At 37.5% G+C, this 72,089-nt stretch overlaps 1 non-coding gene across 1 annotated transcript; it reads left to right on the top strand.

The window, feature by feature from the left end:
- The first annotated feature begins 45,869 nt into the window (after positions 1 to 45,869).
- LOC131820725 (U6 spliceosomal RNA) lies at positions 45,870 to 45,973 on the top strand. Its single transcript, XR_009349751.1, has one exon. It is a non-coding gene; the product is annotated as a U6 spliceosomal RNA (small nuclear RNA).
- Positions 45,974 to 72,089: the final 26,116 nt, after the last annotated feature.

The raw sequence follows: 72,089 nt of genomic DNA, 5'->3' as shown, positions 1-72,089 counted from the left end.
GATGAAAAAAGAACTCTTTGAGATACTCAGTGATTTTTAGGAGTGCAGAGAGGTCTGAAAACCAGATGTTTGAGATCCACCTTGTTGGTTAGTACTGTAAGTATTATTTTATATAATTGTTTCCTAAAATTTAGCATCTAGGTTTCTATAGATTAGCAAGGAAAGGAAAATTTGAATCTAGACTTCAAGTTGTAAAGGACTAGGTCTCCTTATCTAATTTGTATGCTATTGACTCTTCCATTATTCATTCATACAGCATGTCTACCAGATGCACTGGAAAATAGACAATGCTTTATGTAACTGGCTGTTCAAAATAGTCTCATATGCAGCACAAATAAATTATTAAAGGAAGTTTTCATTCATTGTAGACTTGTGAATAGATATTGTTAGGTGAAAAGAAGGGCACTTGAAAATTGCAATGAAGGACTTACTCTCAGTAGTTTCTTGCAATGCATATTTGACATTGTTTCTCAAAACATTGTAAAGTCTAATTTTATAGAATCCATTTGTTAGAAAACACAGTGTGATTGTGATGGAAATTTTCCATGTCTCTATGTAAATGAGCTCTGGAACATTTTCATTTCATACTTACAGGATTTTTTTTTTTTAAGATTTTTATTTATTTGACAGAGAGAGACACACACAGTGAGAGAGGGAACACAAGCAGGGGGAGTGGGTGAGGGAGAAGCAGATTCCCCACTGAGCAGGGAGCCTGATATGGGGTTTGATCCCAGGACCCTGAGATCATGACCTGAGCCAAAGGTAGATGCTTAATGACTGAGCCAATTTGATTTCGTTTTTCTTTCTTCATTAAAAAAATACATTAAGCTGTATTTTCCTATGGACCACAATTCTATATAGTAATTTTTGAAGACTATTTTTTACTTATAAGAATGATAATAGTTTCATTATTTTGAGGGGATATATATCACAAAATACAGTATCAAAACAAATACATGCAAAATTTATTATTTCCATCATAGCACTTGTCTCTACTATTGTGTGTAGCCTTATAGTATGTCTTGAACCCAAGTCATGTCATAGATCTGACTTTGCTCTCTGGTCTTAAGTACTCCATTGGTGATTCTTATTCTTGGACTTTTCCATATAAGCTAGAAGCAGTTTGCTGAAATCCACAAAATAACTTTCTGAGATTTTGGTAGAGATTGTGTTGAAACTATATATCAAATTGAGAAAGTTAGGATCTTAACAATAGTGAGTCTCTTTAATTGATGAAACTTGAAGTATCTGTCTTCTTATTTGATCTTTTATTTCATCAGATATTTATGGTTTTCCTCATATAGATCTTGTACATATTCTGTTATATTTCTACCTAAGTATTTCAGTTTTTTGGTGCTACTTTGAGTGATACTGTTTTGAACTTTGAACCCTAGTTTTTCATTGCTATTATATGGGAAACCAGTTGACTTTTGGATATTAATCTTATATCCTACAACCTTAGTGTAATCACTTTTGTTCCAACAAACCATGGTTTGTTGGTTGTGGTGGTGATTCTTTGGGATTTTTCTGTTGAACCATGTTATGTACAAACAATGTTATATTTTTTCTTTTTTTTTTAAGATTTTATTTATTTATTTGACAGAGAGAGAGAAATCACAAGTTAGCAGAGCAGCAGGCAGAGAGAGAGGAGGAAACAGGCTCCCCACTGAGGAGAGAGCCAGATGCGGGACCAGAGCCAGTCCCAGGACCTTGAGATCATGACATGAACTGAAGGCAGAACCCACTGAGCCACCCAAGCACCCCTATTTTTTTCTTCCCAATCTGTATACATTTTATTTCCTTTTTTGTCTTACTGCATTAGCTAGCGCAGTGTTGAAAGGGATGATGAGAGGTGACATTCTTGCTTTGTTCCTAATCTTAGTGGAAAAGCATCTAGCTTCCCATCATTAAGTATGATGTTAGCTATAAATACTGAAGTTGCTCTTTATCAAGGTGAGGAAGTTCTCTCTATTAGACCATTTTAAAGGTCTAATTTTAGGTCTAATTAAAGGTCAAATTTTAAAGATCTAACTCTTTAATCTAGGTTACTCTGCCAATGAATACAGAACTTACATCTCATCACAATGGACATAGCATTCAAAGGAATAATTATTGCTTACTCTTATTTTTTATGTTGTTATTTGTTTTGTTTTGTTTTGTTTTGTTAATAGCACCTAGCATCAACTTATCCAAGATAATTCTGAAAAGTAATGCATAAAGGAGACCCTAGTTTCACCTACAACTCTGGTCATTTGCCCCTAAATCAAGATCTTTTTATCATGTTTGGTTATTTTCTCATCTTGCGAGCCTTGGTCAGTGAAAGAGACAGCTCTCACTGTAGAAGTTAAAAAAAAAAAAAAAATCCAGACTTTTACTTTGTTGGGCTGTCTTGGAACAACTCAAGATGTTGGGTGTTGGAACTGGATTTAGGCTTAGACAGATGATGCTCATACCTTATACTTCTAATTCAGATGAATTAGAGCAAAGTAGCATGCATAAAAAGCTTGCATAGAAAATTTACTTAGGTGTTGAAGACTAATTTTTCTTATCAATTTTCCCTTTAGGAAACTCTGCTCTTTGTCAATAAAACAAGGGTTCCTAAATAACTGGGATTTTCATGCTCATGTTCTTTGGGTACCTAGTGGACATTGGACATACTTAAGATTCATTTGAAAGTAAGCATGAAACCTGCCCCACAGTTATTACAAGTGTCTTTCTCATTAGAGCTATTAGTAGTAAAATAATTACAAATAGCAGAAAAATTTTGCTCAGTTATTAATTTTATTTAAAAATTGTTTTTCTAAAAAAAAACTCATCTGACAGAAATAAATAAAACAGTATTTCTGTAAAGAGTACATCTTTTATAAAAAAAAATTATCTCGGGGCGCCTGGGTGGTTCAGTGGGTTAAGCCTCTGCCTTCAGCTCAGGTCATGATCTCAGGGTCCTGGGATCGAGTCCCGCATCGGGCTCTCTGCTCAGCAGGGAGCCTGCTTCCTCCTCTCTCTCTCTGCCTGCCTCTCTGACTACTTGTAATCTCTCTCTGTCAAATAAATAAATAAAATCTTTAAAAAAAAATTATCTCCATTTGGATACCAAACATAACATGGCTAAAAGAAAACATGTTTCTTCCCCAGCAATTCTCATCTACATGGTTGCCCAAGCCAAAACTTAGAAGATATCTTAATTCCTATTTGTTTTTTTCTTACTCTCCAAATCCAATACATTGGAAAGTGCTGTCCCCTCTGCCTTCAAATTACGCTATCTCAGTCCAAAGTGCCACGAACTCTGCCTTGGCAATTTCAGCAGTTTCCTAACTATAGTCTTTGCTTCTATTCTTGACCAGTTTTGTAAAACGTAAATCTGACCATTCCTCTCCTCCCACTTAAAATCTTCCAGTTGTATCCGGTAAAAACCAATTCCACACCATAGTCTCTAATGCCTCTTAAAAGCCCTGGTCTCCTTCTCTAACTGCATTTTCCCCTACTTGCTCCTCCACCTATTTGACTACACTCCAGCCACGGGAGCCTGCTTTTTATTCCTTGTTCTTGACTCCAAGTCTTCATGCTCCATTGTTACTTTTATCTGAAATATTCTGTTCCTAGTTTTTCACTTGACATTCTTTTTTTTTTTTTTTTTTTTTTTTTTTTTTTTTTTTTTTTTTTGAGAGAGAGAGAGAAAGAGAAAAAAAAATAGCAGAAGGAGAGGAGAGAGAGAATGTTAAGCAGGTGCCATGCTCAGCTTGGATCCCAACGTGGGGCTCAATCTTACAACACTGAGTTCATGATCTGAGCCAAAATCAAGAGTCAGACGCTCAACAGACTGAGCCACCCAGGAACCCTGACATTCTACGTCTTATTTATGTCACGACTTAAATGCCACTACTTCAGAAAAGTTTACTCAGGGCTCTGCTGTGAAATAAACCCCAGTCTTTCCTCTGGTAAGAAAGACATTCTCTAATTTTAAACTTGTTTTATTTTGCTTGTAACCTTTAACATTACTTGAAATTATCTGGCCCATTTTGTTTTACTTTTTTATTATCTGAAATCAATGACTCCCAAAAACATTTATGTGAAATGAAAGAAGTCAAATACAAAATGATACATACTTTATGATCCCATTTAATCAAAACTTTAGAAAAGTAAGAAATATTGTGATAATAACTTTTTATGTCTGAGGATGGTGAGTTAGTAATTTATTGCAAAAGGGCCCAAGGAACTTTTAGAATGAAAAAGAAGTCTATAGGGGCGCCTGGGTGGCTCAGTGGTTAAAGCCTCTGCCTTCGGCTCAGGTCATGATCTCAGGGTCCTGGGATCAAGTCCCGCATCAGGCTCTCTGCTCAGCAGGGAGCCTGCCTCCTCCTCTCTCTCTCTCTGCCTACTTGTGATCTGTCTGTCAAATAAATAAAAATCTTTAAAAAAAAAAAAAAAGAAAAAGAAGTCTATAATTTTTTAATAATATTATTATATTTAGATTATAATAAGATTACAATCTATAATCTAAAATAATTTCTAGGAAATGAATGCCATAATATACACCAAAAGGGCATCATATACACTTGGAAAAAAATTCACCTAGAAAGGTTAATTCCAACCAAGGCTGATCTTAATAAAATGATTGGATTTTAAAATATGTAAAGAAAATGAGAATTCTTTAGGCTTCAAGGTATCATGAACTTATTTAGAAAGGTGGGGCACTGGGTGGCTCAGTTGATTAAGCATCTGCCTTTGACTTAGGTTATGATCCCAGGGTCCTAGGATCCAGTTCAGAGTCTGACTTCCTGCTCAGCAGGGAGGAAAGGACAGAAAGTAATTTTGGTATTACCTTGAGAATATCTTACAAAGAAAGAAAACAGAAGTAAAACATTTCAAGGAACTCAAGGAAAGAATGCATTGCTAAGATTTTATCCAGCCAAGTGGTCATACATCTTTCAACATACAGTAAATCACTTGTAAGCACTCAAATATTAAGGGACAGCATGCATCACAACGCATTTATGAGAAGTCTACAATGGGACAATGGTTACCACACAAGCGATGCCTGGAGATCAGTCCTGCAAAGGACTGATTATCTTTGTAGATCAACAAACATTTTATTCAATTTTTCATTTCTATAACTATAAAAAATCTGAATTTATATTGAGTCCAAAACATTTAGAGTAGGTAATTTATTAGTTCTTATTAAGGCCTTATTTAAAACTATGTGTCTGCATGTGTGTATAACCTTGTATATCTCAGTTAATCTTTTCTATATGTGTATATCACATATCAATCTTCACAATTAATCTAAGAGGTAGATACCATCATCCCTTTTATGGATTAGGAAACTGAGTCACAAAACATAAGCTACTTACTCAAAGTCACATAACTTACAACCAGTGCAATAGGACACCTGAGCCCACACACCCATGACCCTCAAGGCTCAGTGTATTTACTACAGCTATTGAGCACCTGCCCCCTTGCCATCTAGGCAACAGAAATGCCCGACAGCCTATCTTAGCATACTTGCAAAAATCCTTGTGTCATAGATCTTCAGGGCAGCTTACAAATAGAAAAATGTTAACACTGGGAAAGTGAGAGGAAAATCTTAACTAATTAAGGTGTATGCATTTGTTAAATACTCCTAGACCTGTCAAACACATTTCTTATATCTTTCTCACATTGTTTTGTTAAAGCCAGCAAGGATAGATGGGGTACAAAGGGCAAAGACTATTATGTCAAATACTTTCCTTTTATGGTCTTTACATTGACCGTGATAGAATTCTACAGCAATGCCAATCAGATTTCATAGTAATAACAGAATTATGGAATACCCCCACTCACCCCACAATCACATACATATTAGTACACAATTGATGGCAAAATAAAACCTTAAAATTTTTGGAAAAATATAAGAGTAAAATTTTTTCCAAAAATTTTAAGGAAAAATATAAGAGTAAATTACAGTCCAAGAGTTTCTGCAAGATAGTCTACTTATGTGTTAAATGATTAAAATAAGTTTTGGGGGAAAAGAAACCATAAGCTGGAGTGATAATAGAAGACAATGATAATTAAGTCTTCCAGATCTAGCCAGGAAGATATGAACGTAACTGTTTACCCCAAGATTAGATGGTAACCAATGGTGCCTCTGTAGAAAATAGGCCCTAAGCCTTCTTTATTTGAAACAATGGTAGTGTCTCCAAAATGAGCAGAATTATATTTGCCTTTCTCTATATCGATTTCTATTATTTTATTTCAATGATTTCATTTTATAAAATCAGAAAGGTTATGTTTGCTTTTAAATATTATATTGAACTTTTGGACTAAATTATCCCTTTTGTATTAAAATTTCCCTTCAAATCTTAGTTCATTAAGATTTACTCAGATGTTGGGCGCCTGGGTGGCTCAGTGGTTTAAGCCTCTGCCTTCAGCTTGGTTCAGGATCTCAGGGTCCTGGGATGGAGCCCCGCATGGGGCTCTCTGCTCGGCGGGGAGCCTGCTTCCCCCTCCCTCCACCTTGCTGCCTGCCGCTGCCTACTTGCGATCTCTCTCTCTGTCAAATAAATAAATACAATCTTTAAAAAGATTTACTCAGAAGTTTTGTGAGAGAAAAATGGTGAATTTTTCTAACGTCTTTGAAATGAGTTAATGCAGCTTTTCTCCTTTGACCTATTCTATGCAGTGTTTGATTAGGAAGTGCCATGAGATTATACTTTAAAGGGATCTTAAATAAATCATAGTGTATTTTTTAAATGGATCCAACAAGATCTTATTGGGGAATTTTGCATTTATCTTCATGTTATACAGGTCAGAGGTTTTCTTATTTATGTTGACCTCTCTCCAGTCTTACAATGATTCTGTAACAAATGAACTGAATGCCTAGTTAGTCTTCAGATCCATGTAATCAGTCTTTCTTCCTCCAGTCCATGAAACTGCTGCATCCCAGGTCACCCACCATCTTCCAGTTACTATACATACCCCTTCCATCATTCCTCCTACTTGAACTTTTGTCTACTAGGGGACATACTTTTAAAACCCTTTACTCCTTGAAACTTAATTTTAGACTTTCTTTTCTTCTTTGGTCTTTTTTTTTTTTTTTCATTATGCAGTCTGCTTTGTCTGCTAGTCCTTTAAATATCAATTTTCACCACAATATAGTACACCACTAATTCTATCTGCTCTCCATGAACAGTCTCTTCCAATATCAAAAATTCTTACTAGATATGTCTTCTGAGGCAAGGGAAACAAAAGCAGAACTAAACTATTGGGGCTTCATCAAAATAAAAGTCTTCTGCATAGCAAGGGGACCCATCAACAAAGCTAAAAGGCTAACCAATGAAATGGGAGAGAATACTTGTAAGTGACATATCCAATAAAGGGTTCGTATCCAAAATATATAAAGAACTTATACAGCTCAACACCCAAAACATAAATAAGTCAATTCAAAAATGGGCAGAAGACATGAATAGACATTTTACCTAGAAGACATACAGATGGCCAACAGACACATGAAAAGATGCTTAGCATCACTCATGACCAGGGAAATACAAGTCAAAACTACAGTAAGATAATACCTCACACCAGTCAAAATGGCTAAAGTTAACAGCACAGGAAACAGCAGGTTTTGTTGAGGATGTGGAGAAAGGGGAACCACTGTTGGTGGGAATTGAAACTGGTGCAGCCACTCTGGAGAACAGTATAGAGGTTCTACAAAAAGTTAAAAATGTAACTACCCTATGATCCAGCAATTGCAATACCAAGTATTTGCCCAAAGGATGCAAAATACTAATTTAAAGGGATACATGCACCCTGATGTTTATAAAGCATTATCTCTAGTAGCCAAATTATGGAAAACCCAAGGGTCCATTGACTGATGAATGGATAAAGAAGAGATTGTATGTATATCAATATGTAATGGAATATTACTCAGCCATCAAAAAGAATAAAAACTTGCCATTTGCAATGACGTGGATAGAACTAGAGAGTACTATGCTAAGCAAAAGAAGTTAGAGAAGGACAAATACCAGATGATATTTCACTCATCTATGGAATTTAAGAAATAAAACAAATGAACATAAGGGGGAAAAGAGGCAAACCAAGAAAGAGATTCTTAACTATAGAGAACACACTGATGGTTACCAGAGGGAAGGGGATGGGTAGATGGGTGAAATAGATGGTGGGGGAGGGGGGGTTCAGGAGTGCAGCTGTGATGAGCACCGAGTGTTGTATGGAAGTGTTGGATCACTATATTGTACACCTGAAACTCATACCACTCTGTATGTTAACTAACTGGAATTCAAACAAAAATTTTTAAAAATAATTTCAATTCTTAGTCATAGGGTTGAATGTCTGTATTTATATTTAATTATCTATCTTCTGGGGTGCCTGGGTGGCTCAGTGGGTTAAAGCCTCTGCCTTTGGCTCAGGTCATGATCTCAGGGTCCTGGGATCGAGCCCCACATCGGGCTCTCTGCTTGGCGGGGAGCCTGCTTCCCCTCTCTTTCTGCCTGCCTCTCTGCCTACTTGTTATCTCTCTCTCTCTCTTTCAAATAAATAAATAAAATCTTTTACATCTCATCGTCAGGATGCCTTTCTGCATACCTATTCTGTATCTCCAAATTTCCAATGAATATATTTACCAACATATTCCAGAGAATCCTAAACTCAAAATGTGCTTCTCACATCTGCTTCTCTTTCTGTGTCCCTGTACTACCATCCACCAGATTTTCCAGGACAGAAACCAAAGTTTACTTCCTCCATTTAATTTAACCCAAGTATATGCATCCAACTGGTGACAAAAACAGACCTCTGTCTCATGAATTTTTCTAATTTCTGTTTTCTCCTCTCCAAATTTCTTTTTAATTCACTAGATTTTGCTGTTGTTTTCTATTATGCCCTCTCATGCCTTTATCCCCCACCTGTTTCTCTTGTTATCATAATAAAAATTTTCTAAAATTCTGATGTGATTATATCACCCATTAACATGCAATACTTTGTACCTCAAAGAGCTCCCAGTAACTAGAAGAAAAATTAAAAGACCAAAGTGATTTACAAAAATAGATATTATAAGGGTAAACATGAGGTAATCATGGCACAGGTAAATTGGAAGAGAAAATTGCATAATATAAAAAGTAAAATTAATTTATATTTATGTAGAGACAGGACTCAAATTTGACTCTAAGCTTCCAGGTAGTGAAAAGAAGGAACAAGAATATCATATATAAGATTGAACCCTTTCTCATAAGGTATTTTTTTTCTCCTAAGAAGAAAGTAGGTGCTTGTAATATGGCATCTTATGAGAGATTTCTCCTGTGGATTCTCACAAAGCCGAAGTAATGTTACATAGTGGTCAGTGTCCTCAGAAATAGATCCACAATCAAATGCAATTTATTATGCCATAATGGCAATGTGAAATTCTCTCTAAAAACTGGGTACATGAGTTGTCAAAGAGCAGTGTACGTAACTTACTAGGTTCTCTGGTCTCTGGTAAACCAGTTTTATGCAATGATAAAAATCTAATGTTTTTTAATTTACCATTTTGATAATTTAACTTAATATTTTATATATCCTGCAAGCAATACTCCGTGTGTATTATCTAACTTTTGTTAACTTTAGGCAGCAGCACGTTTTGGGTTGTGTTTTCTTTTTTTTTTTTTTTTTTTTTTTTTTTTTTTTAAAGATTTTATTTATTTATTTGACAGAGATCACAAGTAGGCAGAGAGGCAGGCAGAGAGAGAGAGGAGGAAGCAGGCTCCCCGCTGAGCAGAGAGCCCGATGCGGGACTCGATCCCAGGACCCTGAGATCATGACCTGAGCCGAAGGCAGCGGCTTAACCCACTGAGCCACCCAGGCGCCCCTGGGTTGTGTTTTCTAACAAGCGCCTGTAATACCATTTTTTTATGGTTTTAATTAAGAACAGATCTATTGTCCTTGGTGTTGAACTTGAAGGGTGGTAAGATTTAAAAGGACATGAGTTCATTTTTTTTTTTAATTAAGAAGACAAATTGACTTGTATCTGAACAGATTACTTTTTAATTCCCTATAGAATTTATCAAAGTGAGTACCTGAAGATAAGGTCAATATTTTCCTCAGAAACTAGTTTGGGTTTATGCCAACATCCTAATGGGTAAATATGTAAATTATCTAGGCCATAATATACAAAATATGAATAATAGAAGAAAGATATAACTATAATGCCTTAAAGAATGTAATTAATAGTGACTTAGGCATGAAAGATCTAAAAGTTTATACATATTCTCCATCAGTATTTATTTTTATGCAGGTGTGTATTCTCCTTTGCCTTAAAACTTCTAAAAGTTGGCTCATCTAGTCTTGTCTATCCTTTCCTGTCTCCTATTTCCCCCAAAGAAGAGTATGTTGACTTTACAGCAATAGGTATTCAAATTTACTCACATTCATAACAGAAGTGACATCTTCACAAAGATTAAACCCAGTATTCTGTGGTCCACAAAAGGTATTTTTGTGTTCATGAAAGACAGTTAGTAGCAAAATAAATACACTGCTACCAAGCTAGCCTGAAAGCATGACCAATAAATTTATTTGAATGAACTTCAGAGTAAATACTGGTACAGATCTCCTTGACTTATCATGGAGTTGCAAGTATTCTAAGTTGGAAATTCTTATCAAGCACCTAACCTACCGAACATCCTAGCTTAGCGTAGCCCAACTTAACCATGCTCAGAACAGTCACATTATACTACAGCAGTGCAGAATCACCTAACACAAAGCCTATTTGATAATGAAATGTTGAATTCCTTATGTAATATATGTATTCAAAGGATTATGCCATGCATCGCTAGCCTGGGAAAAGGTCAAAATTCAGAATTCCAATTTCTACTTAATTCCAGTAGAATTCCAGTTTCTACTGTACCGGCATTGCTTTTGCACCAGTACAACAGTGGACATAGTTAGCTGAACCATCCTGAGCCTGGGACCAGCTGTAGAAGGATGGCCAGACTGCTAGGAAGTTGCTCAGGTTGCCAGAGGACTGTGGAGTAATCTTTAGTTTCATGTCTTCTAGGGGAAAGAAGAGAAAAATAACTCCTTTTAAAAATGTGCCTAAATCTGCGATGTGGTCCTCTGAATGATTTTTGTTTTTGTGCATATTGATTATGAGGATGGCTAAAATCTCAAATCAACTTTGCTACTCTGAGCTAAAAATTATATTCCTAGATGTAATTTAAAGATTGCACCAATCTCCATGAAGGCTATAATTTAATTCAAAAGAATGCCCCTAACTTATTACTATATTTACTGGTTGGCAGATGAGTTCTTCAAGTACGTATTAGTCTTTGCTGAAAGGTGTCTAGCACACACGTTGAAAATATCACTGGCTTGTCCATTGTCCTAAATCACCCTGTTTCTCTATGTCGAAGACTCACTGTGGAACTTACTAAGGCGAGCTCATTTCACCCTTCATACCCGCTGGAGTTTATAGCTGCGTGTACTCATAATCATTGGTGAGTCTGCAGTCCTCTGTTAAAATCTTTTAAGAGTGCACAAACCACACTCTGCTGCTAGCCGATTAGATGAAACTCATGCCGGACACTGCAAATAACTGATGGTTTGCAAATTATATCATGCAATGGGTCTCCTGCACATGTGGCTTTGTGTCCTGGGAGTGATTTTCAGCATCATTAGGCAGAGCACATCATTTCCCAAGTAACAAGGAATGAAGCACATACAGAAATTGACTTGGCATCTGTTACATAAACTTTCTGTTTTAGATTTGCAGAATTTATGTAACGTTGGAACAAAATAATACGCTGTAAACATATTTGTGGTGTCAATTCAATTTCCCTACAGTTTCATTCTACAGTGAACCCTGCCAAGGGTTTATCTGGCTGTTAACTTTTATGAACTGTTCTTTTTTTTAAATGCAAAAATATCTGTTCCTTATTTTTTAATTTATTGATTATTTTTAACATTTTTCTTCTGCATAACAGATGCCAATATGAAATTTAGGAAGATTGTAAATCACTTAACATATTTGAAATCATTTTTTTTTATTTTAAAGATTTTATTTATTTACTTGAGAGAGAGACAGTGAGAGAGAGCATGAACGAGGAGAAGGTCAGAGAGAAAAGCAGACTCCCCATGGAGCTGGGAGCCCGATGCGGGACTCGATCCCGGGACTCCAGGATCATGACCTGAGCCGAAGGCAGTCGTCCAACCAACTGAGCCACCCAGGCGTCCCTGAAATCATTTTTATAAGCTTTTGAAATATGTACAACTCTCCTACTCCAAAGTTAGTTTCAATGAAAACTATATAAAAAAACTATCATTTATATACATAGAAGTTTTATGTACATAAAGATTTTATAGCTTTTCCTTAGTAAACCCATCTTAGAGCCACATTTACAGATTTGTTAAAGATTCTTTTAATCCTCAGTCACAGCTTGCATTTTTTAATCTTGTATCATGTCATGACAAAAGTATTCACTGCAAGTGTACAAAGGTATTCAATAATTCTGAAAATGAATAAAAAGAGTACAAGTTTGAAAGTTTAAAACTGCTAAATAATAGAATGTTCATAGCTTTCTTATATTTATTTATATTATTTAGGTTCTTCCTAAATAAACCACTAAAAATTCTGAAATATAAGCTAACTTTTTTTTTTGTTTTGTCTGTTTCATAAACTAGCTCTATGTTATATAAGTGATTTATATATTTAAGCTATGAATGAAAGGCTTCCAATGGTAATGCTTTGAAAATTCTCGTTGTTCAGCTATTTCAAATACGAAAAGAAGAGTTTTTCACCATTACGAGAATAAATTCATTATCTTTTCTACTCACTGACTTAGGTGAACAGTTGGGAAATGATGAAGCAGACTTCTACATTACAGTCTATTTGCATAAGAGTTAATAGAATCAAAAGTCAAAAATACTGATGCTATTGTTGTCTTTGGGTAGAGAGATCAATTAAAACTTCAACATAATTTGAAAGAGATTGTTTTTATAACCTAAGAAGAGATCTTCAGAATCATTATAGTTAATGGGTGAATTCAGGTCATCTTTGTGGTCAAACTGTGAGCAGACTTCTTCTTCTTTGTTTTTTTTTTTTTTAAATTAAACTTTCAAGAACACTGTTTCTTAAAAAATGGTTCTAATATTACGACGTAAATTCAGTACCGCCACCAGCCCACACGTGCTGGATACGTCGGAACGAAGCATCTCATCCGCTGGAGAAGGCAGCCTTGTGCAGGGGTCATGGCGTAACCAAGGACGTCAGGTGGTTTCACTTCTCCTCCCCGGGGCAGCCGGCGCCCGTTGTTCAGGGAGCGGACTGCAGCAGTGTGTGCAGCATGTGGGCGGAACTGTCGCTTTCTGGTACAGGAGGACACATCCTCATCTTTCACTACAATAATTTTCAATATCAGTGTAGTTGGAATCGACTTAATGAGCTACTGGGCAGTTACCGCCTCACGACTCAGAGCAGCAACTTTGGGTGGGACGCAGATGTTGCCAAAACAGTTGGTGGCACTCTGATCATTTCGGTATGTCTTATTTGAACTTAAAGTATTTTACGAGCAAATTGAGCTAGTAATCACATAGCATGAAATGTTATATAGAATATTAATATTTTCCTTTTTCTCCCTCTTTCCTTGGATTTACATGCTGTCATGTAAGAAATACACTTAAATGACATCCTGAAATATATATATTTAATATTATATATATTTCATATGCTGTCATACAAGAAATACACTTAAATGACATTCTGAAATAAATATGTCTCATATTCTATATATTTCATGTATTATATACTATATATTTCATATATAGCCATTAGAGTATAGAAGGATGTCCAGAACTGCATTGGCCTATTTGAAATCTCTCTCTGAATTAGTTTAGTTTTCATGCAGATGGGTTTTTTCCCCCAGCTGACTAATATTTGAGGGCAAACATACCATGCAAATGTGTCTCAGCTTCAGCTGGCCGTAACTGAACCCATGAAGTATCATGAGAAAGGTTGTGTCTCCTGTGGGAGGGACCAGGCTGTCAGAGTCTTGATGGTACTTCCTTGTCCTTTACAAAGATCCATTTCTCCCTTGCAAAATTATTGTAAAACAAGAAGTTGAAATCTGCTACTGAGAGGCCGGGCCTCTTCCCCCTGCAGAGCTGACAGCCGAAGGAGTCAAACCAAAACCCAACCAACCACAAACATCTCAGTGTGGGCCAGAAGGTCCAGACACTCTGGGTTCCTCCCTCGTGTTACTTCCCTGACTTACTTGGAGGCCGGTGAACACACCAGGCGGGGCGCTGATCCTTGCTGTCTGTCCTGGGCAGGATCAGAGCAAAGGCAGAGGGTTGCCTCCAACAGCTGCTCGCCAGATCAGTGAGGTTACCTGGCATGGCCAGTCTCTCGGGGATGCCTGAGAGCCGGCGCCCTTTCATCTCATGCTAATTCTGACTTCTGCATATTTCAAATTAATACAAATCAAATTGGTGCTTTGCGTAGTTTTTCCTTTGAATCACATCGAAGTCTAAAACTGTTGCCCACGACAGCTCCCCTGTATTTTTTGTAGAACAACCCCTCCCGACTATGCTGTTTTACTCTGTTCCTCAGACACCCAATCCTTGCATTTAGTCCTGCAGCAGGAAAAATGTACTGAAGTTGATGCTGAACACTCCTGGTGCAGGTATTGGGAGAAATCGGGACAAAGTCAGAGTATCAGATGTAGCCTTTTCTTAGGAAGATATTCTGGGATTTCCTTCTTCCCTTTCCTTCTTTCTTTCTGGCTTGTGCTTGTGGGTGACCTTCCTTTCTGTAGCTGAGAGCTGAGAGATCCAACTGTGCCGCATCTCATTCGAGTTGGCATTTGACGCAGCAGCAACATTCTGTTCATTCGGCTGCTCACAAGCTATTATTAGTGAGTTTCCAGAGGTTCATGCCTCAACATAAACAACTCTTGTTCTCTCTCTTATCTCCCTCCTCTGCTGCCAGGGATTCTCACACAAAACCAAACCATCTTACTTTAGATTTGGGATCAATTTCCATGCTTCCTGGAGCATTTTTCAGGGATTTTATTATATACTTTGCAAACCACTAATCTAGATTGTATCATTCTTATTTGCTTTTTTAAAAATTCAGATAGTTGTAGATTCTTTTTTTTAAATTCCTGTATAGTTAACATACAATGTTGTATTAGTTTCATGTGTGCAACATGTACCATTCTTGTTTGAGAAATTCAGTAACATCCCCTGTCACCGGCGATGTCTCAGCCATGCAGCAACCAGACACGCCTGCTAAGCTCTATTCACATGTACAGTAGCAGGTGAGACGTGTATCTCAACTGAAATGCGTTGGCATTGCAAAAGAATGTAATACAATGAGACTTGTATTCTTATTGTATTCTGGTGGTATTATTATATTCAATTTCTAATTAAAACCTTGCACATTTTTTTCTAAAATTACTTTCCTGCATCATATTCAAAAGTACATTTTGATTTAGTAAACATTTAGTTACTCAGCCTATAAAGAGCAAGGAATGTTTGTTAAGACAGTTTATATCTAATCTAAAATATTTGAAAATAAGTTTACAACTAATCCCATTAACAGTTTGAAAAATGAAACCTTCATTTGTTCATCGTTGATTTTTAGGTACTTTTCATGGCCCAATATACTTAAAATGAAAAGAGTTTAAGAACGTGTGTGAGGTTTGAGTTTTTGTGATTCCAGTCAACATTAACAAGCTTATTTTGGTTTTATTTTGCTTTCCGATTTATATCATGTGAGGATGCTTGTGGTTTAGGAGAACTATAAGTGCTTTCAAATTCTTTCCAAAATGTTTAATGAAATAGTCCCAGTTTAGTATCATTAATATTTAAACTATAAAAATGGAGTCTCATGAGAAGATAATCAAAGACTATAACTACTTTAGGGAATCAACAAAAGAGCGTACTCATGCCATGCTGCCCAGCGACAAGTTACAATTACAGTATTAATTTTATAGTTTGAACTAAATATAATTGTTCACAGAAATGCATGCTTTCATGGCAATGAATGCTGTAACAAAAGATACTGCCTTCTGAATCCCTCCCGTTTTTTTTCAAAGGGGCCTCTAAACAATAAGACCATTATCTGCATTTGTTTGCTTAACCATAAAGCTGGGTCTTGGATACCTGGATTGTGAAATATTTTATTATAGTGCCATGGGCACTGTTGGTGTGGGCCATGTGGACTTCCACGACTTGAGCTCTATATTTGGCACTGCTTTGCTATAAATGGGAGAACTCCTGGTTTTAAATTACAGTCTCACCCTATTCCGATGCCATGAGACACTGAAGCCATACTGACTGAGCATGTGTTCCAGGCACTGTCCTAGGCGTTAGGTGTAAAGAGTGAACAAAGACAGACACAAATCCCATTTTTTATGGACCTTACAACTCATCTAGAGGACACGGACTACAAAACAACAAGTAAATAGATATTAAATCTTTGGTCATCCTAAGGGCACACAGGGTGGTGTGATAGGGAGTGACTGAAGGTGAGGCAGACAAAATTAAATAACGTAGTCATGAAAATTCTCTCTGAGCAGGAAGCAATTCGAGTTGAACCCTGACTGATGGCACAAAAGTGGGCACATCCTGACATGGGGAAGGGCTTTCCTAGCCATGCAAAACAAGGGCAAGGTGAGAATCAGCTTGGCTGTTTAGAGATGGAGAGAGAGCAGGTGTAGGGCAAGGTGACTGAGGGGCAGAGCAAAACAGGAGCCTGAAGGACAGGCGAGGACCAGCCTTGTAGGTTTGAGGAGGAGTTCAGACTTGATTCTAATCAAAATAAAAAGTATTGGAGGGCTTGGGGTAGCAGAGTGACGTGTTTTAATGTGCACTGTGAGCAACCACTTTGTGATCCACCTTGCAGGCTCTTATAAATTTCCTAAATACTGTTCCACGCATCACACTGTCTCTTCAGAAGACTGAAATGTGTCATCAGTTTCATCAGAATAAAATGACAATTGTCTACACGTTTTCCTGCCCTTCCACCATGTGGAGGCAATAAACTCGCCAAACACAACTCTTACCAAACCCAAGTTCCTTCCATTCCAGCTCGTCTGCTCAGGATTTCCCAAACATACTGTGTTCTTTCTCACCCATCACAGCCCCTCCTCTGAACCACTCCATCCCTCAATGCTTCTTCCCAGACTCTTCCCATTCTTCCCTCATCGATCTGAACATTCATGTAACTGAGCACATCATTCTTAAACTGTTTTCTACCTTATGACCGATTTGACACTTTGTATCCTTATGTTTGGTATTGAGGACCAAGTCAATCAAACAAACTTTGCTGACCGGCAACTGTAATTGTATCTTTTTTCTTCTACCATCACAAGTACATAATTCTTAATGTAACAGAAGCTCTTAAATCCTTGAAATACTGTAATATGTCTCCTCTTTGATCAACATGTGATTATCTATCAAAACTTTTGATTTTTTTTGCTAAACTTTAAAGAAATAGGCACTTTTCTGAGAAGGCTAGTTGAGCTGGGGTGCAGTCCTTGATAATGAAATTTTAAAAATATGTGGAGGGAAGGAGCCAATGGCCTTGAACTCACTGGCATAATTTTTCAGATTGCTGTTGAACAGTTCTGGAATGTTCAGTGTTGTTCTTTAGGGAAATAAAGAACAACTTCCATGAAGGGATATGTTAATTTGTCTGAGATGGCTTCACCTCAGGCCCAAGAATTTTATAAATGAGTGGGATGAGTTCGTTTTCCTCCTGGACATCTATTTGGAACAAAAAACAACCACTTGCTGGAGTTTAAAAATAAATCAACATGGTCAGCCATGGCCTTTTCCAGCATTTTCCATCAACCTTAAGTCAATTAAATAGATTTAATTAGCTTGTTTTGTTTCTAAATAAACTACAGGAGGGTCATCAGCATTGATAGCTCTAATTCTTAGGGAGTACAAAGAAAAATCAATTTTGCTGAGTAGCAAACCAAGAAGGGACTAGTGAGAATGGACTCAGACACCACTGAAATGTAAACTGTCTGGCACCAGATGTGGAACTGATAGCAGCTGAGATTTTCATTTTCAATTTTAGGGTTCTAGAACACTTGTTAGTGCATAGTCTATTGCCAGTTATTATAGTATACAACTGGGAAAACTATGTTGATGTTTGGACTTCTAGTAACTCTCCATGCTGTCCACTGAAATACAGTTTTTATCTGCAATGTTTGGACTAGGTAAAGCATAAATCATCCCAGGAAGTAAAAATACCTTGTGACTCATGATGTGATCTCATAGAAGGTCATTGCCTTTATATTTAGCTCAAATGTTTCTATTAATGAATCTCAAAATCCCTTTAAACATGTAACTGAGAAGGGATCCCAGGCCATGGTATATAAGAAACACACATGCACACAAACACACATATAAGGAAAAAAAAGTCATTAAATGTCCTGGTTTTTAAAATATTTCTTTTGCTATTTCTGCTTAATAAAGAAAATTAAACATAAATATAAGTGGGAGAAATAGGAATGGGTTTATATGCTGTGACTGGAACCTGTTCTGTGTTCCACTAAACTGTTTCTACATGAAAATAAATAAAAGGAAAATCTCTTCTCCCACAAATGATCGCTAATATTTTCTTCTTGCTTATCATCAGAAACAAGATGATGAAAAGCTGATAAACATAGCTTCCAGATATTTCTTTAATTTTCATCCTCCTTCAGTCTTCTAAAGAAACTTGTGTCAAATGGGAGGAACATTATTCTTGAGTGGAATCCAGATGTGAAATTGATGTTTATGAGAATGCCAGCCAAAAGTATAAATGGTTTGATAAAATGAGGAAATAGGAGTTTTTTTTTCCTTTTAAATTTAAATCTATACTTACTGTCTATATTGTAGCATTTTAGGAAATGCAGATTTTAACCTAAAAATTTGTAGTTCTTATTTTGACATTTAAAATAGATGACTAGTCTGTGTCTGGCTGTGTGAGACCTACCACAGCTCCATATCTCTTCTCATCCTCTGTATGCTAATCTGTCTCTCTTAACATGGATATTTCAATTTACTTCGATTTAAAGTGACCCTAAATATATTTCAAGTGGGATATGCAACAAGATTTATAAATTTATAAGGGACTAATATATACTTTCTCACAACACAATTAATCTATAAATCAATACCAAAAATTATCTCTAGGAAAACTCTGAATATTTGGAAATTAAGAAGTTTATATCTAGAGAACATATAGATCAAGGAAAATGTTATGAACAAAAGTTATTTTCTATTTGGAACTGAATATTAACAAAGGTAAATTATATTTAAAAGTATTGTAGAAAACAAATAAAGATGAATATATAGGTATATTCATTTTCATAATGTTTATATTAAAAGGAGAAACACTAAAAATTAATGAGCCATTTATCCATATTAAAGACATTATAAAATGAAAGCAGAGAAAACTCCAATAAAATAGAAGCAGGAAATAATAAAGACATGAGAAGAAACTAGTGAAATAGAAAATAAGCCTATAATAGGGAAGATATAATAACTAAAGTTAATTCTTCAAAAGGAAAGTTAAATTGGCAAAACTTTGGTTTACCTAATTAATTTAAAAATGATAGAAGGGACACAGAAACAATATTAAGAAAAGGATGATGTAATTATTGATGCTACGGACCTTAAATAAATGGTGAGAGGTATTATAAAATTGCTTTTGCCGATGATATTGAAAATTTCAACAAATGGACAAACTGCCAAAATTTTTTAAAAAAAAGATTTTATTTATTTATTTGACAGAGAGAGAGAGAGAGACAAAGCAAGAAAGGGAACACAAGCAGAGGGAGTCAGAGAGGGAGAAGCAAGCTTCTCACGGAGCAGAGAGCCCGATATAGGGCTCGATCCCAGGACCCTGGGATCATGACCTGAGCCAAAGGCAGATGCTTAACGACTGAACCACCCAGGCACTCCCCAAAATTTAAGTTCTTAAAGAAAACAAATGGGAGGGAAATGCTTAAATGCTTAAATCCCTTGACTTTGTTTTAAAATAAAGAGGGCCACCTGGGTGGCGCATTTGAGTTAAGCACCCCATTCTTGGTTTCGGCTTGGATCCAAAGAATGAGCCCCAAGTCAGGCTCCACATTCAACATGGGGTCTGCTTTGGATTCCCTCTCTCCCTCTCTCCCTCTGCATCTCCCACTCATGCTCTCTCTCTCCCTAAAAAATAAATAAACCTTTTTAAAAATCAAAAAATTTTTAAAAAAGAAAGTAATCTTTATACCTTTAGCCTTGAATTATATCCCTTTCCTTCTTCTCTTTGACTCTTTAACATCTCTGTCCCTACTGACTTTTTCCCACGGATATTCAAACTCCAGTCTTCTCTATCATTTAAAAAAAAAAAAACCCAAACCGAAGTTTCACTGACATCACTTTCAAATTCCCACCCTGTCTTCCTTACAATCATAAATTTCTTAAAATATTTTCATCACATCATAATATAAACATACTTTCTGTGAAACATATTTCACTGCCAGTGTTACTCCTGTCAGTAAAAGTAACACAATTGACTATGTGTCCCAAGACACAAGGTATGGTATTTTTCCCTCGTACCTCCCTTTAGCTGTTTTCTCCGTATCATTGACCGAGGCCACGACTACTTCATTCAAATAGTTGCTCAGTTTGTCAACTTTCCCTCCCTCATTTCTCACCTTGACTCCTGCCCCTGCATTGGATCCAGTGTCTCTGCTCCTAGTCATACTGTCCCTATAAGCAGCGTGTGTACTCTCAAGCGCTGCCCCTCCATGCAGAAGCCCTGTGTGGTTATCCAGCCATTGTCCCCATGTTCAAGTCCAGATCCTACAACATGGCTTTCAAAATCTTCACTGTCTTAAAAAAAACAAAAAGCAAAAAACAAAAAAACAATTGTGTATTTCTTAAACCTTTTCTACCATCTCTCTCCACTTACAATTCAGAAATCTAGCAAAAGCCAGAATACTTGAGCTCTCTGGTTGTTCTTGCTTTTCTTTGTTTTCATGGTTCCCTTTTTAGCATATGCACTCCTTGTGGGTTTGATAAGCATTTTGCTTGTTTGGCGCAAAATAAAAAATCAATTGCCTCTGCCTGAAACATGTATCTTTTCTCTTTTTTTTTTTTTGCTCTTCAAATTATAAACTCTACTCACCCTGCAAGTCAATCTGTCACATAAACAGAATTGTCTTCCTAAGTCTTCAAACAGATCAGGACTCCCACCCCACTATGTTCTTATAACATAACATCCATACTCCTCCGTATTACATTTCATTTATCAGATTTTATTTACTGGATTTGTTTATACCTGTCTTCCCTGCATAATTGTCGGCTCAGACCAGGGTCTGTGTTTACCTTATTTGTGGTTGTTTACCAGATGTCTAACAGTGTGAGTACACATGTGTGTTAATGTATGCCTTGAATGAATGAATACATGATTGAATACATGATAAATGTCTTAGAGCTTGAAAGAGATAATGGGTCTTATCTTCTATGGTAATCACAAAATCTAAAAATGATACTTTCCTAAAATTTTAAGATAAAAATAAATTATACAAATGCTACCAGTGTCAAAATATAACTAAATCAAAAAATATTTTTTTTGTCATTTCTGTAATAATTTAACAAAACTAAAGGAAGGCCTGTGGGATATGAATGGGGACTTTATTTCTACCTCCCATCACAGGGTTGGCATTATTACTAATAATTTTTATTACTGTTTCAATTGCACTTCCATTGTTACCTCCATTTAATAATAGTGAAATTAGAAATTATTAAAAAATGAGTTCTTTCTTTTCAAATGTTTCTGCTTCCTGTACATTGCTTCTATTGTATGTGACCCTACAGAGTTATAATATTTTAATACTTTTGGTGACTTTCCACAGTTTGAAGCAGCCATTCATTTACAAAGAGTTTCAAAGTATAATTTAAATTCTCTATGTCCTGCTTGTTTCTGGCAACATTAAGGAACAAACATCCTATTTTTCACTCGCTGACTCTTAAATGATACTGTCCATTCTTTTTTCTCAGTTTTTAAATCATTGTTATTATTATTTTATAAAAATTATATATATTGAGGATATATATCATGGTGTGTTAAATACATATACATAGTGAAATGACCACTGCAATCAAACTAATCCGCAATCAAACTATCCATTTCCTCATCCCTTACAGCCTTAAAGCAAATAGAAAACAGGCAATAACTCCTCAAATTTTTTAATATTCTCTTCTTAGTATATTATTCCCTTTATTATTTATGAACTTGGCAACTATTTGTTGGGTGCTACTGTGCCATATGTTTGATAGAGTAAAGAGCACATTGATAATGTTTTATACATATTACAACTAGTGATTTAATTTTTTAAAAAGATTTTATTTATTTATTTGACAGAGATCACAAGTAGGCAGAGAGGCAGGCGGAGAGAGAGGAGGAAGCAGGTTCCCCGCTGAGCAGGGAGCCCGATGCAGGGCTCAATCCCACGACCGAAGGCAGAGGCTTGAACCCACTGAGCCACCCAGGCGCCCCTAGTGATGTGATTTTAAGGATAGAACCTATGTGATTTTTTAAAAGTTTTTATTTTAATCGCCCAGTGCTCACCGTGTCCAGTGCACTCCTAATCCTGTCATCCATTTCGTAGTCCCTCCCACCTGCCTCCCCTCTGGTTAAGGACCAGTTTGCTCGCTAGAGATAAGAGCCTATTTCTTGGTTTGCCTCTCTCTCTCTTTCTTCCCCTTTGCTCATTTGTTTTGTTTCTTAAACTCTATGTAGGAGTGAAGTCATATGGTATTTGTCTTTCTATGACTTACCTCACTTAGCGTTATACTCTCCAGCTCCATCCCTGTCATCGCGAATGGTATATTCCATTATGTCCTTTTGTTTCTTGTGGGTTTGATTTCAGCCATTCTGACAGGTGTGAGGTGGCATCTCACTATAGTTTTGCTTTGCATTTCCCTCAGGACAAGTCGTGTTGGGCATCTTTTCATGTGTCTGGTAGCCATCTGGATGTCTTCTTCTGAGAAATGACTGTTCATGTCTTCTGCCCATTTTTTAATTGGATTATTTGTTTTTTGGGTGTAGAGTTTGGTAAGTTCTTCATATATTTTGTATACTAACCCTTCATCAGATATGTCATTTGCAAATATCTTCTCCCATTCCATAGGTTGCCTTTTAGCTTTGCTGATTAATTTCTTTCTGTGCATAGGCTTTTATTTTGATGTAGTCCCAAAACTTCATTTTTGCTTTTGTTTCCCATCCTGCAGGGGACCTGTCTAGAAAAATGTTGCTGTGGCCAATGTCAGAGAATTTACTGCCTGTGGTCTCTTCTCAGATTTAATGGTTTCAGGTCTCACATTTAGGTCTGTATCCATTTTGAATTTATTTTTGTGTAAGGTGGAAGAAAGTAGTCCAGTCTATTTATTTTGCATGTTGCTGTTCAGTCTTCCTAAAACCCTTTGTTCAAGAGGCTGTCTTTTTCCTGGTGGATATTCTTTCCTGTTTTGTCAAGGATCAGTTGACCATATAATTGTGGGTTTATTTCTGGGCTCTCTATATGTTCCATTGATCCATGCGTCTATTCTTATGCCAGTGCCACACTCTCTTGATCATTACAGATTCATAATAGAACTTGAAGTCTGGTCTTGTGAAGCCTCCAGCATTGCTTTTCCTTCTTGAGATTTGGCTTTTTGTGGTCTTTTAAGATTCCATACAAATTTTAGGATTATTTGTTCTTCTTCTGTGAAAAATGGTTTTTCAACAAAAATGTTGGCTTTTCAATAGGGATTGTATTGAATGTGTAGATTGCTTTGGGTAGAATAGACATTTTAACAATATTTGTTCTTCTGGTCCATGAGTGTGGAATATCTTTCCATTTCGTTGTGTTGTCTTCAGTTTCTTTCATCTGCCGTCAGGTGGCAAATGTGCAATTTCCCACCTCTTTGGATAGGTTTATTCCTAGTACCTCATTATTTGGGGTACAATTACAAGTGGGATTGTCTTCTTAATTTCTCTTTCTGCTGCTTCATTATTGGTGTATAGAAATGCAACAGATTTCTGTAGGTTGATTTTATCCTGTGACTTTACTAAATTCATTTATCAGTCTAACAGTTTTGGGTGGAATCTTTCAGGTTTTCTACATAGAGTATCAGGTCATGTGCAAATAGTGAAAATTTTCCTTCTTTACTAGTTTGGAATCCTTTTATTTCTTTCTGTTGTCCAATTGCTGTGGCTGGGACTTTCAGTACTATGTTGAATAATAGTGGTGAGAGTGAACATGCTTATCTTGTTCCTGACCTTAGGGGTCAGTTTTTCCCCACTGAGGGTGATGTTAGCTGTGGGTTTTCCATATAAGGCCTTTCTTATGTTGTAATTATATTCCCTCCAGCCCTACTTTGCTGAGAGTTTTTATCTTGAATGGATGTTGTACTTTGTCAAATGCTTTTTCTACACCTATGAAAATGATCATATGGTTCTTATCCATTCTCTTATTGATATGAAGATCATATTGATTGATTTGTAAATATTGAACCCCCTTACAACCTGGGAATAAATCCCACTTGATTGTGGTGAGTGATTTTTTAAAAAATATTTTTATTAGCATACAATGTATTATTTGTCCCAGGGGTACAGGTCTGTGCATTATCAGTCTTACACATTTCTCAGCACTCACCATAGCACATACCCTCCTCGGTGTCCCTCACCCAGCCATCTTATCCCTACCCTCCTACCCCCCAGCAACCCTCAGTTTGATTTGTGAGATTAAGAATCTCTAATGGTTTGTCTCCCTCCCAATCCCATCTTCTTTCATTGTTTCCTTCCTTACCTCCCACAACCTCCCACCCTGCCTCTCAAATTCCTCATATCAGAGAGATCATATGATAATTGTTTTTCTCTGATTGACTTATTTCACTCAGCATCATATCCTCTAGTTCCATCCATGTTGTTGCAAATGACAAGATTTCATTTCTTTTGATGGCTGCATAGTATTCCATTGTGTATATATACCACATCTTCTTTATCCATTCATCTGTTGATGGACGTCTAGGTTCTTTCCATAGTTTGGTTATTGTGGACATTGCTGCTATAAACATTTGGGTGCACGTGCCCCTTTGGATCACTACGTTTGTATCTTTAGGGTAAATACTCAGTGGTGCAATTGCTGGGTCATAGCGTAGCTCTATTTTCAACTTTTTGAGGAACCTCCATGCTGTTTTCCAGAGTGGCTGCACCAGCTTGGATTCCCACCAACAGTGTAGGAGGGTTCCCCTTTCTCCACATCCTCGCCAACAGTAAGTGATGTTTTTCATGTATTGTTGGATTCAGTTTGCTAGTATTTTGTTGAGGATTTTGCATCTATGTTCATCAGGAGTATTGGCCTTTAGTTCTCTTTCTTATTGGAGTCTTTATCTGTCTTTGGTATCAGTGTAATGCTGGCTTTACAGAATGGATTTGGAAGTTTTCCTTCCTTTCCTATTATTAGAATAGTTTGAGAAGAATAGGTATTAACCCTACTTTTAATGTGTGGTAAAACCCATGTGATTTTTAAAATTAGTTCAGCTAAGATGAAGTATAAACAAAATCCAACATGAAAAAAAAATTTACTAAGTAGGAACTTCTGACTTGTATGACTGGAATAGAAAATTGCGTAGTAGAGATACCTAAGGGAGTAACTACCTTGATTTAATGCTATTGGAACCTTCAGTGTTCAGCTGATGACCAACAGAACACATAGAGGTAGTCGTTGAAAAGAACACTAAGACTCACTTACTATTTTCCTTACAGAAGCCCAAAATCAATGTGCTATCTGTGAATCCAAAAAATAATCAAAATAAGGGGGCTGAGAATAAATGCTGACAATAATGTTCTCCAGCTATAATCCAAGTTTGAACTAAAGGTCAAAATGGAACATGTAGGTCTCTATAATCTGAGAAAGAACTGGAAGACAATAACATTAGAATTTTTCTACTTTCCTCTTTATGGACTTTATTAGATATGAAGGTTACAATATTAGGACTTAGTATCTATTACATAACATAAGGTCACATATTGTTTTACATCTAAGTATATAAAACACAAGTGTGAGATAATTAATCTCATGCAGAAACTCAAAATGCTGACAGAAGTGCCTGGGTGGCTCAGTCAGTTAAGCGACTGAGTATTTCTGCTTAGGTCATATTTCAGGGTCATGAGAATGAGCCCCATGTCAGGCTCTGTGCTGGGCATGGAGTCTACTTGGGATTCTCTCTCTCCCTCTCCCTCTGCCTCTCCCCCACCTCTCTCTATCAAAAAAATAAAAATAAAAATAAAAATTATATATATATATATATATATATATATATATATATATATGAAGAAAAATGGTAGAGTTAACACCAAGTTATTAAAAGAAAAAAATTCCCGTTATTTTCTATCCAAGGAGAAATAAAATGTTTCCTCACAACAGGACCTCATTTGGATGAGAGGTAAAAACTAGCATTTCCTGGGCTTTAGAAGGAATTAAACTCTAAAAGCGTTCAGAATTTTTCTAAGTGTAGATTTTCATTGTTTTCTTCCCTTTCCATGACTTGTAGAATACTCACAGAAACTTGAAAAAAAAAATGTATTTCCGTCTTCACATCGCTTTCTACCATTGGCAGAGCGTGTTTATTTTCACATGTTTTAAATCAGTTAAATTCACGTGACAAGATCTGTTCAGCAGTGACTTTTGATAAGTAGCTTTTTATGAGGCATTTTTGTAGACCAGTACTATTCATGATATTATCAAGTCCTGAAAAACAGTGTTCCCGGCAAAAGCTGAGCAAGATGGCAACGGGTGTGATAGCAACAGCATGCTTATCAGGAGACTCGAGTGAGAAGAATTGAGGGAACTGGAAAAATGTACGTTAAGGCTAAATATAAGGCTTCAAGGAAAGCATTTCCGAGGTGTACGTGTAAATAAATATTTCCAGAGCTAATTTACATTAATCAGGAATGGGGAAGCATTTTCTCTTCTACAATATATTTATTTAATACCTGCATCTTATTCTATCCTCATTAAGAGCTATAATTTATTTATCCAGCCACCAGGGGCATTTTGTTTATTTTCAGTATTCTGTCAGTGATCATGGATCACACGTTTCTGTGTGCAGTTCCAACGATTTCCTTAGAACACATTCACTGATTTGTAATTGCTGGGTCACTGGACACTGCCATGTCACCGGGAGTCTTGGGAGTAGGTTGACAAGGCCTTGTTCATCAGTCTCAGACAGGCCCACTCTGCCACCTTAAGGTGGCATTGAGTAAGGACCCTGCTGACGAAGGCTGGTCGGATGTCACTCACCCTCTGGCCTACTTTGACCATAGAAAAGCTGACTTTATAGAGCTTCCTGCTCAAACGCATCTCCGGGTGGTTAATCCACTGTTCCCGCTTCTTCCATTAACGAAGATAATTAAAAATTAATATTAAAAATAACTCATATGATGATTATTTTCTGCTTACTTCACAAAAGAAAAAAATATCCTGACTTCAGGAGGGCTTTTAGTCCTATTTAAATTCCTTTACAGTGGCTAGAACAGTTTCATATTCTTGAGGAAATATATTGAATTATTCATTTAGCAGTTTGTGTTTTTAGGTCTTGAGTAATGCTGGTTTCTATTTGAATGTATGTGAGTATTTGACTAGATTGTGGTATTGCCTACTTTGTCTCAAATATTCCTCTCTGGGGATAAATTGAGAGATTATTTAGAATATGGAATAATGGTGTGGCTGAACAAGTCAGTATTAAACAAAAGGTTTTTTAAAAAATGGCCTATTTACCATCACTTCCAGATAACAGAATAAACACATAAGTTTGCCTTACCTTCCTCCTAAAAACATATTAAGTCGTCTGTTAAAAATGTACAAATACGGGTCTAAACCGTATGATGGAAAGTGAAACAAGTTATACAGAGAAAGGCAAACACAGTATGATTTCACTTCTACCCAGAGTTTAAAAGCAAAATAAAGAAAATAAAACAGGAACAGACTCATAGAGAGAGGAATCTGTTGGTTCTGAGAGAGAAGAGATTGGTGGGGAGATGAAATACGTGAGGGGGTTGAGAGGTAGAGACTCCTAGTTGTAAAATAAACAAGTCGTGAGGCTGTAATGCGCAGTTTCAGGAAGATGGTCAGGGATGTTGGAATAACTTCGTGTGGTGACCCGTGGTAAGTGCACCTGTTGTGGGGATCATTTCATGGTGTATGAAAATATGGAATCACAATGAGGTACGCGTGAAACTAATAGGATATTGGATGTCAAGCATACTTGAAAATAGTGTTAATACTTAAAGGTACAAACAGGTGAGAGCACAGAGCAAACGTAGTGGTACCCTGGTAGTCCGCACCTCTTTCCTCAAGCCAACGGGCTCACCCCCAGGCTGTGGCGAGTATCGCCTGCTTATTGGCTAGTCACTGTGCTTCTTACTGGGAAACAGCTTCTAAAATTTGGCATTAAGGACCTTATTTCCAGTGGTGGGTGGAGATCAGATAGGCCACGACTGCAATCGTGCCGTCGTCCTAGTGGACCGGGGCGGGGTAATGGTGAAGGGGAGGGCGCGGGCTCAGGCAACAGTCCTGCGCTGGAGAAGGATGAGGGGACAGATGACTGGTTGGGTGGCTGTGATGGAGCCATCAATTCAGTGAAGAGAGATAATGACAGGCCCAGGATGATTAATCACCAACTAACAAAATCTGAAAGCCTAAGAAGCTCCTGGCCAGCACGGAAGGAAGCCCGACTTCCTGCAAATGGAGAGCCGAGGGAATGAAGCATGGGGCTCCAGACGAAATCGTCAGATTAAATCCTGCCATATTTACAGCAGCGTCGGATGACTGGAAGGAGTCACAGGATTCCACAGAACTCATATAAGGCTTTTAATCGAAACAAAGGACAGTAGGAAAAAGAGAATGCAAGCAAGCATCAGGCTCAGGAAACTTCCATGCATCGCTGCTTGGGTCCTTCTTAGTCTCACAAGGTCATGCTTTGTCTGTGGACTGAGCCTCTAAGGTTTGAACGAATGTGGTTCTGAGAGAGCTTCCTAAAAGGGTCCAGCAGGGCCCTCCGTTCCCTTACAGTCATCTAGCCAAATCAGACTGCATAGTCCACTTATGCCAAATATAAGCCATCAATAAACATACCAACCTGGGTCGTGCCAGGAAGTTCCAGACTTCTAACAGCATGTCCTAAGTCATTCGTTAGCCTCTTGACTTATCTGACCAAGAGTCTGGGCTGTATTTCCAGATGTCCCCAGAGACGGCATAGAACTGCCATAGTCCATCTGTAAAATCACTGTATCCTATAAAAATTCTTAGCTCCAGCAAGTCTCCTATGCCAAAGTCAAATCCCTAACAGAACAGGAATGGGACCCTGAGAATTAAGATGTGAATATCTTAGTAGATGCTCTTTAAAACTCAGAAATCCAGATGCCTCTAATCCCACTGTCTGGCAGAAGTGCTCATTTCTCATTAGAAAAGAATGGCCACTAAATGAAGTCAGTGTCATGGCAGCCTGAGACATCTGTCGTTTTTGTCCCCTTCAAAAAATTAACATCAGCATCTGTTGATGACCAAAGTGCCTCTGTGGGACTTGAAGGACCCAAGGGATCCAGGAGAAGTCCTGCCTCTGCGTGTGTCAGGTAGCAGGCAGACAGATCTCCCTATGGGTTGCAGAGTCTGCAAATGGCCCCAGCCCCTCACAGCCATGGTCTGGGAGAACATGCAGAATGCTAACTTGGCCAGACACCCCAGGATAGGAAGGTCTTTGGACAAGTCCAGGTTTCAGAGAAGCACCCAGTATTCCACTGAAACAAAAATAAGTGAATGAATACGAGTTTGGAAACATATGTGAGGGTAAGAGGAACTTTGCCAGCATCACCCTTGTCCTAAAGGCAGCACAGCTTCGAGCTGGAAGAGGTTGTGAGTGAGTGCCTGGCTTCCCCAGCTGGGCACAGTTAGAAACTCCAGGAAAATCCAAAGCCGTAAGAAAATCAGGTACACATGTAAGGCTGTTTAAAACATGTCATAATTTGAATAGTAATTGAAGGAATATGAGAAAAGATAATTATTTTTGACCTTGACCTAAGAACAGTCTCTTGGAGGTGACCCAGCAGTTAAGAGCTTGGACTTAAAACGAAGACAACGGAATCCTGCCATCTTCTGTAGCTCCGAGGAGGACAGCACCTACTGCACACCGTCATTCAGATGCTATTTTGCTGGGTTTTCCACTTTAAAATGAAGCTCTAGATAAACCATGAAGAAAGTACAGCTACAAATAGAAATAAATGCCACTAACTTGGTAATGTAAAAATAAAGAAAAAACTGACAAAATCTTGGAGGCATTTTTGGAGGAAGCGAGGAGACCAGAAAAGTATTGGCTAGAATGGAGAAACAGGGAGACATGATTTAAATGAATTGGAATAAAGCACAGACGTTCAAATATATATATTTAAAGTTATGGCATGTAAAAACAAAGGACAGATAATAACATAACAATCAGATACACCTGCCAGAAGGGGAAGGGGAGCTGTGGTGGGCAGGAAGAGAGGTCCCTTCGTGTAGCGGGGATGTTCAAAAGTGCGTGAGCACCAAACGACCACATGACTCACTCATGAGATTTTTAAATAATTATATAAAATTCTTTAAATAACTCATAACTGCCTGTGTTTAAAGTATTTTAATGGTATCAACAAATTTGAGCAAACATTTCCAAGCACAAATAATTCAATGCACTTTAGATGTCAGATTGAGACACTGGCTTGAAATTGGGGGGGGAAAAAGTAATTTTTTTATGTTTGCAAAAAATGTGTAGTTTTAATTTTGCTAAAATCTGTGTTATATAATTATGCTAATAAATATGATGGTAACTTGGTCATCCTAATCAGAGCATTAAACTCCTACAGGTGCTATCTGATCCATAAGTATATTTTTTGAAATCCAGTTCAGGATTTGGGAGATGGAAGGTTTTTTCTGATGTGTTGATGTGAGGTATTGTTAGACTGATGTGTATTCAAAGCAGAGTTGAGCGGGTCTTTGAGAAGCTCATACCCTGGCTCTGTTCCTTCCCTTCTGTGTGATTTGGGCCAAGTAGGTCATCTCCTTTGACCTTAGTTTCCCCACCTGTAAAAACGGAATAGTATCAGTTCTTCCTTGGTAGTGATTGTGACAGTAAAATGAGCCAGTGAACCTAAAATTATAGGAAGCTTTCTTGACACATAATGAGCTTGATTATTGGCTTAGGATCATCATCCTGAAGAAGGAAAGAGGCTTTAGGCGTCTAAGGTGGGAACACAGTAAGATATGGAGGGCAGTGATCTGTATTGTGGACCACTATAGCGGTGTCTCAGGTTGGAACTTTTCCCTCTGGATTCTAGTATGTATCAGAAAGAAAGACAGAAAGAAAAAGAGAGAGAGAGAGAGAGAGAGAGAGAGAGAGAGAGAGAAGACACAGAGACAGACACAGGAATTTAAAAATTAAGAGTAATTTTTCTAAAATCTGAAAAGAATGGAATAAAAATTATATCATTTTATGCCACAGACTAGGAGAAATAGCCATTCTCCATCCTGTCACCCAGCCCAATTAAAAGATTGGTACCATGAAGCCACTAGCTAGTGGCGATGAGATTCTGTGGTCTGTGGAGTGGCGAGATTACGTACCTGACAGGTCAGTTTGAAAGAACGTGATGTCCTACAAGCAGGACTGCATTTTGTGCAAAGGCACCAAGAGTGCCAGAGGTTAGATGTTCCCTTTCTCTGTCTTACCCATCCTCTAACCCCGTGACTATCTCTCTGAAACAGGCACACTTTTTCTGGAAACTGATGGCCCCAAATGCACCAATTGCTCCAGAAACCACATGTCAGAATTTCTCCCCAATGGACAGTTCTCCAGGTCCCCAAAGTAGCTCAGGAAACTTACAGGGTGAAATGTTTTCTTTTATCTGAGTTTATCAAGTTCCCTCTCTAAACTCATCCATGAGTTAAAATCCATGGTATCCAGCATATCTTAGGTTCTAATATCAGACAAGTCCAGAAAAGAAACCTCTGTACATCAGGGAGAGAGAAGTTGTGAGAATATTCCTGTGTGGTAGTTCTGTAGATTTACTTCCGGAAAACGGTTGATGATTCTTAACATTTTGTAACTACCAGAACCCCCAGCTTGCTGCCATTACACAATTAACTTCGATGATGTACTTTCTTTCACTACAAACTTCAAATGAAATTTAATAGTCAACTCAAATGTATTTCACTGATCAAGAAAACTAAGGTTAAATTAGCATGGATTTGGGTCACTTTCCAAGACAAGAGAGTTTTACATTTGTTTAAAATGCCCACATTTCAAATAAAACTCCAAATTTCCTTTTGCAGTTAGGTCCTGACTAAAAATGCAAAGCTCTTAAGCATAAAGACCATAAAATGTCCTTGTCTTAACCTTCCTTCAGAACTGCAATATAAACATTTCTTAATTTTATAAAACCATTGAGGATTTTTATTGGTCACTTTAGAAATATTTTCCTTATACCTGAAACTAATGTGACTCTATATGTTAACTAACTGGAATTAAAATAGAAATTTAACAAGCCAAAAAGAAAGAAAGAAAAAAGGTATTTTTCTTAATAATTAGAAGGAAATACAGGTTTAGGAAATTTCAAAACAAATAACTTTAATTTAAAGCCCATCTGATCGTATTTACCAAATTCTCTGTTTAATCTCTTTCTATACCATGTGGATAAATTTTATCTTTGAAAAATAAATTTAGATAATAAACCCTGAATAACATCTAAGGAAAATTCTAAGTATACCTTTAAACAGGGAGCCAACTCTCTTGATTCGACACTGAAATCAGCAAACTTTTATCTTTGAGATTAATATTTTAGACTAGACTAAAAGTGATCATTTCTTTTTTAAAGTTTCTTGCCAAATTACCAAGTCTGAACTGTGCATAAGTAGAGCAGTGATACTGTAGTGAAAAGTAGACTTAAATGGAATAGGATTCTCTCCCAGCTCACAAGCAATCTTTGGAGAGTTCAAGAATCTGTAACATTCTGTTCATGCAATCTTTTGGGAAAGCTTCCTGTCCTAGTTAAGTTTCAACATATTGTTGTCATGCAGAAACCAGCTTTGACTCCCCTGTCACTGGGCAACCAAAGAACTGGCCATCTGGACTTCTAGTTTGATAAAAACTTTGAGAGAGCCAGAAAAATCCTGCCAAGTAAAAGAACACAGCTCAAAAGGAACTCAGAAGAATTCTCAAAGACATGTTACATTCGAACTTTGTTGTATAAACAACTTGGACTTCTCACACACTTAGACACACATGCTTAAGATTCCAATAGAAGGGCCTGGATTCAACAATGAAGCGTGGTGATTTGGGAGATGTCCTATTCTGGGCACCGTTTTTCAGTGTGAAAGGGGAGCTATGAGTTGTTACACTGGGAGCACTGGAGGCTAGGACAGCCCCTGAAAGATCCGATGGTGCAGTCATCCTGGTGATAATGAAAGGAGAAGTAAGAGATGTTCTTTTGGCTAAATAAATCCATGGAAAGATAAAAAGCATTGATGGCTGACTCGTGATTTCCGTCATAGATGTTCTTCCAAGTTACCTCTAAAAATAACACAATCCTATGAGTTAATAATTTTATCCATCATAAATTGTGACCCCTTTTCCAAACCTGAAAATGGCCTCAAGAGAAAATCACTGGCCAGAAGATTTATTTGGATCCCACTCGATGTGGTAGGACCTGATCCCCGCCAAATGGGTAATCACAAGTATAATCCTGGCAGCATGAACTGCACATTTCCAAAAGCAAAGTATTATCTCTAAACAGTTGAAAACAAGTTAAATCTCAATATTCCCAAGGAACAAGTAATCCTGAACGAACTTTCAGAAGTGTTATTATTTAGCATTTGGTGTCACTGCTATAGAAAACTTGGAGGAACCCAAAAATGATTTTTTAGTCTTCCACCCAAGGAATCCATGCAAGGAGGAGACTGAAATTTTCCAAAGGGGATGGGTGAGGTCTTTGCTCTGTGAAGAGTGTGGAAGAGTCCTGACCCAGCAAGGGGATGAATCCTCAGAGACTGACAGAGAGGAGGGGTAGCAGGATCCAAGGGGGCTTGAACTCAGATGTCCTCTTGCAGGCCCTGATCTGAAGATGAAACCTCCCTGAGAGGACAAGGCAACCGAACTGTCTGAGACCTGAGACCACGTTTGTCCCCGCATCACAGTCTTTTTGGAAGAATCTTCAGGGGCCAAGTTCGCATGGAGGAATTGGAAGCCATAGCTTCCCTTCGTGAATAAATGGTCCGGGTAGGGACATCTTCTACCCAGCCACATCGTCCAAGTCTCTACCTTACTCCAAACATTACTGCAACAAACAGCTCTGGCACTTAACCTTGGCCCCACTGTGTGTCTCCTGCTGTTTGCTCTAGGACATGCTTGGATGTATAATTATGAAAGTAAGAGAGAATTAGGAATTGTGGGGCAGTCCTAGACCAATGTGAGACGGAGGTCAGTGGGTTCGTAATCCATCTTGCATCTCTCACATGGACAGTTCTAATATGCATTTTACAATGCTCCTCAAATGCAAGGCTGAATTCCATGTACCCATGCATAATGGATCCTGAAATTTCCTCCCCTCTTTGTCCATTTTGCTCTTCCAGGGCCTTTGCTACTTTTTTGCTGGGATAGCCTGTCTCCACCCAAAAGGACACCTGTAGGCAAAGGATAGAAACAATTAAAAAGATAGCAGATTTCTCATCAGGTGGATTTCCTCCATCTGACCATGGAGGCAAGAAGGAAGGTGCACGATATTTTTCTTATTTTTTTTTCCTCTTTTAACACATTTTAAATTTGAGTCTAGTTGACACACAATGCTACATTAGTTGCAGGTGTACCACATAGTGATTCAACTACTCTGTAGGTTAGATGACGCTCACCATATGTGTAGCTACCATGTGTCACCATACGTCATTACAATATCATTGACTGTCTTCCGTATGTTGTGCCTTTCATTCTCATGACTTATTCATTCCATAACTGGAAGCCCCATAACTGGATCTCCCACTCCCCTTCATCCATCTGCCCATCCCCCATCGTCCTCCCCTCCAGCAGCCATCAGTTTGTCCTCTGTTTGCTTTTTGCTCACTCATTCATTTGTTTGGTCTCGTAGATTCCACATATGAGTGAAATTATATAGTATTTGTTTTTTTTGACCTTTTGCACTCCATGTAATACCATGAACTCCATGTGATATGTCATCGCAAATGACACAACCTCGCCCCCTTCTTATGGCTGTATAACACTTGCGGAAGTGCTCGTGTGTGTACACCACATCTTCCTCCCTTCATCTGTCAGTGGACGCTTGGGTTGTTTGCATGTCTTGACTATTGTGAATAGTGCTGCAGTAAACATAAGGGTGCATATATCTTTTTGAATTACTGTTCTTCTTTTCTTTGGATAAATACCCACCAGTGGTATTATGAGATTATATGGTATCTCTATTTTAATTTTTTGAGGAACCTCCATACTGTTTTCCACAGTGGCTGCACCAGCCTGCACTCCCACCAACAGTGCTCAAGCATTTTTTTCTCCACATCCTTGCCAATACTTGTTATTTCTGTCTTTTTGGTTTTAGCTATTCAGACTGGTGGGAAGTGATAGCCCATCGTGGTTTTGATTTGCATATCCCTGATGATTAGACATGACATTTTTCAAGTGCTGAATGAAAAGAACCATCAATCCAGAATTCTGTATGAAACAAAAATGTCCTTTAAGAAGGAGGGGAAATCAAGATGTTTTCAGATGAAGGAAAACTACCAACAGACCTACTCTAAAAGAATAGCTAATTAATCAATTAATTAGTTAATTGATTAAAAGAATAGCTAAAGAATTTATTAAAACAAAAAGTAAATGATAAGGAATCTAGGGCCATCAGGAATTTTAAAAAGATAATAGAGTAAAAATGTGGATGAACATAAGAGATGTTTCTTTTCCTTGAGTTTTTAACTTACGTTTGATGGTTGAAACAAAAATTTAACACTGTCCGATGTGTTACTCAGTAACGTGTAGGGAATACTTAAGACATTTATATTATGAATGGGGGAAAGTAAGAAGATGTATAAGGAGGTGAGATTTCTCCCATACTTCACTCAAACTGGTACAACCATCCAGAACTTAATTGACAGTTCCTTAAAACAGCGAACACGTGGAACATCTTATGCAGCAGTCACAGTATTTGACATATATTCCAGAGAAATAAAAATTTATGCCCATGTAAAAACAAGTGTTCGCAGCAGCTGTAATCTGCAATAGTCAAAACAGAATAATCCAAAATACTTCATGACAGGTGAATGATCACATGCACGGTGGTACAGCCGTATCACAGAATACTACTTAGCAGTAAAAGGAATGGAGTATTGATAACATGCAACAACTTGTCTGAATCTCAAGGGCATTATGCCAAGTGAAAAATAAAAGCCAATCATAAAATATCATAAGTTGTATATTTCAATGTAGGCAACATTTGCAGAATGACAAAATTATCTATGTGGAGAAATCATTTAGTAGCTGCCAGGGGTTAGGGCTTGTGGTGGGAGCTAGAAAGGGGTTAAGTGTGACTCTGAAGTGGTCACAGAAGGAAGATCTTTGTGAGGGAATAGGTGTGTGTCTTTACTGAGGTGATGGTTACACAAATCAACCCAGTGGAACAGAACTACACAAACATTGTGCTAATTTCCAACCCTGGTTTTTACATTGTTTGCCAGTTCCTTAAAGTGTGCCCATTGGGAGAAAATATACCTTCTCTGTACTATCTTTTCATCTTCCTGTAAATCTATAATAACTTCAATATAAAATGTACAGGGGTGCCTGGGTGGCTTAGTGGGTTAAGCCTCTGCCTTTGGCTAAGGTCATGATCTCAGGGTCCTGTGATCAAACCTCTCATTGGGCTCTCTGCTCAGCAGGGAGCCTACTTCCCCCTCTCTCTCTGCCTGCCTCTCTGCCTGCTTGTGACCTCTCTCTCTGTCAAATAAATAAATAAAATATTTTTAAAAAATATATAAAAATGTATAAACAAATCCAGAAAGAGGGCTCCCTGGGGCAACTTCTTGCTGAATTTTATCTCCGAGTAGGAATGCATACATGCTCGCTATTCTGTCAGCTGTTGATTACTGTGCATACTTTAGTATCTTTCACAACGATCCTACTTTTCCCCCGATTGCTTATTTTGCACAATTTACCTTCCTTTTTGCTGCTTCACTCTTGTTAATGTAAGGTTCCTTCCACCCCTGCCAACTTTTAATTCTTTTTAGAAGATGAACATTTTGCTCATTTCTCTCTTCCAGTGCAGAACATGTATTTTTCTAGTGTTTCAGTTAAGACAGAACAGTTTGGCCCAATTTCCCTAACAGTACTAAGCCACTGGCTCTTTTTTAATATTGCCTCCATAAAGGCATTTTTAAAAAGATATTTATTTGTTTATTTATTTGAAAGTGAGAGCATGCATATGCAAGAGAGAAAGTATGGGAGGTGGGGGCAGACTGAGCAGGGAGCTGATGTGGGGCTCAATTCCAGGACCCTGGGATCATGAGCTGAGCTGAAGGCAGATGCTTAGTGACTGAGTCACCCAGGAATCCTTCCATGAAAGCATTAAAAAAGAAACTGTATCTAAGAATAGAACTACCCTATGATCCAGCAATTGCACTACTAGGTATTTACCCAAAGGATACAAAAATATAGATTCAAAGGGGGACATGGACCCCAATGTTAGTAGCAGTATTATCAACGATGACCAAACTATGGAGAAAGCCCAAATGTCCACTGACTATTGAATGGATAAAGAAGAAGTGGTATATGTATACACAATGGAATACTATGCAGCCATCAAAAATGAAATCTTGCCATTTGCAATGATGTGGATGAACTAGAGTTTTTTATGCTAAGTGAAGTAAGTCAATCAGAGAAAGACAAATGCAGATATGATATCACTCATATGTGGAATTTAGAAAACAGATAAATATATGGGAAGGGGGTTAAGAAAACAAGGAGAGAAGGAAACAAACCGTAAGAGGATCTTAACTATAGAGAACAACCTGAGGGTTGATAGATGGGAGGTAGGGGGGATGGACTAGATAGGTGATAGGTATTAAGGAGAGTGCTTGTTGTGGTAAGCATTGGGTGCTGTATGGAAGTGATAGATCATTTAATTCTACTCCTGAAACAAATATTGCACTCTATGTTAACTAGCTAAAATTTAAAAAAAATCCTGAACAAATATAGTCACAAATATAGTCACATATTTTTAAGAGGCCTTATGATTTTAGCTTTTGCATTTAGATCTATATTTTATCAGTCATCAGTGTGTGTGTGTGTGTGTGTGTGTGTGTGTGTGGTGTGACTTGAAAAAGAGGATCAAAGTACATTTTTGCAATATGGGCTATCCAGTCGTTCTGCACCATTCGTTGAAAAACCTTTCCTTCCCCCATAAAATCGCATTGACACCTTTAAATAAAAGAAAATAAAATAGATTAAAAAATTGTATCATTTAAATAGACTTAAATAGCATAAAAATCTTTAACATTAAATTTTGCCATTGTCTCTATATACCTGTAAATTAACCACTAATAATGTATGAACACACGTGTGTATATGTTTGTATATATACATACACAGTTGTATGTATACAGAACATATATGCAAATTAATACAGATTAATGTGGCCTGCAGAGAAAATATAGTTCATTAACACTGAGGAAATATAAAGTAAAAGTGTTATCTGAATAATGATGCTAATCAAAACTGTACCTTATTTTGAAAGGTACATGTAGTAGGTCAGCATCCAAGACAGTCAGGCTCATGGCCAAGGGAAGAAAATAATACGCAAATTATTAGTTATCACTCTAACATGTCAAAGTATTACTTCATGAGAACCAACTCCACAATTAGTTCTTAGCTCTCTACCAAAGAGAAAATCAAATCCCCTAAAAATTAAATTTCTAAAATTAAAGCCCTCCTAACCTTTTTCATATGGCATAGTTTCTTTAGTTGTCAGTAGTCCACTGAAAATACTGCTTTTGGGGAGGACAGTGCCAAGTGCATTGAACAGGAAGCCATATATCACTCATCATACCCACAGCTTTAGTCATGATGGCAAGTTCTAATGCAATCATCTCAAAATGCTCTTCACTCTTTTTATGTTTTTTCCACAACTGTCTTGTCAGGAAAGATAAATGGGATTAATTTTAAATTTTTGGAATGATGTATTGTCTTTAGGATAGCTTTGGAAATCTCTTTGCCCCTAAATATCGAAGGTAATGTGAAGTAATTGGAGGTAATTTGACTAATGTGAAATATGACTGCATTCAGGGAAAACAAAAAAACAAAAAAACCTTGAAAATATATCTTACCTGAATGGGTACAAACATTTCAATGATGATAATAGAGTTAAGTAATTATGAAAATAGATACAGTCATAAAGGAGAAATGCAGAAGGATGGGAAACCCCACACCATCTTAATAAAAACAGATGAGGACAGAACAGAGTGTAATACTTCATGGACATTTGTTTTGTTAATCAGCACATTCCAAAGAATATACCTCTGTCAAAAGAGGGCTGAATGAAACACAGGAAAATTGTAGGGTCTCCTGGCTGGCTCATTCGGAAGAGCATGTGACTCTTAATCTCAGGCCCTATGTTGGGTGCAGATCGCTTAAATAAATAAATAAATAGACTTTAAAAATACAAACACAAGAAAATTATATATATGATATGTTTAAAAAAACCAACAACAATAGTGGTTTATAAAGTAAAAGCACATCCATTCTTCCTATTTCAGACTCCCTGACCCAAAGAAAATAAAATAGGTAGGAATCTAAATAGTTTACTCACTGGAAGTTTAAATTCACCAGTTTGCTGTGTCCAAGACAAAGAAATAATGGAGATACCATGAATGAGAACCTGTTTCTGCATTCAAATTGCCAAGTACCTAGTTACCTGATTAATGAAGAAAAGAAATGCAGATAATCCAAAAACCGCTATAATTTCCCTGACATTTATACCAATTCTCCCCAAATTAATGGTTTTTCTCTGTAGAGTGAGTTTTGACCAAATCCCAATTCAAGCGTCTCTCGTGGATCTTGTATGTGTTTAAAAATTTATTTGTTCATATGGAAAATATTCTAAGATTTAAAATATATCTATTAGGGAATTCTATCTTGGGCTTACATACTAAGCCAAACTTGTCATTTCTAGAGGAGTATCTAACTTGGGACTTTTCTGCTTCAAACTATTCTATGTTTATTTAATGTTTTACTGGTCTGTGCAGAGCTCTGTAAGGACCCCGGGAACACCTGTATTCTCACTTACCACTGCTGTGAGCACAGGGGAGATGAGAGAAGTGAGAGGCGCTTCACTCTGAGTCTTCTCCCACGCTCTTTCTCTCCGCCCCTCTCTACGTTTAGGGACAAGGGGGGCTGATGGCTAGAGGGACAGCACAGAAACAGATCTGAGTCAAGAAGAAACTCTCTGAGAACAATAGCTTTCAGTTCATATGCATGTATATGGATAATCTCCTAGAGTCACTGTCTTCATCTTAGAATCTTCTTTGTTTGTGTTTAAGTTTTTATTTTAATTCCCATTAAAATGTTATATTCGTTTCAGATGTACTGATACTTAGAGTCTTATACTATGTTCTAGACAGAGAGTGTCTACCACTGAGGGAGGGTCAGGATTGCAGAAAGTCCTCCTGAGGTACAAGCACAGGGAGTGAAGGAATTTTAGGGTAGGACATGAGAACTAGAACCGAATTTGTAGGCCCTCGATCTCAAGCTCTGTTCATCAGTTCTGAAGAGAACATTTAAAGGGATTGTAAATACTAGTCATTTTCCCTGAAAATGTCGTGCATCTATCAAAAGAAGTAACTGAAAAATGCACTAAAATATTGGTTACTTGCAACATACAGTGAAAGTATGCGTGATATCATTAAAAATATTACTCAATTGTATTCAAAATATTTCTGTAGTACATAGTGTTCTTTAAACATTCTTTTAACTACAGTTTTAAAGAAATCAATTTACATGTCCACTTCTCAACATCTTTCAAAATGCGCATGCTTCACACTCTGCACCAGTGACTCTCTGACTCCTTCTCTTACTACCTCCGTTTCCTCCCCTGAGCCACACTGCCTCTCTGCTTATTTCTCCAACATGCCACACATACTCATGACTTAGGGTCTTGGCTTAGCTGTTCGGTCCATTTGGAACTCTCTTCCTAGGAAGCCTCTCCTTTAAGTAGCTATTCAAACATCACACACTCAGTAAGGTTTACCACTTGGTGTAAAAGTGCGGCCATCTTCCCTCCAACACCACCTTCTTGACCCACTGTCATATGCTGCTCTACCTTTTTTTCCCCTTTTTCCATTTCACTCATCATTTACTTTTCTACCTTATAAATATCTCATTCATTGGGTCTGTGTTTCTTTTTTCATCTGTGTTTTATCTCCTCCAGCTAAGTGGAAGCTCCATGTGGAAGGGGTCTTTTTGTCTCTTATTCACTGAGGTGTCCCAGTTTTCCAGAATTCATGGTGCAGTGTAGGCGCCTGTGATCAAAAAAGATTTACTGATTAAATGAGTGAGTGACTGAGTGACTCTCTCATTTATTCTGAATCTTACTCAAAATATTGGGATGTGTTAAGAAGGGAAATGATTTTCAATGAGAAACAAATCCTTTGCAGTTCAAGTTGTTTCAATTCTTTACTTTTGATAAAACCAAAGAACAATTAAAAAGACATTTACAAAAACAAGCTAAAGAATGCACAGGAACATAAAAATTTTCCAGATTATTTTAGACTGAACAGGAGCAGAAATATTTAAGACCTCTGGCAAAGGAAAGAACATAGAAGGAAGCTATGGAGGACACTGGTAACCTGCTCACCAAATCCATTTCCCTTAAGGACACAGCTTGTTACTGAGACATTATCACTGAGCCCAGCCAGCTGAATGTTGGAGAAACTGATGTGCATTGCTTCCAGAACTAGTCCTTTAAAAACTCCTCCCTTGTGATTCTCTCTATGCCCATTGTCCTTCCCATGATGCAGACCAGCATGCTAGCCCACAAAGTCACCTGTTGAACATGGCGGCACTGCAAGATGAAGGAAGCCTGGATCCTGGAATCAGGGCTTGGAGGGTTTCATGCCATTGTGATGACCCATTTGGATTTCACATCACATGAAGTGTGCTTCTCTTGCTTTAAATTACCAAGAATGTTCAGTTCAAGTGTTATGATAGCTAGTACTACCTTGAGTAATATAGGAACGTTCCTACTATGTTAAAAAGGAAAAATTTTCTTTCAGGGACGAATATGCTAGCATAGTATAACATGAAGAATCCAGACAGAAGTCCGAGAATCCAGAAGATATAAAAGATGCTCTTTCTTGCAATGCAAGATCACACACAGTGAAGATTTCAACTAATGTTTCTCATAGGCTTCCTCTCATCTTTAGAACTCGGCTGACATTTTTGTGATCATAGAGAGAACAGCCGGATTATCTGAAAAACTTACTTCAGAAAGAAATGAGACAGGAAATTCGTGGTTGAAATGTGGAGGTCTTCATTGTACCACCATGGGACTATTTTTTAAAAGGAGCTATGATTTTTTTTTTTTTAATTCCTTCTTGAATTAGATTTGGCTTTCAGCAGACAATTGCTTACCTAAGCTCAGTCTCTAGCATTTAAGGTTCTAATCATTTTATAAATCTAGTACACAAAGAAGCCCTCAATAATAATTTATTTTTCAGTTACAACAAGTTTTAACAATACAAGTGACTAACAAATCTTCAGTTTAGTTAAAGTCTGTTAGACTCCAAAAACATTACCTTTATAAATCTGGTTCATCTGGAGCTTCAGAAGAGTTTTAAATGTATGAATCTTTTTCTAAAAAGTCACCAATAAAAATATCCTAGAACAGAAACATCAGTGAAACACAATTATTTATTTATTCATTTTAAAGATTTTATTTATTTGACAGAGAGATAGAGAGCACAAGTAGGCAGAGTGGCAGGCAGAGGTAGAGGGAGAAGCAGGCTCTCTACTAAGCAGGGAACCTGATGTGGGACTTGGTCCCAGGACTCTGGGATCATGACTTGAGCCAAAGGCAGCTGCTTAACCAACTGAGCCACCCAAGTGCCTCTGTAATTTATTTATTGTATTTATGTAATTTATGTAATTACCATATTTACTTACACTTGCTGGTGTACAACTAGGAAATGGTCAGGAAGCTTATATATATTATCACCTGCTTGTGAGGAGGTTAAGATGATATTCTTAACTGACACTTTCACCTGGAGAATATCCTTGCCACCTAAAACAACAATATTCTCTTCAGAAAACTAAGGATGAATATTTTAAATATTGGCATGCAAGGCTTTGACACAGATCTGTCATTTTCCCATATTATATATCCACATATTTGTTTTCTTTTTTATCATGTGAAAGGATAACTAATTCCATAAAGAAGTAATGGTTTACATCGGCAAAAGTGAAAGAGAATGGCTCTGAATCTACAAGAATATCTGCTTACAATGTCCCTCTTCCCTTCTAATCACTGTCACAAATTCAGATACTCCCACCTTTATAATCTCCCCTCTTTCCCTTCTTTACACATAATCACTCCTTCTTCTGTATTCCCTGAGAGGTTAGTTTGTACATCTATTTTAACATTAGATTACTAAATTATAATTATTTACTTAAATTTCTGACTTGTCTAACTAAATATGTGGAAATTAAACAGCACACTGCTGAACAATCAGTAAGTCAAAGAAAAAAATCAAAAGGGAATAAAAAAAATTTCAAAGCAAATAAGAATGGAAACACTACACATCAAAACCTATGAGATTAAAATAAAAAATAAAAAAAAAAAAAAAAAAAAAAAAAAAAAAAATAAAAAAAAAAAAAAAAAAAAAAAAAAAAAAACCTATGAGATGCTACAAAAGCAGTTCCAAGAAGGAGGTTTATAGAGATAAAATCATATAGTAAGAAAATAGAACAGGGGCGCCTGGGTGGCTCAGTGGGTTAAAGCCTCTGCCTTCGGCTCAGGTCATGATCCCAGGGTCCTGGGATCGAGTCCCACATCAGGTTCTCTGCTCAGCGGGGAGCCTGCTTCCCCCTCTCTCTCTTCCTGCCTCTCTGCCTACTTGTGATCTCTGTCTGTCAAATAAATAAATAAAATCTTTAAAGGAAAAAGAAAATAGAATAATCTCAAATAAACAATCTAACTTAATACCTCAAAGAATTAGAAAAAGAGCAAAATAGGCCCAAAGTTAACAGAATAAGGGAAATAACAAAGATCGGAACAGAAATAAATGAAATAGACACTAGAAAGACAATAGAAAAGATCAACAAAACTAAGAGCTAGCTTTTCAAAAAGATAAACAAAATAGACCAGCTTTTAGCTAGCCTAAGAAAAATTAAAGAAGATTCATAACTAAAATAAAAAATGAAAGAGAAGACATTGCAACTGATACCAGAGATATTCAAAGGGTCATAACAGACTAATATAAACAGCTGTGCTCCAACATTTGGATAACCTAGAAGAAATGGCCAAGATGGAATCATGAAGAAATAGAAAATATGAACAGATCAATAGTGAGTAAGGAGTTTGAATCATTAATCCAAAACCACACAAAAGCAGAAAACCCAGGAGCATATGATTTCACTGCTAAATTCACCCAAATATTTAAAGAGCAATTAGTGCCAATCCTTCTCAAACTCTTCTAAAAAATTGAAGAGGAACAAACATTCACAAACTCATTCTATGAGGCCAGCATTACTCTGATACCAAAACCAGATAAGGACACTACAAGAAAAGAAAGCAAACCAATATCCCTGATGAAGAGATAGAATAAAAACTCATCAAAATATTAGCAAAAAGCATTCAAAAATACATTGAAAAGATACACAAAGAGAGATTTATCCCTGGGAGGCAAGAATAGTTCAATATATGCAAATCAATAAATGTCACACACTTCATTAATAAATGAAAGATAATCATATGAACATCTCAATAGAAGCAGAAAAAGCATTTGACACAATACAACATCCTCTTGGAATAAAAGCCCTCAACAAAATGGGAATAGAAGGAACATACCTTAACATAACAACAGCCATACTTGATGAGCCCACAACTAACACCACAGTCAGTGGTGAAAAGTAGAAAGGTTTTCTTCTAGGGTCGGGAATAAGAGAAGCGTGCCCATTCTCCTTACTCTTATTCAACATAGTCCTGGGAGTCCTGGCTAGGCAAATCGAGCAAGAAAAAGAAAAGTATCTAAAGAAAAAAATAAGTCAAATTTATCTTTACAGATGATATGTTTTTATATACAAAAAATCTAAAGACTCCACCAGAAATCTATAAGTTCTAATTGACCCATTCAATAAAGCTGAAGGATACAAAACCAACATACTGAAGCCAGTTGCATTTTTATACACTAATAACAGAGTATTCTGAAAAGGGCTAAAGAAAACGATCTCATTCACAATAGCATTAAAAACAATATAATACTTAGAGCCAAATATAACCAAGAAAATGAAAGATCTGTAAACTGAAAACTGTAAGACTTTGATGAAAAAAAGCAAAGGTGACACAACAAATGGAAAGATATCCTATATTCATGGATAGAAAGAATATTGTTAAAATATTAAGCCATCTATACATTCAGTGCAATCCCAATCAAAATTACTATATCATTTTTCATAAAAATAAAAAGAATACTATTAAAATTTGTAGAAACTCACCAAAGACTCTGAATAGCCAAAGCAACCCTGAGAAAGAACAAAGCCGGAGGCATCATCAAACTTCCTGATTTTAACTTATACCACAAACATACAGTGTGCTCACTTGGTCAGCAAAAAGTATGCTTAAATTGGAATGACATGGAGAGAATTAGCATGGTCCTTGCACAAGCACGACACACAAATTCATTAAGTGTCCTGTACTATAAAGCTGTCATAATGAAAACAGCATGGTACTAGCATAAAAGTAGACACAAAGACCGGTAGAACGGAATCTAGAGCAAACCCTCTCTTATGTGACCAACTAATATTTGACATGAAAGCCGAGAATATACAAGGAAAGGATCAATGGTTCTGAGAAAAAGAATTAACTTCATTCAGAAACATGAAATTGGACCCCACCCTTGACATCTGACCACCCCAAATCTCTAATCGAATTCCTTCTCCTCCACCATCCCGCCTGTGATATCTCATTACCCTGGCCTGCCCGTGGCAAGAATCTGTTGAGTCCTTTTAGCCAGAATCTTCCCTTATCCCTGATGTTTCTTCTACGTAATTTTCTATATCCACTGACCCCAACCTACTTCTTGGGTATAAATCTCCATTTGTCCATGGTGTATTCAGAATTGAGCCCAGTTTTGAACTAGGTCTCTTTTCTCCTATTGCAATAGCTCCTGAATAAAATCCACTTTTACCACTTAAACTACTGTCCAGCCCTGATTTTCTTTAGTGGTAGATTAAAAGTAAATAGATAGAGGGTGCCTGCGTGGCTCAGTCAGTTAAGCATCTGCCATTGGCTCAGATCATGATCTCGGGGTCCTATTGAATCCCATGTCTGGATCCCTGTTCAGTGGGAGAGTCTGCCTCTCCCTCTCCTGCTGCTGCTCTCTCGCTCTGTCAAAATAAACAAACAAATAAATAAATAAATAAATGAAATCTTTTTTAAAAAAAGGTAAAAAGATAGAAAATGTCATACTATGCAAATGCTAACCAAAAGGTAGTGAGGATATCTGTGTTAATATCAATTAACAGTGACTTCAGAGCAAGGAAAATGCTGAGAATTAAAAAATGATGAACAGGTCAATCCATCCATAATACACAACAGTTTAAAATGTGTCTTCATCTAAAAATGGAACTTCAAAATATATAAAGCAAAATCAGCTTGTACTGAAAAGAAAAACAGAAATATCCACAATGACGGTTGCTGACTTTAACGCTTCTTTCTTGGTAATTGATACAAAAGGTAAACAGACAGCAAGGACATAGAATATATTTTAAACTTCGATACCAACAAAATCAAAAACTTCTGTTCTGCAAAGACATTAAGAGAATGAAAAGCAATAGCCTGAGAGACAACCATTGCAAATCCCACACCTCACCAAACATTTGCATCCAAAAGATATAAATAGCTTTCAAATATCAGTAATAAGAAAAAAAAAACACCAAGTTTTTAAAATGGGCAAATGATTTGACAGATAGTTCACAAAAGGCATATGAATGTCAAACAAGTACATGGAAAGATGCTTCACATCATTTGTCACAGGATTAAGCACAATAAGAGTGGCAGTGCATCCTCAAAATGAAATAATGTTCAGTTGGCTACACTCTTGAAGTATTAGAATAACAAAATATGGAAAACCAGGAGAAGCTCCATGTCTTGCAGTAAAAATATTTACAACTTTCCTTTCACTTCATGTTGTAAAAAGGATGGAAATAATAGGAATGTCTTGGAATGTCTCAGTCGGGTTTTGAAATGAAAATATGTGAAATATATCATTGTGCTTTCTCCTGTTTTATGTGTGTTTGTTACTGATATATTATTACCATCGCCAAAATAAAGATATAATACAGTCTTAAAATGAGAATATGTGAAATATTATATCATTGTGCTTTCTCCTATTTTTATATATGTTTGTTGCCGATATATTTTTACCACCTCCGAAATAAAGATGGAATAGGAAATAAAGTCAAACGTGCATTTTTCTCTATGCTGTTGAATAAAGAAGAGTACATTTAATATAACACAGAGTATGTAAAATCCAGAATCTGAGAATTCTAATAATTCCCCAATATTTCTGCTATTTGGATATGCAGAACACTTTTGCTAGGGAGAATTCATTCTCAATGTCTGACTTGGTTTAGATATTACTAAAGAATTTTTTCATCTCTAATACTCCACACTGGTATCTTGTACAAGAAAAGACACTTCTAGATAGAGTATACAGTAGCTAAAAAAAAAATCTACAATGTAATCATCAATACATAAAATAATTCTGATAATAAAAGAGTCACCTTGTCTGTAGCATATAATTATTAACAGTTAATAACTAACATTCAACACATATTCTTGGCACTTTGGCAGATGCATGAAATTAATTATCTTCATGAATCATTTGAACACATGTATCACATAGACATATTTTTGTTATATCAATTTTATCTATGATAAAACTGAGTTTAAAGAGTGCTACCCAGAGTCATACAATTAGTAGAAATAGGGCCGTGAGCCTCTAAATATATATACAAAATACTTACCATCATACTCCCACTAATAGCAAATGCTTAGTGAATAGTAGGGTTTTTAAAATCATTTAGTTGATTTATATTCATTTTTTAAAAATCACTACTAAAATCTCATTTATTTGGGTAAAATTTGGAAAAATGATTGCAAGTATCTCTTGACAGCATTGTTTGTGACAGCAAATGTAACAGAAGGATTCTATTTAATGGGGATTATTTTGTAGTTAATCTGCGGGTTGACCTCAGAAGATCTATGAGGAAGGCAGAAGCATTTCCAGAGGTTTCCAAGGAAACAAGTTCTTGATTAGAAAGAAAAGAATTAAGTTCTGAAGCCCTGGCAAGAGTAGAGACTGGAAATGTTATCAGAGGCATACCTCACTTTGGTGTGTTTTGCTTTATTACATTTGTTCTACAAATGTTTGTGGCAACCCTGCATGAAACAAGTCTATCGGCACAATGTTTCCAAAACCACTTGCTCCCTTCCTGTCTCTGTGTCACACTTTGGTAATTCTCACAATATTTCAGACTTTTTGATTATTACTACATTTCTTAAGCTGTGATCAGTGATTACAAACTCTCTGAAAGCTCAAATGATGGTTAGCATTTTTTAGCAGTAGAGTATTTTTGTTGAAGTATGTACATTGGTTATTTTAGACATAGTGCTAGTGCACACTTAGTAGGACAGAGTGTAGTGTAAACATAACTTTTTTAGGAAACATAACTTTTATAGGAAACCAAAAATTTCATTTGATTTGCTTTATTACAATATTTGCTTTATTGCAGGGATCTGGAACCCAACCCTCAATATCCCCAATGTATACTTATAGTACGGTTAAAAGATCACTTGATTCTTTGTTAAAAGTAATGAATTTTATATTTCCTTTTCTGCCTGCTTTCTTTCTATTTTTGTACTCGTTTTTGCTACATTAGAAAATACTAAAACATGTTTACAGATAAACTTTTATTATCTTAACATCTATTATACTGCCTTCCTTTCTAAATTTCCATTTTAAATGTCAGCCTAATATATTAATTTGAACCTATCTTTCATGGAGATACAGGGAACACTTCTGAATCTTCTTCATAATTTTTTTAATGCAAACATTTCCACTCGGTACTTTCACTGTTGTAAATGAGCTTACTGGAAGAAGAGATCACTGGCTAATATCTAATTATAATGGCATAAATAGTACCAGCACCATCACCTCTGCTTTCCTGCAGCGGCTCACCAGGTACATTCTGTGACCTCTTGTCCACAGACAATGGGTCATAGATTTGTAATAACTGCCATTAATTAAAAAGGATGGAGCTTTGTTTCTTAATCTCCTTTAGAATAAATGTCCTGATGTTAATTGCCTTACTTTTTTGCACTGGTTAATTTTCTGTCCTTTTCAAAGTATGGCAAAGTGAGGTTGCATCCTAGCAAAAAAAGTTTGTCTTCAGCACAAGCCAGAAATTACTGGCCTAAACTGTTAAATATTTCATTACCTATTTTATTATCCTGGCTAGTTTACCATTTAGCATTGAGTTTATAGAAAATATCAAAAAACATGAACAAAATCCCCCTTTCTACAGTATGTGATATATTAAATATGGCTCCAGCGGGTTTCCTTCTGTATTATTCTCTTCAATCTCTGTGCCAAATAGGAAAATGAGAGATCTCACTCTGAGTTCTAAAAGTTGTCAAATATTAGCATCTTGAGATTTCTTCTTCCAACAAATCTAGTTTTCTTCCCTTGACATGCTTTCTCTCATGAAAAAAAAAAAATCTACCTTCTGTTTGAAAACAGTGTCTGACTCGTGGCTTCTTAATATGGCACCAACATGCTCTCTGCCCTTTTGAACATCTAGAAATCTGGAAAGACTTTTCCCTACCCCACATTGACACTTGCTTTTGAGGCTGCCAGAGTTCTTGCCTAATCCCAGGAAGCAAAAGAGCCAAAAGTGAGAATGTGGAGGAGAAAGAAGAATACTGACCATGGAATGCAGTTGAGGGCACAGCCCTTCTCAGCCAGCAAGACGTAAGGGCAGAGCCAAATCTGGAGTCTCAGATTAGTGCGGATTCCTTGTTTTCAGAATGACAAAAGATCCCATCTCAGAACTCGTAAATGAGAATCCAGGAGAATTTTACTTAAAACTGTCCATAGAAACCATTATTTTTCTTGATTTCTGAGAAAGAAATTTCAGCAAGCCTCATGTAGCCCGTGAGCAATTTAAACAGTAGTCTACACTACTGGTCTCCTCTAAACACCTTACCGAGCTAATCACCCCTACACCAAAAGTTAATGAATGACGGTGGTGCACTATGCAAACATCTTTCAAACCAAGTGAAGAGAATTCAGTTTCAAAATAGTGTGAAATTAATTAATGGGATGGTGGGGGCATTTTTAATTGATTTAGTAATAAAGATAAAACCAAATATTTATTTTAAGACCATGAAATATACATGAGCACCAAAAGAGCGATGACACCAAATTGGTCATTTAGAAATACTGTATATATGGAATTTCTGGTTCTCGCATGAAGTCTTAGGTCACTACAACCCATTCCTTCTGCTGCATACAAACAAAACTCTACACAAAACACAAAGGACAACCACCTGGGCACTCTGAACATTAAACATGACAAGTAGATTGTGGAGGGGACTCAAAACTTAGAGAAGCAACTTTGTGACCTGGGTTTTCCATTTTCGCTGTGTCTTTACTTTGTTCCTATTTTTCTGGCACCAGAAAAAGCAGATGCAGTAGAGGGAGAATCCTCCAGCAAATACAGCCAGAGAAGAGGACTCCATAGTTCTATATATAAACCACCAAAATCTTAGGCTCACAACTTGCGGAAGTTGTGTGTATCCAACACAACTGCAGATGAGCACCCCAAAGGCTTTGAGAACTGAACCAATACTACAACAACAGTGTGCGAAGGGCACGATGAATTTGCAGTTCGCAGTCCAAACAAAAGTGAGATGCTTGCCTGCTTGCACAAAATAATAATAAATAAAAAATTGAAAAGCTATCGGTATTTTACAAATAAGTGTAGCAGAAGTCAGTGTCCATTCAACATATTCAAAATGTCCAGGTTCCATGTCAAAAACTATTTCACATACAAGAGCCAGAAAATGTGATCACTTCTCAAGGGAAAGGCAATTAACTGATTCCAAACTCAGGATGGCTCCAAAGCTGGAATGAATCAGAGAAATACAATAAAATAGAAGTTTTAGCTGTGCTCTACCTGGGGACATATAAATGTACTCAATTTAAAATGACTGGGAGATAGAGGGTCTCAGAAATAGAAAACATTTTCAAAAATGTATAAAAGTTATTAAATCTTTTTAAAAATTTAGAATTGAAAAAAAATTCAGTATCTCAAAGTTTTTGAATTCTGGATGGAATCAAGAGCAAAATAGGAGATGAAGAAGGGAGGTGAGGTGTTAGTACACTTGAAGATAAGAACAAATTTTCCAATCTAATTAACAAAGAGAAAAAAATTGGAAAAAATGCTTTAGGAATCTGTGGGACAACATCAAAAAGTCATGTATATATTATTGGAGTCTCAGAAAGAAAAGAGAAAGATATTGGAGCAGGAAAATTATTTGAAAAAATAGATCTGAAACCTTCAAAACATTGAAAGAAATGAATTAATAGATTTAGGAAACTCAGCAACACCAGAGAGGAGAGAAACACAAACGCACACACACAAACGTGCACCCAGGCCTACCGTAATCAAAGTACTAAAAGACTAAGGTCATGAAAAACGTTTTGATGATTTATTCCTTTGCTATATGGAAACTTTTTATTTTGATGTCATCCCAATAGTTTTTTTGTTTGTTTGTTTTTATTTCCCTTGCTTCAGAAGATTATCTAGAAAAATGTTGCTATAGCCCATGTCAGAGAGATCACTGCCTGTACTCTTTTCTAGGATTTTTATGGTTTTTGGGCTCAGTCTATTTAATCCATCTCAAACTATTGGTGGAAATGCAAACTGGTGCAGCCACTCTGGAAAACAGTGTGGAGGTTCTTTATAAAGCTGAAAACAGAGCTACCCTATGACCTAGTAATCGCACTACCAAGTATTTACCCCAAAATACAAAAACACTGATCCAAAGGGATACATGCACCTCAGCCTAAGTATGGCAACAGCCCAAGTGCCCATTGATAGATGAATGGATAAAGAAGATGTGAGCTATACACAATGGGATATTATTTATCCATAAAAAAGCATGAAATCTTGCCATTTGCAAAGACGTGGGTGGAACTAGAATGTATCATGCTGAGCAAAATAAGTCAGTCGGAGAAAGACAAATACCATATGATTTCACTCATGTGGAATTTGAGAAACAAATGAGCAAAGGGAGAAAAGAGAGAGACAAATCAAGAAATAGGCTCTTAATGGAGAACAAACTGATGGTAACCGGAAGGGAGGTGGGTTGGGGGGGGGGGGTGAAATCAGAGACGGGGATGAAGGAATGTGCTTGTTGTGATGAGCACGGGGTGGTGTAAAACTGAAACTAATAGAACACTGTATGTTAACATACTGGAATTAAAATTTTAAAAATAATGATTTAAAAAACCATGCTGAGAACATAAAGGGAAAATGACACATTGAATATGGGCCACAGATTTCTCATCAGGAGCCCTGAAGGCCAAAAACCAGTAGAACACCTTTAAACTATGAAGGACAAGAACTGTCAACGCAGGACTCTACACCTACCCAAAGTCCCTTTCGGGAGTTAAAGTGAAGTAAAAGTATTCTCAGATAAAGAAAAACTGAGAGGATTGGAGTCAGAAGTTCTGCTTTACCAGAAATACTAAAGCAAAATTCTTCAGGCGGAAGGAAGTGATTCCGGGGACACACATGGGTCTTTAAGAATGCAGCAAGAGTAAACAGAAATTGGGGTGCCTGGGTGGTTCAGTCAGTTAAACATCTGTCTTCAGCGCCGGTCATGATCTTGGGATCGAGTCCCCCCGTGGGACCCCACATTGGGCTCCCTGCTCAGTGCGAAGTCAGCTTCTCCCTCTCCCTCTGTCCCTCGACCTTCCCCTTTCTCCCGCCCCTTCTCCCCTTCCTCTCTCTGCCTTCCTCTGCCCCGCCTTCTCCCCCTGCTCATGCTCTTTCTCAAGTAAATCCATCAAATATTTTTTTAAAAAAGAACAAGCAAATGATGATTAGGATAAAAATAAAGGACTGCTTTTCCTCTTAAGTTTTAAAATATAGCTATGACTGTTGAGAATAAAAAATGATAATATTGGCATATAGGGATTGAGTGTGTATCTGTGTCATACGTATGACAACCATGACATAAAGGTCAGTAGGAAAGGTACTGTAAAGTGGCCAATATAACCACAGGCTTTCTGCATTGTACCTGATGTCGTGCAGTACAACAGCATGAACTCCAGGTAGGGGAGGGAGGCATACTGTAATTCCTAAAGAAACACTTCAAAATTGCAAAGAGATCTGACCATAAAAATAGTAGCCTAATTTAAAAAGAACATTTTTTGAAAATCAAATAATCCAAAAGAAGACAGGAAAAGGACACAGAGGAACAAAAACATAATAAGACAAAGAGATAACAAAGAAGATGGTAAACCTAAACCCATCCATATCAAAATCTACATTAAAAGTTAATTATTTAAACACTGTAATTAGAAAACAGGTACTGACAGAGTAGGTAAAGAAGGAAGGCCTCAAAACATGTTGCTTAAAAGAGTCCAATTTTACATATGAAATCAATGATGAAAATAAATGCATGAAAAAAACATATAGCCAGAAAATCAGCTGAAAATGACAACATGAATGCAAACTTAAATAGTCTTAAAGACCAGATTATAACCAGAGATAAAAAGAGACTTTCCATAATCATAGATGCACCTCATAACAGAGTTTAAAATACATCAAGGAATGGGAGACAGCTTGAATGCATGTTACTAAATGAAAAGTAGCCAATCTGAAAAGGCTCATTTATTCTCTGATTCCACCTGTATCACATTCTGGAAAAGGCAGAACTCTGGAGGCAGTGAAGAGATCCGGGGTTGCCAGGGGTGGAGGGGTGGGGTGAACAGGAAGGCCTCGGGGGATGTTAAAGCGCTGGAGCTGCTCTGAATGGTTCTGCAGTGGTGGATAAAGGTCATTATACATTTGTCAAAACCTACAGAATGACAACAGCAAAAGTGAGCCATAATGTTAACCATGAACTTCGGGTGATGATGTGCTAATGTTGGTTTATTGATTATACTAAATGTTCCGTTGTGGTGTGGGATGTCCACAGTGGGGGAGGTTGTACATTTATGTGGGAAAGGAGTATATGGGAATTCTCTGTACTTTCTGCTCAGCTTTGCTAAGTGCCTACAACTGCTCTTAAAAAAAAAAAAAAAAAGTCTATTTAAGCAAGTATGAGGATGGGGCGCCTGAGTGGCTCAGTTGATTAAACTTCGGGACCCTGATTGTGGCTCAGCAAATGATCTCAGGGTCTCGAGATGGAGCCCCGCATCTCTCCCTCTGCCCCCCCCCATTCCCTCTCTAAAAAATAAATAAAATACAAGGAGTAAAATCATGAAATTTAGACAAAACAGTCAAATTTCTGGAAAAAACTTTGAACGGAACAGGCAACAAGAAAAAGCATTACATCTTATTTGTTCTGTAGCTGTTAAACCATAATTAACGAACAAGCCGGGCCCAGACGGCTTCAACAAAAGGAGAGGACGACACTGCTTTTGACAGAACAGTGTTGATCTTCAGAAATTCCTCACAAAATAGAAAATGTGGATAAACTAACCCCCGTATACTAACATGACTGTTACAAGAAAGAAAAAGTAGAGACCAGTCTTCCTCGTGAACATAAACTAAAAGTTACTAGGTGAACACAATATTGGCAAATCAGACGCAGTCATATATAAAAACAGTAACACAACACGACAAAACGAAATTAATTTTGGCATGCAAGTTTGGTTTCAATCTGAAAAGAAATCAGTACACCTTACTGAAGAATAAAAGAAAAAAAAAGAGAATTGAACAGGATTACTTCAACAGATGCAGAAAAAAAGTGTTTAATAAAACTCAACACCTGTTCATGATAAAAATCCTAGAAAGCTACAAATAGAGATACAATTCCTTAATTGGATAAAGAGTGAATTTTAAAATAATCTTGGTCGATATAGTTCTTGAAGGGATAAAACCTGAAATCTTTCCTCCAGAGACTGAAACTGAGACAAAATTGGGCACTATCACTCCATCTATTCAGCCTTTTGCTGAAGGGCTATCACATACAATAGAGCAAAATAAAAATTTAAAAAGCATAAAAATTATAATGCAATGAGTAAAATTGCCATTATTCACAGAGGATGTGATTGTGTACAAGAATATCCAAATGAATCTTCTAGAAATCCACTTGTAGAATTAATAAGTGAGTTTAGCAATTTCACTTATTACAAGGTACAGATAAAAACCAATTCTTTCTATATGTTAGCAACGTAAGATACGAAAACCAAAACTCTAAAATAATTCCATTAACAATAGCATCCAAAAAGTCAAATTCATAAAAAAAATCCTAGCAAAACAAATGAGAAAATTTTTAAAGATCTAATTAAATGGAAGAATAGATCAAGTTAATGATTAAGAGGATTTGGTACTTTAAAATATCAGTTTTCTTTTAATGTTCTCTAGATCCTATGTATTCCCAATAAAAATCCTGTTAAACGTTCTATGATAAGCTGATTTTAAAATTTCCATGGAGGGGTGCCTGGCCAGCTCAGTCAATAGAGCATGCGACTTCTGATCTCCAGGCTGAGAGTTGGAGCCCCACGTTGGGGGCAGAGATTGCTTAAAAAAATAAAATCTTTAAGAGCGCCTGGGTGGCTCAGTGGGTTAAAGCCTCTGCCTGCAGCTCAGGTCATGATCTCAAGGTCCTAGGATTGAGCTCCGCATTGGGCTCTCTGCTCAGCGGGGAGCCAGCTTCCTCCTCTCTCTCTCTCTCTCCCCACCTATTTGTAATCTCTGTCTGACAAATGAATAAATACAATCTTAAAAAAATAAAATATTTAAAAATATAAAAATAAATAAATTGTATAGGGAAAGTCAGAGTCAAGAATGATTAACTCACTCTTGAAGATGAATAAAGTTGGAGGATCTCCCCACCTGGTATCAAAACTTACAAATCTACAGTGATAAGACAGTATGGCATTAGGGCAAGATTTGAGTAAAATGTGTAACTGGAACAAAATAGGAGGTTCAGAAACACATCCACACAGACATGACCACCTGTCTTGTGAGCTAGATAGCACTGGAGAGAGGACTTTTTTTTTTTTTTTAAGATTTTATTTATTTATTTGAGAGAGAGAGTGAGAGAGCATAAGAGGGGAGAAGGTCAGAGAGAGACGCAGACTCCCTATGGAGCTGGGGGCCCAATGTGGGACTTGATCCCGGGACTCCAGGATCATGACCTGAGCCGAAGGCCGTTGCCCAACCAACTGAGCCACACAGGCGCCCCGGTAGGGCTTTTAAAAAAAAAAAAAATGGTGTTTGATAAGTTGAATATGTATAGTGGTGGGGGGTAGTAAACTTGACCCCTATTTCATGTCATAACCGAAAAAACGACTCCAGATGATTCTAATCTTAAAAGTGTAAGGTAATAACAAAATGGTTGCTTGTAATAACATGGAAAGTAGGAAATATATTTAATAAATTGTTGTCTCTAAAAATATGTCCCAAAAAAAGTGTAAGGTAAAGCATTAAAGTTTTAGAATAAGACACACAATAGTATCTTTATTACTTTGGGACTTGTAAAGACTTTTTAAATAGGACACAAAACCCTAACCATAAAAAAGAAATCACCTATTGGAGTTCATTAAAATCATGACCCTATAGGTTCATCAAAAAACACCATTATGAGAGCAGAAATGTGTAAAGGAATACACCTATCTTAGCCACATATATACCATCTGTATATTTATATGTATTACATACATGTCTGTGCATATCCAGAATATAGAAGGAACCTTCACAAAGACTGTTTAATAGACAAATGGACAGAAGAGATGATGAACAGGTATTCACAAAGGAATGTACTCAAATGGCCAAACATGTTCAATATCATTAATCATTAAGGAAACACAAATTAAAACCACAATGAATACCACCGTATGCACATGAGAACACTAAAATGAAACACATGTGTGTGATAGGAACAAGTGTGAGTGAAGATTTGAAGCAAAGAATCATCTTGCGTATTGCTCTGGGGCATCCACATCTGCGAAATGTCTTGGGAAACTGACTTCCAGTTACCACCGCTCAGCTACTAGCTCTAACAATGATGCAACACTTTTACTCTTAGTACTGTACCCAAAAGATGTGTATACATATCCCCAGCAGCTTTGTTTGTGATAACCGTTTACATGAATGTCAAACCTCAAAAAATACTGTAGGGTGCTGGAAATCAGAGTGGTGATTTCTTTGGGGAGGAAGGTAATGACAGGAAGGGGCCTTGGGGAAGTGTTTGTGGTGCCAGAATTCTCTATATGTGGTGCTGAAGGATGGTTATGCAAGAGCATTTCCTTAATAATTCATTTTAGATCTGTGCATTTTATGTGATTAATACTTCAGTAATCAATGTTTGCTCAAAAAAATGAGATAGACCACTTAACACGATCATTCAGTAATGAACATTTTAACTTACCAGTATTTACTTGAGAATACCACATGGTTCAGAACTCCAGCCCCACGGGCCTGAATGTAGAAGAGATCTGATTTTAAAGTAGTTTATAAACTAATTAGTAAATTACATAAATTCCAATTGATATTTTTCCAAAGAGGCTTAATCATTCTATGTGTACCTAGTTAACATGCAAAAGTAGAGCATTGTCATAGGTAAGCCTTATTAAGTCATGTTTGCCTCTTGTGTCTGTAATTTTTTAAATTTAGAATAGGGAGAAGAAATAATTGAAAAATTCAATTATCATCATTACCCAACTGTCAACCTGGGAATATCCTTAATTCTCTAAGGTTGCAGATACAATAGTGGCTTGAGCTTGGGCCGGTCCATCTCTGCTGTGGAAGTGAGTGATCAGTAATCAACAGGCTCTGCCTTTGCTGGTTGTGGAGGCTGCTTTGATGTTTCACACATCACAATTGCAATTTAGTAAGATTTTCTAAGAGCAGCATCTCAACCAGTCTTTTATTTCCGTCTAACATAGAGATGCCTCATTTCCTCCATAATTTGCATGGATGATGAAATTATCAACTACTTGGAAACTGATGAGTATTTCTGACTTGCCCAACATCAAGTGTATTGACTTTCCTTTGTCTGGTTAAGTTTTACTTAGTGCTCTCCCTACCATGATTTCAATTTTCCCAGACATATTAATCACATGAAAGATGTTTGCTGCCTTAAAAAATATCTAATAAAAATAAAAGATAGCTGTAAACAGAGGACAGGAGTGACTTACACCTAGCCATCTGCCTCCTGGGTTGTCTGTAAGTGTAGACTCAGTGCCACAATCTAGCATGACTTGTGCTTTACCAACATTGTAGTCAGGGAAGTCTTAAAATCTTCCTTTGGAAAGACACATTAACCTATTTTATATTTAAATGTTTGTAATTATATTTTTCAGACCTCTTTTAGAATTATTTTCAGACTACAGTTTGGTATCAGTGAACAAAACAAGTTAATATCAATGCAGTATGAATTTAAGCAAAAGGAATACATAATTTTATAGATAATGGGACAAGAACATTCTAGGCTAGTCAAACAACATGCAGAAAACCACATGGACTGCGCAGGAGTGTGTCAGATTTCCTCAAAACAGACTGAGTGAGGCATGTAAGGGGAGATGAAGCTGAAAAGACAGAGGATGATCAGATCGTAAACAGACCTTTTAAGATACATGCATCGCACGCTCCGAGCAGTGGCTATCACCAAGGATCCAGGGGGAGCAGCAGGTGAAAGCTGTGTGTTAGGACATGCAGGTCTGGTGGGATATTTGAAATGTGATAATGGAAGGATTTCCTGAATTACCACTGTGCCGATGCTCATCAGTAGAAAGTGTTTCTTGCCAACCCATAATTCTCATCAGAGGTGCAGAAATGATGGGACTCTCAACTTCAACCTATGCAGAACGCACTTTTTACTCTCACACGCTTCTCCTGACAGGATTTTCTACTTCTTTTGATAATACTTTCATCCACGTTGCTATATATCTGGGGGTTTCATAGATCCACATAGAATGGATCTTTTGTCAGGTTTTTGTGCCTTACACATCCCTCCCCAGGTTGGCTCCCACAGACCCCATTTCCATGGCATCCCCTTACGCCAGGTGCCTCCTCACAGACGCCTCCTGGTCTTCTCACTGACCTCCCTTCTTCCTTCTTCCAGCACCTTCTGTCTTCAATCTGTGCTCCACTCTGCTGCACCAAAATATTAAAAGTAAAAAATAAGTAAACAATAAAGTAAGAAAATAGACAAAATTTGAGGCCGCCAATTGATTCATGTCATCATTTAAGTTCTTCAAGTTTCTCAAACGTAAAAGGCGAAGTTCATTCCTTTCACCTAAGACACAAGTAAGGTGATATTCAAAATATTTATTAAATAGTGCCAACTGGTCCTAAGGTCCTAAGTGATCTTACCCCGCCTCCCCTTCAGCCTGTGCCTGGTTGCTTTTATATAACCACTTTGTGCTTCAACAACCTAGATTCCATCCTGCTTTGAACCCTGGAAGGTCCAGAGCTTTAGAACTCATCCTATGGCCCAACTTTAGTAACTATATGGTGTAGTGAAGCATGCATTTCAAAGCACAAATCTTCTTTTTAATATCTTACTATGCTACTTCTGTCCATTTGCCCTTAGTCAAAATAATAATTTGAAGTTGTACATACACATGAATTTCTATTTTGTATGTATCTATATATCTTATGATATATACATTATCTATCTCTGCTTAGGATATACTTAGGATATAAACATATGCAGGTAGGGGTGTGTGTGTGTGTGTGTGAGAGAGAGAGAGAGAGAGATGTTGGAGTGTTCCAAAATCCTGGAAGAAAGGATTTTCTATTTTTTTTAAGATTTTATTTATTTATTTATTTGACAGAGATCACAAGTAGGCAGAGAGGGAGGCAGAGAGAGGAAGGGAAGCAGGCTCCCTGCTAAGCAGAGAGCCCAATGGACCCTGAGATCATGACCTAAGCCAAACACAGAGGCTTTAACCCACTGAGCCACCCAGGCACCCCACAAAGGATTTTTTAAAAAATCTATGTAGCAACCCATTTTGATAAGGTCAGTACTAAGCATTACTTGAGTTACTCCAATTCCACATTTCTAGTGCATGCCAGTGCTTGCATTTCTTTTAAAAAATGTGTTTATTTTAAAGATAAGTTCACATCATTCCACCAAATAATATTTATGTCACACATAAGACAAATATGTAAAAAATGCACTTTATTGGATTTTAAGGTTTTTTTTGTTTTCATTGTTTTTTGTTTAACAACAAAAACAACATGGTTATAATGGGGACACCTGGGTGGCTCAGTGGGTTAAGCATCCGCCTTCAGGTCAGGTCATGATCCCAGCCTGGGATCCAGCCCCACATAGGGCTCCCTGCACAGTGGGGGTCCTGCATCTCCCTAGGCTTGCCACTCCCCCTGCTGTTCTCGTGCACTCTCTCTCAAATAAATAAATAAAATATTTTTTAAGAAGAATGCTCATGATAACTTGTTACACAAAAGACAATAGGACCAAATGGATGCACTTGTACTGAGCTCATGTCATCAAACCAAGACTTATACCTAACCTAACTTTCAACCTGTCCCAAGATTGTAATTTTAAACTAGTAAATCTGGAACTTTCTGGTCAGCCCTAGTGAGGTAATCCACCTGATAGACCCCTTTGCTCCTCTAGAGAAACGTGAGATCATCTTCTCTTTCCTCATTCCTTTTGACCTCTACCTTTAAATTCTCCCATCTTTATACAGCTCTTTGGAGCTCCTTTCTCCTTCTGTCTGCTAGATGGGACGCTGCGTGAATCAAGAATTATTGAATAAATCAGTTTGATCTTTAAATTCACTTGATTGAACGTTGTTTTTGAACAGACTTTTTCTTTCAATAATTAAAGTTGTTTCAAAAATATACTGGGCAGAGATGTTTTATATCTGACAAATATGTCAAAATTTGTTTGTTGTATTTTTCTTGTAAGATTAAACAAGCTTGGTTTAAATACATAGCATGTATTTTTCCTTTTTAAAAAATTTTAATTCCAGTATGATGAACATACAATGTTACATTAGTTTCGGGCGTATAATACCATGATTCAATAATCCTATAAATAACTCAGTGCTTATCATAGGGGTGCTCTCTAATTCCCAACAGCTGTTTCACCCATCCCCCTCGCTCTCCATGCCTCTCATAACCATCTGTGTGTTCTCCACAGTTAAGAATCTATTAAGAGTCTATTTTTTGGTTTGTCTTTTTTTTCCCTTTGTTTATTTTGGTTTTTACATTTCCACATATGAGTGAAACCGTACGGAATTTGTCTTTCTCTGACTTATTTCACTTAACATTATATTCTCTAGACCAGTCCATGTTGTTGCAAATGGGAAAATTCCATTCATTTTTATGGATGAATAATAATTCATTATACACACACACACACGCACCACACCTTCTTTATCCATTCATCTATTGATGGATGCTTGAGTTGCTTGATAACTTGGCTATTGTAAATAATGCTGTAATAAACATAAGGGTATATATATCCTTTTGAATTAGTGTTTTTGTATTCTTTGGCTAAAAAAATGATTACTGGATCATATCGTAGAACTGATCAACAACTTCAGTAATGTCACAAGACACGAAATCAATGTACAGAAATATATTGCATTTCTATACACCAGTAATGAAGCAGCAGAAAGAGAAATCTTTAAAAAACAGCATATTTTTAAATAAAATATTAGCTTTTTAAGAGTCAAGTATCAGTCGGTGTTCAATTATGGAAGTAGAGCCTCCATTATGGAAATGTGGGATGGGGCTCAGTTATAAAAGTTGACCTCACCTAACTGTGGGAGAATCTGGGAAAGTGAGGACCAGGAGAGCAGTTAAAGAATCAAATACGTAGTCACCCACCAGTAATCTGAAAAGTTAAAACATACACCCCAGCAAATGGGAGTGAGAAGGAAGGCCAGTAAGTTTGGAGGCCTATGGTGAGCCTACCTCTGTGTTGTTGCCCCTCTGGTGGGCTGCTGCCCGGCCAGCGGCTGGTGGGCCAGGGGCTGGGGTTGGTCATTGGGGCCGCCAGTCAGGAAGAAGACCTAGATGTGTGGTAGAGGAAGCGAGAACGGGCTGGGACCTCCCACCTCTGCAGCTGTCATCCCGTCTAACCGCAATGACTTTACCAGAGATTAAAAATCTCCTGCTTCACTTCGACCCTCTCAAACTCACACAAATACCACTTTTGGCCGACTCTCATCCAGAACTACCGTGATGAACCTTCCCTCCCTCTTCCATTCAAATTCTCCCTCTTTTTTTCCTGAGATGCCTATTATATCAGTCATTTCACCTAGCACCTGAGTTTACTTGAATATATCCCTTCATCCTTCCTACCAGATCTTCTCTCTAAACCGCTTTACTGCTGCTCTTTTGTGTTTGTGATGACCCGTCTCTCTCTATCCAGCATTTTCCGTAGAACTACCTTGCCCTGTGCTTATCTTTTCCGATATTACGTACTATGGAGATGGTGCCACACTATTTATGTAACAGTGGGTCTTCTTTCTATGCATCTCTCTAAAACATTTCTATTGCTGAAGCTGACAAATTGCCTGTAATCTGGAGGCTGAGACTTCATGGAGAAAGCTACGAAATCAGTTTGATGTTTTACTCAGGGTCTCAGCCCCTTCAGTCTCCTGGATTTTTCCTTTGTTAACCCACTCTTACAGACTAACAGAGACTAAGAACTTTCTTATAATGGCACAGAAAACAGCCCAAGTTTCATGTGTGAATCTGTTCCTCTTCCCCCACAAATCCCGTGAGGGCAAAACAGGCAGATCTAGGTGGAACCTGTATATATAGTAAATTTGTATCAGAGTTGAGATTAAGAAACCATAATCCTTTATAATGGGATGCAAGCAAATAGGCCCAACAGTTGCCCTGGAGGGAGGTGTTATCTTTATTATACTAATTTGCAAACAAACCAGCCCTCTGCTTCAGAGAAAAAGCCTCCCTCTATCCTCTAAGGCTGTTTGCTATACAAATATCACTGAAAAGATAATCTTGAACAAGAGCTATAGTTATCACTTTAAAAAAAATATGCTGAGTGAAATAAGTCAAGCAGAGAGAGTCAATTATCATATGGTTTCACTTATTTGTGGAGCATAACAAATAGCATGGAGGACAAGGGGAGTTAGAGAGGAGAAGGGAGTTGGGGGAAATTGGAAGGGGAGGTGAATCATGAGAGACTATGGACTCTGAAAAACAATCTGAGGGGTTTGAAGGGGCGGGGGGTGGGAGGTTGGGGGAACCAGGTGGTGGGTATTGGAGAGGGCACGGATTGCATGGAGCACTGGGTGTGGTGAAAAAATAATGAATACTGTTTTTCTGAAAATAAATAAATTTTAAAAAAAGAGGTATACGTAAGCCAATAGTACAAATAAAATGGAATCCTGAACAAAACAAAGAAAGAAAAAGGAACAAAGAAAAGACAGTATAAATACAAAGCAAATATCAATATGGTAGACCTAAATCCAACCAAATCCTTGGTATCAGTGGAATTATAAATATGCCAGTTAAAAAGGGTATTAAAAAAACACAGCTATAAGGAATCCACATTGATCAGAAGATGCATAGTAGAATAAGTGAGAGAGCTGTATCCTGCGAAACTAAGCATAAGAAACTTTGAGTGGCTAAACAAAAATCAGACAAAGTGATGTAAGAACATTTTATAATCATAAAGGGTCTAATTTGTCAAGAAGATGCAATAGTCCTAAATGTGTACACATTGAATATCAGAGCTTCAAAATACATGAAGCACAAACTGAAAAACAAAACAAAACAAAACAAACAAACAAACAAAAAACCAAAAACAAAAAAAAAACCCACACAACAAACGAAAGATCCTGGATGTAGAAATCCTAAGAACTCTAGCAAAAGCCAGTAGAAATAAATAAATAAATGAATGAATAAAGGTAAGCAAGTTCTCAGGATATAAGGTTACTACAAAACTGTATTGCATTCTAACACTAGCAGTCACTGTAGAGCTATAGTGATGTAGACAATGTGATACTTTTGTATGGATAGAAATATAGATTAACCCTGAGGATAAAAATATATGTTTATAAAAAATAAAAAAATAAAAAGAAATATAGATTAATGGAACAGACTGGAACTCTGCTATGTGGCAAGCTGATTTTTGACAAGGATTCTAAGGTACTTTGTTGGGGAAGTTCTTTTTAAAGATAGGGGCAGAACAACTAGGTCTCTGGTTGGAAAAAAGATGAACCTCAACAATTATCTCCTACTTCACGCAAAAATCAACATGGAATCACCGTAGACATTATATAAGGGCCAAAGCTTTAAGACTCAGGTGAAAAAGCATGGAAATCATCTTCAGAGTCCACTGTTTCTTAGAAGGAATACCAGGATTCCAAAATAAAAGGGAAAAAATGATAAGCTGGACTTTGTAAATTAAGATTTTCTGTTCCTCCAATACAGTGTTGATAAAATAAAGGTTTTTGTCACATATACAGGAGGATTAGGCAGACTACGGAGTCCGAAGGTCTGTAGTCAGCAAGTTGAGACCCAGGGGGCTGATTCATGTCAATCTGAAGGCCTGAGAAGGGTTCTAGTCTGAAAGCCCTGGACTCAAGGTCCAAGAAGAGCTGATGCTTCAGTTCAGTCTGAAGGCAGGAAAAGAGGGGTGTCCCAGCTCAGCAGGCAGGCAGGAGGGGTGTGGCCTTGTCACTGGCATCATTTGAGGGAGGTTCAGCCCGTTTTCCCCTATCTAGCCCTTCAGTTGACTGGGTGAGACCCATCCACAGCAGGGAGGGCCATCTGCTTTACTTAGTCTACCGATCCGTGTGTTAATCTCGTCCAAAAACATCCTCACAGACACACCAGAATAACAGGTGATCAGATACTCAGGCACCCTGTGGCCCAGTCAGGTTGACTCATAAACTAAACCAAGTGTTGTTGTTGAAGGGAATGCAGAACCACATTGGAAAAACGTTGGACAATTCCTTGTGAAGTTTAACTATACTTACCTTACAACCTAGCAGTGACACTCCTGTGCCTTTACCCAAGAGAAATGAAGATAGACGACCACGCGAAAACTTGTGTGTAAGCGATCTTGATCCACATTATTCAAATCTTTATTATTTCAAATGATGTATATGGTCAAAATATATGACCAAATATATGACCAAACCCTATAAATGCTTGCACATAAGTGACGTTTATTTATAATAATAGAAAACTGAAAGCAATCCAAATGTCTATCAGTAAGCAAATGTCTAAAACATATTATATTTATATAATGGAATACTTCTCTGCAGTAAACAGGAATGAACTGCTGAGGTACACAGCCACACAAACATCAGAAATCTTACAGAATGAAAAAAAAGCCGGTTACAAAAGATACACACTATAGAATTCCCATTTAAATGAATCTCTAGAAAGATAAATATACAGTGACAGGAAACAGTAACAATTGCCTTTGCCTGGGGCTGAAGTGAGAAAATCATTTGGAAAAGACTGAGAAAACACGATTGGAATAATGTAAAGAGCCTACATCTTGATTTTGTAGTGGTTCCCAGGTGTATAAATCTGTCAAAACTCACCCAAATTTACCCTAGGTGAAATTCGGTACATTTTATTGTATGTAAATTATATCTCAGTAGAGTTGATTTAGAAAAAACGGAATGCACAAAAATATCAGGATTTAAGACTGATAAAATAGTAAATTGTTCTGAATGAAAACAAGACCCAGAGGCCTAAAATGATTGGTAGCAACGAAGAAAAAGGACTGTGATTTATTGAGTACCTACAAGGTATAAGGCATTCCGCTAAGCCCTAGAATGTGTTATTTTATTTTATGTTTTTAAATTAACCCAGAGTGTATTACTATTAATCCACTTTTCAGGTGAAGAAACTAATACTTAGGGAGTTGACATTTCTAGACAACATGCATGTTCGCACGCCCAGTTAAGTGGTAACGTCAGGCCCCAGCTCCAGCCCTGTGGGACTCTAAACTATTGTTATATGCTTCTACAACCTTCATTACATTTCCTAAGGAACAGGAATAGAACCACCAAGAAAAAGAAAATCTGGGGCGCCTGGGTGGCTCAGTGGGTTAAAGCCTCTGCCTTCAGCTCAGGTCATGGTCTCAGGGTCCTGGGATGGAGCCCCGCATCAGGCTCTCTTCTCAGCAGGGAGCCTGCTTCCCCGCCCCCGTCTCTCTGCCTGCCTCTCTGCCTACTTGTGATCTCTGTCTGTCAAATAAATAAATAAAATGTTAAAAAAAAATCTTAGAAGGATAGTATATTTAGAAACAACAGTGTACAATTGAGAAACTAAGATCACATTCCACATATTTTTGGTATTGCTTAAGTATTGCTAAGAGTTTGGAATCCTTTCCTAAACATTTGCTCCCTGTCTCAGCAGACACAAACAGATGAGACACATACAACGCAAAGAAGTGGGGTAGTACAAACTCCAGACCTCAGAGTTCCAAAAGGAAAGTGATTTACCACAGAACCCACGAAAGTTGCCCGTGGTTGACCAGCCTGCAGGTCACCAACAAGCCTCGATGCCACAGATGGTCCTCGAATTCCAGGGCAACGGTCTCAACCACAGTGAGCCTGAAGGTCAAGTTGGCCTGCTGCAGGAGCTCAACAGCAATTGATTCAGTGGTGGTTGTGTGGGGTCATGAACTGAACTAAACCCAAAGCCCTGAATTCCTTTGTTAACCCTGAAGCCGCCCCAACTTCCTGAAATTCCTTCAGATCAGTGAATTATCTAGAACCAAGCTTGACCTTCAGAGTTGTTTGGAACAGACCTGAATCTAAAATTAAGCATAACCTTGCTGTTTTTTCCTCTATGTCTAACAGAATGGGTCTCACAGTGTTTTGTTGCTATTCAGAAGACTAAAAGTATATGTACCTCTTGTTCTTCCATTCCATTAGTGTACTCTAAATAATTCCAAAATTAATTATCTCACTGATAACATAACATTAGAATATTGTGTGTCATAAATGTAGGTATCAGTTATTTGGCTTTAACAAAAAGCATTTAGACCTCTTACTGGACAACTCCATGTTTAGTAATAATAGTAAAACATGAGGGTTTCTGGATTTTTAAAATTTTTCTGTGAGGAAAAATCATTGCCCCTTCAGAAAAATTCTGGTTAAGATTCCAGTGGAAAAAACCACCCATTTTAAAACAGACTCATATTCAGATCTAATATTGGCTATGAAGAAAATTCTTCCCTCAGATCTTTGAACACTGAAGTGCCCCATGGCTCAGACCATAGACTCTTCTGTTTACACTCACTCCGGATGAGATCATCTCCTCTCCTGCCTTCCAGGGCTGTCCGTAGGTGGATACCTCCCACATCCGTCATTCTCTTGTGTAGCCCCGCTGCATTGTATATCCAACTGTTCATTTAACCTCTCCACCAGTTTCTGCAAATAAACATGATCTCACCAACCCCACCCAAACGTACTCATCTGTACTCTTCACCCCTCTGACTTGACTGCAACTCTTGTCTTCCCCGTTACTCAGCACCCAACTCTCAGAGCTGTCTTTAATGCTTTGCTTTCTTTCAAACCCCCATCCAATGCATCAGCAAAAAACCCTTTTATCTTTACCTTCAAAATATATCCAGAACCCAGCCGTTCCCATCACCTGCACTGCTACCTCCTAATTCAAGGGACCATATTCTCTTACCTGAATTCTTCAGAAGCCTTTGGTAGGGATTTCCTGCCTTTACCCAATGCCCCACTACAATATATTCTGCACAGAGCAGCCCTCTCTCCACTTAAAGCAAAAGTAAGATCCTGTCACTCTTTGAAGGCTCACCCAGCTCAGTCACTGCAAAAGCCCAAGTGATGCTAGTGGTCAAGAAGCCTTATCTGCTTGCCCTTCTTTGTCTGTCTTATACCTTCTGTGTCTGCCCCTGCACCACTCTGCTTCCTCCTTTGCTTTTCCTCAGATACCCCATCCGAGTTCCCACCTTTGGACTTTCTCTAGCTATTTCTCTTGGCTAGAAAATTCTCCATATACCCGAATACCTAAAACCTTCACTTGCTCCAAGTCTGTACCCAAAGGTGACCTACTCAATAAGGCCTAAACTGATCATTTATTAAATTGTAAATCACAGTCCTGGCATACCTCATTTCCATTATCCTGCTCCATTTTTTTTTTCTTTACCACACATCTCCTTCTAAAACACTAGGTCATGTTTCATATTTGTTGCTTATTAGTGGTTTCCTACCCTGGAAGGTAAGCAAAGCGAGCAGGTGTTTTTGTATCTTTCCGTCTCTGCTGTATCCAATGAACTGAAGACAATGCTTTACATAAGATACATAGCTTATTGGATAAGTGAACAAATAAGGTATGAGATACAGAATTTCCACTCACTCATTTGACAGATATTCTGAGTGCCAGCTCTGTGCCAGCCCCTGCAGTGGTCAGTAACATACAGAAGAAAGCAAAAGATCCATGTTCCCATGGAGCTCACTCACAGCCTATTGAGAAGGCAGTCACTTTAGAAATATTCATACAAGGGGCGCCTGGGTGGCTCAGTGGGCTAAAGCCTCTGCCTTCGGCTCAGGTCATGATCCCAGGGTCCTGGGATCGAGCCCCACATCGGGTTCTCTGCTCAGCAGGGAGCCTGCTTCCTCTCTCTCTGACTGCCTCTCTGCCTACTTGTGATCTCTGTCTGTCAAATAAATAAAATCTTAAAAAAAAAAAAAAAGAAATATTCATACAAACAAGTGCCTACATGAAAATTGAGAAAAGTGCTATAAGGGAAAATGACAACGTACCAGAAAGTAGTATAACAAAGAGAACTAGCTTAAATCGGACATTCAGGGAAGACCTCACTAAAAAAGGAATGTACCCAATGAAAATAGTAAGGCTAAATCCCTACAAAGGAAGTCCTAATAGCAATTGAGATGTTAAAGAATGATTTTATATATATTTTATATATATATATATATATATATATATTTATATATATTTTATATATTTCTCCAAAATTGAGAAAGACTGAGAAATGGTCAGGACAGTTGGAACATAATTAATGGATCGGAGAGCAGCACTAGATGTGACTGAAGAGGCCAGCATGGACTAGATCACACCAGGCTTTGCTGGCTGTGAGAGCGTCTTGATTTTATCCAAAGTGCAAAGAGAAGACTTTGAAGAAAAGTAAGCAGAGTAACAATATAGTGGTGTTTGGTGCTTTGCACAATTATGTTACCTGTTGTGTGTTTTGGAATGATTTAGAAAAGAACAGAGTTAGGGGCACCCAGGTCAGTCAGTTGGTTAAGTGTCTGCCTACACGTCAGGTCATGATCCAGGAGCTCTGGGATCCAGCCCCACATCGAGTTCCCTGCTCAGTGGGGAGTCGGCTGGCTTCTCCCTCTCCCTCTGCCCCTACTTGTGCTCTCTCTCTCTCTCTAGTGCTGTCTCTCAAATAAACAAATAGAATATTAAACAAAACAATAGAAAACAGCAGATTAGAAGGAGGAAGTCCAGCCAGAATGCAATGACATTAGTTCTAGTGAAAGATGACAGTGTGACATATAAATGTGACCAAGGTGGTGACAATGGAGAAGAAAATAATGAGATGGATATAAAGTACATTTTAAATTAAAATGGTCATGGGTTAGATGTAGAAACAGATACGGTTGCCTGGTTTCTATCATAAGTACATGGATGGATACGGGTAGATACAGATATCACAGTGAGAAACAGATAATACTAGAATGTCACTGACTATCTTTGTATGGAGATTGGGATTAGGAAGGAGATGATAGAAAAAAATTAAGTCCATTGTTTGACTTTAATTAGGTTCACTTTTGTGATCATCCCATATTTTATACATTTCCTTTTTCTTTTTTTTTTTTAAAGATTTTATTTATTTATTTATTTGGTAGAGAAAGATCACAAGTAGGCAGAGACACAGGCAGAGAGAGAAGAGGAAGCAGGCTCCCCACTGAGCAGAGAGCCCGATGTGGGGCTCGATCCCAGGACCTTGGAATCATGACCTGAGCCGAAGGCAGAGGCTTAACCCACTGAGCCACCTAGGTGCCCCAATTTTTCCCCAAATTATCCCAGAAATCTCTTAAAGAGTGCCTGAGTCCCACAATTTTGCATGGAATGAACAGTGGGCTAGATACTTCAGACAGAGAAAATTGATCAGACATTGTGTGATATGCATAATTCTGAATCAACTCTTTGGTCCTTACACCAGCAAATGTATAGAGTCTGTCTTCCTCAGTTCTCATCTTCAAGGTCCCGGCTCAGAAACTCAGTCTGCTTCTCTCTCCTTTATTTTGAGTTAGTTGTGATTTTCCTTGAGTCTGGGTAGAACAGGCGGGATCAGTGGAGGAGCAAGGATTTGGCCTACAGCAAAGCTTGGGAAGGAATGTAAATACCCTGAGCCCTGAGAAAACAAAACCCACAGCAGAATGTCAACATAGATGAGTATCAATATGGCAAGCCTGGGCACAGGACAAGAGTACGTATTCTAGAGGTCCAGACTTGGCAGAGGCTACGATCAGAAACAGTCAAAGTGTGCAGCTGCGAAAGGTGTCCACACTGCAGAAAAGTCCCAGGCAGAAGTGATGCTCAAGAGTTCAGATAAAGGTGCCACCTCAGAGCTTTGGAAAAACACCTTGAGAAGAGCATGAAGTTTGGGAAACTTGGATTGTAAAGAGATGTGTATGATGAAACCATCAAAATATCATCACAGAACAATTGCATCCCTAGTGATCGGTGCCCTTCCTGGACTGCTGGGTGAAACCAACAATGTGCACCAGACAAAGCTGATCCAGGCCAAAGGTGGTGAAGGGTGCAGACCAGTGCTCATGGTATCAGATGATTCCTTTGGTGAGCCTTCTCTTGCATCCATTCCTGGGTTGAGCACTTTCCCCTTGCTGTGCTCCATTGTTAAGCTTGACAACCCATAGACTGGCCATCTTATCATTGTCACCTAGAGTTTTAAGACTCAACCAGATGAACAGGGAATATTTACCTTGCTCTTTTCTTACTTATAAAAGTTACCTAAAAGAATGACTACTGTATTCAAGGCCTTAAAGAATCATTAGCTAGAAACTGATATAAATGTGAAAATCCTCCTATAGAGAAAAAAATAGAAAGACTGTAGATTTCCATTTCAAATTCTAAGTGACTATTTCTCATTGACTTTGCATGCCATCAAATCACTATGTCTAAGGCTGAGTGGAACCATTTACGAAAGTATCTGTGTCTCATCGAAGCTGGGATGTATTTACAACACTGCATTATCACTGTGCTAAATAAGATAAGATCTTTTTTTTTCATAGCTCAAGCTAGAAGTAGTCAAATTCTTCTACAAATTCCAAAGAACATTGCGTAATACCAGATACCATGAGCATACTTCAAAGCCAAGAGTGAATGATGTCTGGAATTTAGGTCCCTGCCAGTTTTACACATCTTGAAACAATACAGTTCTTAGCAACATAGAGATTAGCTGTCACAGTCTTTAAATGGCCATTTGGTACAAAAGGACCATGGCTTTCCCACACTCTCATTCCATCTCCAGTGTCTTGCTCTTGTGTGTGGTGGGCATATTG

Source organism: Mustela lutreola, chromosome 18 (genome assembly GCF_030435805.1).
Source record: "Mustela lutreola isolate mMusLut2 chromosome 18, mMusLut2.pri, whole genome shotgun sequence".
NCBI classification, from domain to species: domain Eukaryota; kingdom Metazoa; phylum Chordata; class Mammalia; order Carnivora; family Mustelidae; genus Mustela; species Mustela lutreola.
Note: the sequence above shows the minus strand (reverse complement) of the source record. Positions and strands in the feature narration are given on the sequence as shown.